General features: G+C 52.8%; 6 pseudogenes; all 6 read left to right on the forward strand.

Annotated features, from left to right (window-relative positions):
- Nucleotides 1–29,573: 29,573 nt before the first annotated feature.
- LOC100990063 (double homeobox protein 4-like protein 4) lies at nt 29,574–30,909 on the forward strand (annotated as a pseudogene).
- A 688-nt stretch (nt 30,910–31,597) lies between these two features.
- On the forward strand, nt 31,598–34,045 carry LOC100989720 (uncharacterized; annotated as a pseudogene).
- A 6,237-nt stretch (nt 34,046–40,282) lies between these two features.
- On the forward strand, nt 40,283–41,617 carry LOC117978740 (double homeobox protein 4-like protein 4; annotated as a pseudogene).
- Nucleotides 41,618–46,310: 4,693 nt separating this feature from the next.
- LOC100990742 (double homeobox protein 4-like protein 4) lies at nt 46,311–47,650 on the forward strand (annotated as a pseudogene).
- Nucleotides 47,651–52,894: 5,244 nt separating this feature from the next.
- Nucleotides 52,895–56,183, forward strand: LOC106634380 (double homeobox protein 4-like protein 4; annotated as a pseudogene).
- Nucleotides 56,184–71,123: 14,940 nt separating this feature from the next.
- LOC100990163 (double homeobox protein 4-like protein 4) overlaps nt 71,124–72,089 on the forward strand; it is a 1,268-nt pseudogene continuing 302 nt past the window's right edge.

The raw sequence follows: 72,089 nt of genomic DNA on the forward strand, positions 1-72,089 counted from the left end.
CCTGGGTGATAAGTTCCGAGAAGTGTCACAAGTCCCCTGTAGCGAAAGCCTAGAGAAGAGTTACATCAGCTGTGTGATCAGTGCAGTGACATGTCACAATGTCCCTGTAGCCATATCCTGGACCAAAGTGAAAATACCTGTGTGATCAGGGCCGAGATATGTCACAATGTCTCCAGTAGGCAGAGCCTAGGCAAGAGTTACAACACCTGGGCGATCAGGGCAGAGATATGTCACAATGCCCCCTGTAAGCAGATCCCAGACAAGAGCTGCATCACCTCCGTGATCAGTGCAGAGATATGTCTCAATGCCCCCTGTCAGCGAAGCCTATACAAGAGTTACATCATCTCGGTGATCAGTGCAGTGATATGTGAAAATGCCCCTGTAGGCAGAGCCTAGAAAAGTGTTACATCACCTGGGTGATCATTGCAGAGATATCTCACAATATGCCCTGTAAGCAGAACCTAGACAAGAGTTACATCACCTGGGTGATCAGTGCAGAGATATGTCATAAATCCCAGTGTAGGCAAAGCCTAAACAACTTTTACATCACCTCAGCGATCAGTGCAGAGATATGTCCCAATGTCCCTCTAGGCAAAGCTTAGACAAGAGTCAGTTCTACTGGGTCATCAGTGCAGCGATAAGTCACAATGCCCCCGTAGGCAGAGCCTAGACAAGAATTACATAACCCGGGTGATCCGTGCAGAGTGATGTCACAACGTGCTCTTTAGGCAGAGACAAGAAAAGCGTTACATCACCTGGGTGATCAGTGAAGAGATATGTCACAATGTCCTCTGTAGGCAGAGCATAGAGAAGAGTTGCATCACCTGGTTGATTAGTGCAGAGATACCTCTCAATACCCCATGTAGGTGGAGCCTAGACAAGAGTTACATCACCTGGGTGATCAGTGTAGAAATATGTCACAAAGCCCATGTAGGCCGAGACTAGACAAGAGTTACATCTCCTGGGTGATCAGTGCAAAGATACGTCACAAAGCCCCCTGTAGACAAATCCAAGAAAATTGTTACATCACCTGAGTGATCAGTGGAGATATCTGTCACATTTCCCCTTTACGCGCAGCTTAGACAAGCGTTACATCACCTGAGTGATCAGTGCAGAGATATGTCACTATGCCCCCATTGGCACATCCAAGAAAAGAGTCCATCAGCTGGGTGATCAGTGCAGAAATAAGCCCCAATGCCGCCAGTAGGCAGACAAAGACAAGAGTTACATCACCTGCGTGATCACTGCAGAGACATGTCACAATGCCCCTGTAGGCAGAGCCTAGACAAGAGTACCATCACCTGAGTCATCAGTGCAGACTTATGTCAAAATGCCCCCTTTTGGCACAGCCTAGAAAAGGGTTACGTCACCTGGGTGATCTATGCAGAGATGTGTCACAAGCCCTCTGTAGCCAGAGCCTAGACAAGAGATACATCAGCTGTGTGATCATTGCAGTGACATGTCACAATATCCCTGAAGCCATATCCTTGGTAATAGTGCCATCACCTGGGTGATCAGTGCGGAGATATGTCATAATGTATCCAGTAAACAGAGCCGAGACAAGAGTTACATCACCTGGGTGATCAGGGCAGAGATATGTCAGAATGCCCCTGTAAGCAGATCCCAGACAAGAGTTGCATCACCTCTGTGATCAGTGCAGAGATATGTCTCAATGCCCCCTGTAGGCGAAGCCTACACAAGAGTTACATCACCTTGTTGATCAGTGCAGTGATATGTTAAAATGACCCTGCAGGCAGAGCCTAGACAAGAGTTACATCACCTGGGTGATCAATGCAGAGATATGTCATAAATCCCACTGTAGGTAAAGCCTAGACATGTTTTACATCACCTCAGCTATCAGTGCAGAGATATGTCACAAAGCTCCTGCAGGCAGAACTTAGATGAGTTACATCACCTGGGTGATCTATGCAAAGGTATGTCACAAAGCCCACTGTATGCAAAGCTTAGAAAATAGTTACATCACTTGGGTGATCAGTGGCGAGATCTCTCACAATTCCCCTGTAGGCACAGCTTGTACAACAGTTACATCACCTGGGTAATCATTGCAGAGATATGTCACAATGCCCCCATAGGCAGATCCAAGACAAGAGTCCGTCACCTGGGTGATCATTGCGGAAATATGTCACAATGCCCCCTTAGGCAGAGCCTACACAAAAGCCCCATCACCTGTATGATCAGTGCAGAGTTATATCACAAAGTCTCTTTAGGCAGATCCTAGACAAGGGTTAATTTACTTGGATGATCAGTGCAGAGATATGTCACAATGCCACTGTAGGCACAGCCTAGACAAGTGTTACATGACTTAGGTGATCCGTGCAGAGATACATAGCAATATCCCTGTAGGCAGAGCCTTGACAAGTGGTATATCACCTGGGTGATTATTGCAGGGATATGTCACAAAGCACCCTGTAGGCAGATCCTAGAGAAGAGTTATATCACTTCGGTGATCAGTGCAGAGATATGTCACAAGCCCCCTGTAGGCACAGAATAGACATGGGTTATATCACCTGGGTGATCAGTGGAGTGATATGTCACAATGCCGCGTAGCCATAGTCTATAATAAAGTTACATCACCTGGGTGATCAGAGCAGAGATATGTCACAATGTCTCCAGTAGGCAGAGACCAGGCAAGAGTTGGATCACCTCGGGATCAGTGCAGAGTTATGTCTCAATCCTCCTGTGGGCACAGACTAGACAAGATTTACATCACCTTGGTTAACAGTGCAGAGATATGTCAAAATGTCCCTGTAGGCAGAGCCTACATAAGTGTTATATCACTTAAGTGATCAGTGCAGAGATATGTCACAATACCCACTGTAAGCAGAGCCTAGACAAGAGTTACATCACCTAGGTGATCAGTGCAGAGATATATGACAAGGCCCCTTTAAGCAGAGCCTAGACAATAGTTACATAACCTGAGTGCTCAGTGCAGAGATCTCTCACAATGCCCCTTTAGGCAGAGATTAGACCAGAGTTACATCACCTGGGTGATCAGTGCAGAGATGTGTCACAAGCCCCCTGTAGTCAGAGCCTAGATAAGAGTTACATCAGCAGTGTGATCAGTGCAGAGACATGTCACAATTTTGCTGTAGCCATATCTTTGACAATAGTGACATCAACTTGGTGATCACTGCGGAGATATGTCTCAATGTCTCCAGTAGGCAGAGCCTAGACAAGAGTTACATCACCTGGGTTATCAGTGCAGAGATATGTCGCAATGCCCCCTGTAGGCAGATCCCAGACAGGAGTTGCGTCACCTCGGTGATCAGTGCAGAGATATGTCTCAATGCCCCCTGTCGGCGAAGCCTATACTAGAGTTACATCATCGCGGTGATCAGTGCAGTGATTTGTGAAAATGTCCCCGTAGACAGAGCCTAGAAAAGAGTTACATAAACCGGTTGATCCGTGCAGAGTGATGTCACAACGCCCTCTGTAGGCAGAGCCTAGGCAAGAGTTACATCTCCTGGTTGATCAGTGCAGAGATATCTCACCATACCCGCTGAAAGCAGAGCATAGACAAGAGTTAAAACACCTCGGTGATCACTGCAGAGATACATCACAATGTCCCTGTAGGCAGAGACTGAAGATGTGGTACATCGCCTGGGTGATCATTGCAGGGATATGTCACAAAGCACCCTCTGGGCAGATCCTAGAAAAGAGTTACATCACCTGGGTGATTAGTGCAGAGATATGTCACAATGCCACTGTAGACAGAGACTAGACAAGAGTTACATGACCTTGGTGATCAGTGAAGAGATATTTCGCAATGCCCCCGTGGGCAGAGCCTTGACAAGTGGTATATCACCTGGGTGATAATTGCAGGGATATTTCACAAAGCACCCTGCAGGCAGATCCTAGACAAGAGTTATATCACCTTGGTGATCAGTGCAGATATATGTCACAAGTCCCCTGTACGCAAAGCCTAGACAATACTTATATCACCTGGGTGATCAGTATAGTGATATGTCACAATATCGTGTAGCCAGAGCCTAGACTAAAGTTACAGCACCTGGGAGATCAGTGCAGAGACATGTCACAATGCCACTGTAGGCAAAGCCTAGACAATTTTTACATCACTTCAGCGATCAATGCAGAGATATGTCCCAATGTCCCTCTAAGCAGAGCTTAGACAAGAGTCACATCTCCTGGTTGATCAGTGCAGAGATAAGTCACAATGCTCCCATAGGCAGAGCACAGACAAGAGTTACATAACCCGGGTGATGCGTGCAGAGTGATGTCACAACGCCCTCTGTAGGCAGAGACTACAAAAGAGATACATCACCTGGGTGATCAGTGCAGAGATATGTCGCAATATCCGCTGTAGGCAGAGCATAGAGAAGAGTTGCATCACCTGGGTGATCAGTGCAGAGATATGTCACAACGTCCCCTGTAGGCAAAGCCTAGACAAGAGCTACATCACCTTTGTCATCAGTTCAGGGATATGTGAAAACGACCCTGTAGGCAGAGCCTAGACAAGAGTTACATCACCTAGTTGATCAGTGGAGAGATAATTCACAATACCCCCTGTAGGCAGATCCTAGACAAGAGCTGAATCACCTGGGTGATCAGTGCAGAGATATTTCACAATGCCCCCTTTGGGCAGAGGGTAGACAAGAGTTACATCACCTAGGTGATCAGTGCAGAGATTTGTCAAAATTCCTTATAGGCAGTGCTTATAAAAGTGTTACATCACCTAAGTGATCAGTGCAGTGATATGTCACAAAGCTCCTGTAGGCAGAACTTAGATGAGTTACATCACCTGGGTGATCAGTGCAAAGGTATGTCACAAAGCCCCCTGTAGGCAATGCCTAGACAATAGTTACATCCCTTGAGTATTCAGTGGCGAGATTTCTCACATTTCCCCTGTAGGCAGAGCTTATACAACAGGAACATCACCTGGGTGATCAGTGCAGAGATATGTCACAATGCCCCCATAGGCAGATCCAAGACAAGAGTACGTAACCTGGGTGATCACTGCAGAAATATGTCACAATGCCCCCTTAGGCAGAGCCAAGGCAAAAGCCCCATCACCTGGATTATCAGTGCAGAGTTATGTCACAAAGTCCCTTTAGGCAGATCCTAGACAAGGGTTATATCAGTTGGATGATCGGTGCAGAGATATGTCACAATGCCACTGTAGGCAGAGCCTAGACAAGGGTTAGATGACCTAGGTGATCAGTGCAGAGATACATCACAATGTCCCTGTTGGCAGAGCCTTGACAAGTGGTACATCACCTGGGTGATCATTGCAGGGATGTGTCACAAAGCACCCTGTAGGCAGATCCTAGAAAAGAGTTACATCACCTGGGTAATCAGTGCAGAGATATGTCACAATGCCCCCATAGGCAGATCCAAGACAAGAGTCCGTCACCTGGGTGATCATTGCAGAAATATGTCACAATGCCCCCTTAGGAAGAGCCTAGGCAAAAGCCCCATCACCTGGATGATCAGTGCAGAGTTATGTCACAAAGTACCTTTAGGCAGATCCTAGACAAGGGTTATATCAGTTGGATGATCAGTGCAGAGATATGTCACAATGCCACTGTAGGCAGAGCCTAGACAAGGGTTACATGACCTAGGTGATCAGTGCAGAGATACATTGCAATGTCCCTGTAGGCAGAGCCTTGACAATTGGTTCATCACCTGGGTGATCATTGCAGGGATATGTCACAAAGTACCCTGTAGGCAGATACTAGAAAAGAGTTACATCACCAGGGTGATCAGTGAAGAGATATGTCACAATGCCACTGTAGGCAGAGCATAGACAAGTGTTACATGACCTAGGTGATCAGTGCAGAGATACATCGCAATGCCCCTGTAGTCAGAGCCTTGAGAAGTGGTATATCACCTGGGTGATCATTGCAGGGATATGTCACAAAGCACCGTGTAGGCACATCCTAGAGAAGAGTTATATCACCTGGGTGATCAGTGTAGAGATATGTCACAAGCCACCTGTAGGCAGAGCCTAGGCAAGTGTTATATCACCTGGGTGATCTGTGCAGTGATATGTCACAATTCTGTGTAACCAGAGCCTAGACTAAAGTTACAGCCCCTGGCAGATCAGTGCAGAGATATGTTACAATATCCCCAGTAGGCAGAGACCAGGCAAGAGTTGGATCACCTCGGGATCAGTGCTGAGATATGTCTCAATACCTCTGTGGGCACAGCCTAGACAAGTGTTACATCACCTTGGTTAACAGTGCAGGGATGTCAAGGAGCCCCTGTAGGCAGAGCCTACACAATTGTTACATCACTTAGGTGATCAGTGCAGAGATGTGTCACAATACCACCTGTAAGTAGAGCCTAGACAAGAGATACATCACCTGGGTGATCAGTGCAGAGATATGTCACAAGGCCCCCTATAGGCAGAGTCTGGACAAGAGTTACATCACCTCGGTGATCAATGCAGTGATATGTCACTATGCCCCATAGGCAGAGCCTAGTCAAGCTTTACATCACCTGGGTGATCAGTGCAGAGATATGACACAAAGCCCCCATACACAGAGACCAGACAAGTGTTCCATCACCTGGGTGATCAGTGCAGAAATATTTAACAATTCCCCCATAGCCAGATCCAACACAAGGGTTATATCACCTTTGTGATCAGTGTAGAGATATGTCACAATGCCCCCATAGGCAGAGCCTAGACAAAAGTCCCATCACCTGGGTGATCAATGTAGAGATATGTCACAAGCCCCTGTAGGCAGAGCCTAGACAAGTGTTACATCGCATCGTTGATCAGTTCAGAGATGTCTCATGCTGACTGTTTGCTCCCAGAGTTCTGCGGGCACCCAGAAACATGCAGGGAAGGGTGGAAGACCCGCATGGTGCCTTCGCTCTCCTTGCCAGTTTCCAAACCAGTCACACTGCAGACTCCCCATGTTGCCGCACACGCGAATTCATCGTCAAGTCATCACGCCGGGGAGGCATCTTCTCTCTGGGGTCTCGCTCTGGTCTCCTACGTGGAAATGAACGAGAGCCACACGCTTGTGTGTGTGAGACTGTCCCGGCAACGGCGACCCCCACTGGCACTGCCTCATTCACGGAGAGAGGGACTGGAGCCCTCAAGACTCCCTCGGAGGTTCATTTCCACACTCCCCTCCACCATCCCAGGCCGGTTTCTCCCTGCTGAAGATGCGTGGCAGCCCAGAGAGCGGCTTCCAGTTCCCGCGGGATTCCTGGAGAGGTCCGGAGAGCCAGCCCCCGAAACGCGCCCCCCTCACCCCTTCCCCCTGGCCCCCTACATCTTCGTTTCTCCGGCCCCACCTCTGCCATAACCACGCCCTCCCCCTCCCACAACACCAACCCCCGGCGGCAGGTCTCGACGCCCTGGAAACCTTCCAGGGTTGGGCGGGCTCTCCCAGGGCTCACTGCCATTCATGAATGGGTGGACCGTGCCTGCCTGCAGGCCTTTATAAGAGCCGCTGGCTGGCTGTCCTGGCAGGCTTCCTGGCTGCACCTGCCTCAGTGCACAGGCCAACTGAGGTGCACGGGAGCCCGCCGGCCTCTCTCTGCCAATGTCCATCCGTGAAATTCTGGCCAGGGCTCCCCACGATGGCCCTTCAGACACGTTAGGACGGCACCCTCCCCGCGAAGTTACGGGGACGGGGACGGCGAAGGAGACTCGTTTGGATCCCGAGCCCAAGCGAGGCCCTGCGAGTCTGCTTTGAGCAGAACCCGTACCCAGGCATCGCCATCAGAGAACGGCTGGCCCGGGCCATCGGCATTCCAGAGCCTAGCGTCCAGATTCGGTTTCAGAATGAGAGGTCACGCCAGCTGAGGCAGCACAGGTGGGAATCTCGGCCCCGGCCCGGGAGACGCGGGCCGCAAGAAGGCAGGCGAAAGCGGACCGCCGTCACCAGATCCGAGACCGCCCTGCTCCTCCGAGCCTTTGAGAAGGATCGCTTTCCAGGCATCTCCACCTGGGAAGAGCTGGCCAGAGAGAAGGTCCTCCCGGGTTCCAGGATTCAGATCTGGTTTCAGAATCGAAGGGCCAGGCACCCGGGAAAGGCTGGCAGGGCACCCATGCAGGCAGGCGGGCTGTGCAACGCGGACCATGGCGGGTGTCACCCTGGTCCCTCGTGGGTCGCCTTTTCCCACACCGGCGCGTGGGGAACGGGGCTTCCCACATGCCACGTGACCTGCGCGCTTGTGGTTCTACCACAGGGGGCTTTCGAGAGCCAGGGAGTGAGGGCCCACCCTGTCTTCCAGCCCAGCCACGCCGCGCCGGCAGAGGGGATCTCCCCATCTGCCCCGGCACACGGGGATTTTACCTACGCCACCCCTGCTCCTCCAGAAGGGGCGCTTTCCCAGCCTCAGGCTCCTCGGTGGCCTCCGCACCCAGGCAAAACCGGGAGGACCTGGACCCGCAGCGTGACGGCTGGGGGGCCGTTGCCCGGTGGGACAGCCTGGGCCCGCTCAAGTGGGGCCAGAGGGCCAAGGTGTGCTTGTGCCACCCGCGTCCCAGGGTAGTCTGTGGTGGGGCTGGGGCCGGGGTCCCAAGGTCAATGGGGTGGCGTGGGAACCCCAAGCCGGGGCAGCTCCACCTCACCAGCCCGCGCCCCTGGAGGCCTCCGGATGGGAGGGGCAGATGCAAGGCATCCCGGCGCCCTCCCAGGCACTCCAGGAGCTGGGTCGCTCATCTGCAGTCCCCTCCGGCCTGCTGCTGGATGAGCTCCTGGCGAGCCTGGAGTTTCTGCCACAGGCGTAACCTTTCCTAGAAACGGAGGCCCCGGGGGAGCTGGAGGCCTTGGAAGAGGCCGCCTCGCTGGAAGCAGTTCTCAGTAAGGAAGAATACCGGGCTCTGCTGGAGGAGTTGTAGGACGCGGGATTGGGACGGGGTCGGGTCGCCGCAATGCGGTGGCCTCTCTTTCGGGGGGAACACCTGGCTGGCTATGGCAGGGTGTGTCTTCACCCCGCCCCCTCCACCTGGCTGACCTGCCTGGGATTCCTGCCTTCTATGTCTAGGCCCGGTGACAGACTCCACAGAGCAGAGAACTGCCATTCTTTCCTGGGCATCCAGGGGATCACAGAGCCGGCCCAGGTACCAGCAGGTGGGCAGCCTACTGTGCACGCGCAGGTTCGCGGGCAGCCGCCTGGGCTGTGGGAGCGGCCCGGGCAGAGCTCTCATGCCTTTCCACCACCCCACCACAGCCTGACTACCCCCTCCCCACACCCACCACACCCCACACCCAGAAAATGCGTCCTCCCCTGTGCTGGGTGGGACCCCCGTCCCATGAAACACCAGGCCTGCGCAGTGTCCAAGCCTGACACCCCTCTGGCAGCTGGCCTCCTCTGTGCCTCCGTGCCACCATCGCCGTCCCGCCCGTACCCCTGCAGGCTCCCAGCTGCCACCATGGAGTGCCTGGCGGCGGAACGCAAATCTCTAGTTCTCTTTGCCGGCCTCCTGGCTAGACCTGCGCTCATTGCGCCCCCCGGCTGACGTGCAAGGGAGCCCGCTGGCCTCTCTCTGCCCTTGTCCGTCTATGAAATTCCGGCTGAGGCTCTCCCAACACCTTCCAACGCTCTTTAGTCAGAGACTGGAGAATAGTTATATCTCCTGGATGATCAGTTCAAAAACATGTCACAATGCCCCCTCCCTGCGGAGCCTAGAGAAGATATGCATCATTTGGGTGATCAGTGCAGAGATATATCACAATGTCCCCTGTACAAAAAGCCTGGAAATGATTTACATCACCTCGGTGATCAGTGCATAGGTATGTCAGAAATCCCCAGTAGGCTGAACCTAGACAAGGGTTACATCACTTAGGTGATCAGTGTAGAGATATGTGAAAATACCCATATAGAGAGCGTAGACAAGTGTTACCTCACCTAGTGATCAGTGCAGGGATATGTCGTAAAGCCTCCTTTAGGCAGAGTGTAGACAAGTGTTTCCTCCCTGGGTTGATCAGTGCAGAGATATGTCCCAAAGCCCCTGCAAGCAGAACCTTGACAAGGATTACATCACCTGTTTGATCAGTGGAAATGTATATCACAAAGCCTCCTGTAGGAAAAGACCAGACAATTGTTACATCACCTGGGTGAGCAGTGGAGAGATCTGTCACAATGCCTCTGTAGGCAGAGCTTAGACAAGGGTAACATCACCTGGGCGATCAGTGCAGAGATATGTCAAAACGCTCCTGTAGGCTGAACCTAGATTGGAGTTACAACACCCGGGTGATCAGCGCAGAGATATGAGAATTCCCGCGTAGGCAGAGCCTAGACAAGAGTTACATCACCTAGGTTATCAGGGCAGGTATAAGTCATAAAGTCTTCTGTAGGAAGAGTGTAGAAAAGAGTTCCCTCTCCAGGGTGATCAGTGAAGAGATGTGTAACAAAGCCCCTGTAGGCAGAGCTTCGACAAGAGTTTCATCACTTGGTTGGTCAGTTCAGAGATTTGTCACAATGTCCATGTAGGCAGATCTAAGACAAGAGTCCATCACCTGGGTGATCAGTGCAGCGATATGTACCAATGTCCCCTGTAGGCAGTGCCTAGACAAGAGTTGCATCACCTCAGAGATCAGTGCATAGATATGTCAAAAAGCCTTCTATAGGCAAAGCCCATACAAGGCTTACATCACCTAGGTGATCAGTGCAGTCATATGTGACAAAAATCCCTGTAGACACACCCTAGAAAACAGTTACATCACCTGGGCGATCAGTGCATATATTTGACACAATGCCCCCATAGACAGAGCCTAGACAAGACTTCCATCACCTGGGTGATCAGTGCAGAGATATGTCACAAATCTCCCTCCAGGCAGAGTATAGAGAAGAGTCCCATCACCTGGATGATCAGTGCAGAGATATTTCACAATGGCCCTTATAGGCAGAGAGTGGACAAGGGTTACATAATCTAGCTGATCTGTGCAAAGCTATGTCAAAACGCCCCTGTAGGCAGAGCCTAGATAAATGTTACATCACCTGGGTGATCACTGCAGAGATACGTCACAATACCCCCTGTAGGTGGACCCTAGACAAAAGTTACATCACCTGGGTGATCAGTGCACAGATGTCAAAAAGTCCCTGTAGGCAGAGCCTAAACAAGAGTTACATCACCTGGGTGATCAGTGCAGAAACATGTCACAAGCCCCTGTAAGCCGAGCCTAGACAAGAGTTACATCTCTGGGTGATCAGTGCAAAGATATGTCAGAAAGCCCCCTGTAGACAAATCCCAGAAAATTGTTACATCACCTGGGTGATCCATGGAGACATCTGTCAAAATTCCCCTTTAGGCGCAGCTTAGACAAGCGTTACATCACATGAGTGATCAGTGCAGAGATATGTCACTATGCCCCCATAGGTAGATCCAAGACAAAAGAGTCCATCACCTGGGTGATCAGTGCAGAAATATGCCACAATGCCACCAGTAGGCAGATATAGACAAGAGTTACATCACTTGCGTGATCACTGCAGAGATATGTCACAATGCCCCTGTAGGCAGAGCCTAGACAAGAGTCCCATCACCTGGGTGATCAGTGCAGACTTATGTCACATTGCCCCCTTTTGGCAGAGCCTAGACATGGGTTACATCACCTGTGTGATCAGTGCAGAGATGTGTCAAAACCCGCCTGTAGCCAGAGCCTAGACAAGAGTTACATCAGCTGTGTGATCAGTGCAGTGACATATCACAATGTCCCTGTAGCCATATGCTTGACAAAAGTGACATCACCTGGGTAATCAGTGCGGAGATATGTCACAAGGTCTCCAGTAGGCAGAGCCTAGACAAGAGTTACATCACCTGGGTGATCAGGGCAGAGATATGTCACAATGCCCCCTGTAAGCCGATCCCAGACAACAGTTGCATCACCTCGGTGATCAGTGCAGAGATATGTCTCAGAGCTCCCTGTCGGCGAAGCCTATATAAGAGTTACATCATCTCGGTGATCAGTGCAGTGATATGTTAAAATGACCCTGTAGGCAGAGCCTAGACAAGAGTTACATCACCTGGGTATTCAGTGCAGAGATATCTCACAATATCCCCTGTAAGCAGAGCCTAGACAAGAGTTATATCACCTGGGTGATCAGTGCAGAGATATTTCATTAAACCCACAGTAGGCAAAGCTTAGACAAGTTTTACATCACCTCAGCGATCAGTGCAAAGGTATGTCCCAATGTCCCTCTAGGCAGAGCTTAGACAAGAGTGACATCTCCTCGGTGATCAGAGCAGAGAAAGTGACAATGCCTCCATAGACAGAGCCTAGAGAAGAGTTACATAACCCGGGTGATCCGTGCAGAGTGATGTCACAACGTCCTCTGCAGGCAGAGGCTAGAAAAGAGTTACATCACCTGGGTGATCAGTGCAGAGATATGCCACAATGCCACTGTAGGCAGAGCCTAGACAAGAGTTACATGACCTAGGTGATCAGTGCAGAGACACATCGCAATGCCCCTGTAGGCAGAGCCTTCACAATGGTATATCAACTGGGTGATCACTGTAGGGGTATATCACAAAGCAACCTGTAGGCAGATCCTAGAGAAGAGATATATCACCTGGGTGATCAGTGCAGAGATATGTCTCAGGCCCCCTGTAGGTAGAGCCTAGGCAAGAGTTATATCACCTGGGTGATATGTGCAGTCATATATCACAATGCCGTGTAGCTAGAGCCTAGACTACAGTTACAGCACCTGGGAGATCAGTGCAGAGATATGTCACAATGTCCATGTTGGCCGATCTAAGACAAGAGTGCATCACCTGGGTGATCAGGGCAGAGATGTGTACCAATGCCCCTGTAGGCAGTGCCTAGACAAGAGTTGCATCACCTCAGAGATCAGTTCATAGATATGTCACAAAGCCTTCTGTAGGCAAAGCTCATTCAAGGCTTACATCACATATGTGACCAGTGCAGTGATATGTCACAAAAATCCCTATAGACAGAGCTTAGACAAGAGTTACATCACCTGGGTGATCAGCACAGAAATTAGACACAATGCCCCCATAGACAGAGCCTAGACAAGATTTCCATCACGTGGGTGATCAGTTCAGAGATATGTCACAAATCCCCCTCTAGGCAGAGTATAGAGAAGAGTCCCATCACCTGGGTGACCAGTGCGGAGATATGTCCAAAAGCCCCGGTAAGCACAACCTTGACAAGGGTTACATCACCTGTTTGATCAGTGGAAATGTATATCACGAAGACCCATGTAGGCAAAGCCCAGACAATTTTTACATCACCTGGGTGAGCAGTGCAGAGATCTGTCACAATGCCCCTGTAAGCAGAGCTTAGACAAGGGTTACATCACCAGGGTCATCAGTGCAGAAATATGTAAAAACGCTCCCGTAGGCTGAACCTAGACAGGAGTTACATCACCTGGATGATCAGTGCTGAGATATGTGAGAATTCCCGTCTAGGCAGAGCCTAGACAAGTGTTACATCACCTAGCTTATCAGTGCAGGTTTAAGTCATAAAGCCTCCTGTAGGCCGAGCATAGACAAGAGTTCCGTCCCCAGGGTCATCAGTGCAGAGATGTGTCACAAAGACCCTGTAGGCAGAGCCTAGACAACGGTTTCATCACTTGGTTGATCAGTTCAGAGATGTGTCACAATGTCCATGTTGGCAGATATAAGACAAGAGTCCATCACCTGGGTGATCAGTGCAGAGATATGTACCAATGTCCCCTGTAGGCAGAGACTATACAAGAGTTGCATCACCTCAGATATCAGTGCATAGACATGTCACAAAGCCTTCTGTAGGCAAAGCCCATACAAGGCTTACATCACCTAGATGATCAGTGCAGTGGTATGTTACAAAAATCCCTGTAGACAGAGCCTAGAAAAGAGTTACATCACCTGGGTGATCAGTGCAGATATTTGACACAACGCCCCCATAAACAGAGCCTTCACAAGACTTCCATCACCTGGGTGATCAGTGCAGAGATATGTCACAAACCCCTCTAGTCAGAGGATAGAGAAGAGTCCCATCACCTGGGTTATCAGTGCAGAGATATTTCACAATGCCCCTGTAGGCAGAGAGTGGACAAGAGTTACATAACCTTGGTGATCTGTGCAGAGCTATGTCAAAACGCCCCTGTAGGCAGAGCCTAGATAAATGTTACATCACCTGGGTGATCAGTGCAGAGATACGTTACAATACACCCTGTAGTTGGAGCCTAGACAACAGTTACATCACCTGGGTGATCAGTACAGAATTATGTCACAAAGCCCTTGTAGGCAGAACCTAGACAAGAGTTACATCACCTAGTTGACCAGTGTAGAGATATTACACAATGTCTCCTGTTGGCAAAGACTTGGCATGAGTTAAATTATCTTTGTCATCATTTCAGGTATATGTGAAAACGCACCTACGGGGAGAGCCTAGACAAGAGTTACATCACCTAGGTGATCAGTGCATAGATATTTCACAAATCCCACTATAGGCAGATCCTAGACAAGAGTTGAATCACCTGGGTGATCAGTGCAGAGATATTTCACAATGCCCCCTTTGGGCAGAGGGTAGACAAGAGTTACATCACCTAGGTGATCAGTGCAGATTTGTCAAAATTCAGTGTAGGCAGTGCTTATAAAAGTGTTACATCACCTAAGTGATCAGTGCAGAGATATATCACAAAGCTCCTGTAGGCAGAACTTAGATGAGTTACACCACCTGGGTGATCAGTGCAAAGGTATGTCACAAAGCCCCCTGTAGGCAAAGCCTAGACAATAGTTACATCACTTGGGTGATCAGTGGCAAGAACTCTCTCAATTCCCCTGTAGGCAGAGCTTATACAAGAGTAACATCACCTGGGTGATCAATGCAGAGTTATGTCACAAAGCCCCCAAACACAGAGCCTAGACAAGAACCCCATCACCTGCGTGATCGGTGAAGAAAGATGTCACAATGCCCCCATAGGCAGATCCAACACAAGAGTTACATCACCTGGGTGATCAGTGAAGAGATATGTCAAAATGCCCGCAAAGGCAGAGCCAAGATAAAAGTCCCATCACCTGGGTGATCCGTGGAGAGTGATGTCACAACGCCCTCTGTAGGCAGAGACTAGAAAAGAGTTGTATCACCTCAGTGATCAGTGCAGAGATATGTCTCAATGCCCCCTGTCGGCGAAGCCTATACAAGAGTTACATCATCTCGATGATCAGTGCAGTGAAATGTTAAAATGCCCCTGTAGGCAGAGCTTAGACAAGAGTTACGTCACCTGGGTGATCAGTGCGGAGATATCTCACAATACCCCGTGTAAGCAGAGCCTAGACAAGAGTTACATCACCTGGGTGATCAGTGCAGAGATATGTCATAAATCCCACTGTAGGCAAAGCCTAGACAAGTTTTACATCACCTCAGCGATCAGTGAAGAGATATGTCCCAATGTCCCTCAAGGCAGAGTTTAGACAATAGACTCATCTCCTGGGTGATCAGTGCAGTGCTAAGTCACAATGCCCCCATAGGCAGAGCCTAGAAAAGAGTTACATAACCTGGGTGATCCATGCAGAATGATGTCACAACAGCCTCTGTAGGCAGAGACTAGAAAAGAGTTACATCACCTGGGTGATCAGTGCAGAGATATGTCACAATGCCCTCTGTAGGCAGAGCATAGAGAAGAGTTGCATCACCTGGGTGATCAGTGCAGAGATATGTCACAATATCCCCTGTAGGCAAAGCCTAGGCAAGAGTTACATCACCTTTGTCATCAGTTAAGGGATATGTGGAAACGCCCCTGTAGGCAGAACCTTGAAAAGAGTTACATCACCTAGTTGATCAGTGCAGACATATTTCACAATGCCCCTTGTAGGCAGATCCTAGACAAGAGTTGATTCACCTGGGTGATCAGTACAGAGATATTTCACAATGCTCCCTTTGAACAGAGTGTACACAAGAGTTACAACACCTAGGTGATCAGTGCAGAGATTTGTCAAAATTCCCTGTAGGCAGTGCTTATTAAAGTGTTACATCACCTAAGTGATCAGTGCAGAGATACGTCACAAAGCTCCTGTAGGCAAAACTTAAATGAGCTACATCACCTGGGTGATCAGTGCAAAGGTATGTCAAAAAGCCCCCTGTAGGCAAAGCCTAGACAATAGTTCCTTCACTTGGGTGATCAGTAGCGAGATCTCTCACAGTTCCCCTGTAGGCAGAGCTTATACAACAGTAATATCACCTGGGTGATCAGTGTGGAGATGTGTCACAATGCCCCCATAGGCAGATCCAAGACAAGAGTCCGTCACCTGGGTGATCAGTGCAGAAATATTTCACAATGCCACCTTAGGCAGAGCCTAGACAAAAGCCCCATAACCTGGATGATCAGTGCAGAGTTATGTCACAAAGTCCCTTTAGGCAGATCATAGACAAGAGTTACATCACTTGGATGATCAATGCAGAGATATGTTATAATGCCACTGTAGGCAGAGCCTAGACAAGATTTACAGGACTTAGGTGATCAGTGCAGAGATACATCGCAATGTCCCTGTAGGCAGAGCTTTGACAAGTGGTACATCAGGTGGGTGATCATTGCAGGGATATTTCACAAAGCAACCTGTAGGCAGATCCTAGAAAAGAGTCACATTTCCTGGGTGATCAGTGCAGAGATAAGTCACAATGCCCCCTTCGGGCAGAGAGTATACAAGAGTTACATAACCTAAGTGATCTGTGAGGAGCTATGTCAAAACCCCCCTATAGGCAGAGCCTAGATATATGTTACATCACCAGGGTGATCAGTGCAGAGATACGTCACAATTCCACCTGTAGGTGGAGCCTAGACAAGAGTTACATCACCTGGGTGATCAGTGCAGAGATACTTCACAATACCCCTTGTAGTTGGAGCCTAGACAAGAGTTACATCACCTGGGTGATCAGTACAGATATATGTCACAAAGCCCCTGTAGGCAGAGCCTAAACAATAGTTATGTCACCTGGGTGATCAGTGCAGAAATATGTCACAAAGTCCCTGTAGGCCGAGTCTATACATGGGTAACATCTCCTGGGTGATCAGTGCAAGCATATCTCACAAAGCCCCCTGTAGACAAATCCCAGAAAACCGTTACATCACCTGGGTGATCTGTGGAGATATCTGTCACAATTCGCCTTTAGGCGCAGCTTAGACAAGAGTTACATCAGATGAGTGATCAGTGCAGAGATACGTCACTATGCCCTGATAGGCAGATCCAAGACAAGAGGCCATCCCCTGGGTGATCAGTGCAGAAATATGCCACAATGTCACCAGTAGACAGATATAGATAAGAGGTACATCACCTGCGTGATCACGGCAGAGATATGTCACAATGCCCCTGTAGGCAGAGCCTAGAAAAGAGTCCCATCACCTGGGTGATCAGTGCAGAGTTATGTCACAATGCCCCCTTTTGGCAGAGCCTAGACAAGGGTTACATCACCTTGGTGATCAGTGCAGAGATGTGTCACAAGCCCCCTGAAGCCAGAGCCTAGACAAGTGTTACATCAGCTGTGTGATCAGTGCAGTGACATGTCACAATGTCCCTATAGCCATATCCTTGACAAAACTGACATCAACTTGGTGATCAGTGCAGAGTAATGTCACAATGCCACTGTAGTCAGAGCCTTGACAAGAGATACATGACCTAGGTGATCAGTGCAGAGATACATCACAATGTCCCTGTAGGGAGAGCCTTGACAAGTGGTACATCACCAGGGTGATCATTGCAGGGATATGTCACAAAGCACCCTGTAGGCAGATCCTAGAAAAAGTTACATCACCTTTGTCATCAGTTCAGTGATATGAGAAAACGACCCGTTAGGCAGAGCCTAGACAAGAGTTACATCACCTAGTTGATCAGTGCAGAGATACATCGCAATGTCCCTGTAGGCAGAGCCTTGACAAGTGATACATCACCTTGGTGATCATTGCAGGGATATGTCACAAAGCACCCTGTAGGCAGATCCTAGAAAAGAGTTACATCACCTGGGTGATCAGAGCAGAGATATGTCACAATGCCACTGTAGGTAGAGCCTAGACAAGAGTTATATCACGTGGGTGATCAGTGCAGAGATATGACACAATGCCGTGTAGCCAGAGCCAAGACTAAAGTTCCTGCACCTGGGAGATCAGTGCAGAGATAAGTCACAATGTCCCCAGTAGGCAGAGACCAGTCAAGAGTTGGGTTACCTCGGGATCAGTGCAGAGATATGTCTCAATACCCCTGTGGGCACAGCCTAGACAAGAGTTAGATCAACTCGTTTAACAGTGCAGAGATATGTCAAAATGCCCCTGTAGGCAGAGCCTACACAAGAGTTTCATCACATTGGTGATCAGTGCAGAGACATGTCACAATACCCCCTGTAAGCAGAGCCTAGACAAGAGTTACATCACCTGGGTGATCAGTGCAGAGATATGTGACAAGGCCCCTTTAAGCAGAGCCTAAACAAGTTACATCACCTGAGTGTTCAGTGCAGAGAACTGTCACAATGCCCCTTTAGGCAGAGCTTAGACCAGAGTTACATTACCTGGGTGATCAGTGCAGAGATATGACACAATGCACCCATAGGCAAATCCAAGACAAGGGTTCGTCACCTGGGTGATCAGTGTAGAAATATGACAATGCCCGCAGTAGGCAGAGCCTAGGGTAGAGTGCCATCACATGGGTGATCAGTGTAGAGATATTTCACAATGCCCCTGCAGGCAGAGCATAAGCAAGAGTTACATTACCTAGATGATCAGTGCAGAGATATGTCACAAGGCCCCCTATAGGCAGAGCCTGGACTAGAGTTACATCACCTCGGTGATCAATTCTGTGATATGTCACTATGTCCCGTAGGCAGAGCCAAGACAAGCGTTACATCACCTGGGTGATCAGCGCAGAGATATGTCACAAAGCCCCCATACACAGAGCCTAGACAAGAGTCCCATCACCTTGGTGATCAGTGCAGAGATATGTCAAAAGGCCCCTGTAGGCAGAGCCTAGACAGGAGTTACGTCACTTTGTTAATCAGTTCAGACACATGTCACAATGTCCCCTGTAGGCAAAGTCTAGGCAAGAGTTACATCACCTTCGTCATCAGTTCAGGGATATGTGAAAACGCCCTTGTAGACAGAGCCTAGACAAGAGTTCCGTCACCTAGTTGATCAGTGCAGACATATTTCACAATACGCCCTGTAGGCAGATCTTAGACAAGAGTTGAATCGCCTGGGTGATCAGTGCAGAGATATTTCACAATGCCCCCTTTGGGCAGACGGTAGACAAGAGTTACATCACCTAGGTGATCAGTGCAGAGATTTGTCAAAATTCCCTGTAGGCAGTGCTTATAAAATTGTTACATTACCTAAGTGATCAGTGCAGAGATATATCACAAAGCTCCTGTAGGCAATACTTAGATGAGATACATCACCTGGGTGATCAGTGCAAACGTATGTCACAAAGCCCCCTGTAGGCAAAGCCTAGACAATAGTTATGTCACTTTGGTGATCAGTGTTGAGATCTCTCACAATTCCCCTGTAGGCATAGCTTATACAACAGTTACATCACCTAGGTAATCAGTGCAGAGATGTGTCACAGTGCCCCCATAGGCAGATCCAAGACAAGAGTCCGTCACCTGGGTGATCAGCGCAGAAATATGTCACAATGCCCCCTTAGGCAGAGCGTAGACAAAAGCCCCATCACCTGGATGATCAGTGCAGAATTATTTCACAAAGTCCCTTTAGGCAGATCCTAGACAAGCGTTACATCACTTGGATGATCAGTGCAGAGATATGTCACAATGCCAATGTAGGCAGAGCCTAGACAAGAGTTACATGACCTAGGTGATCAGTGCAGAGATACATTGCAATGTCCGTGTAGGCAGAACCTTGACAATTGGTTCATCACCTGGGTGATCATTGCAGGTATATATCACAAAGTACCCTGTAGGCAGATCCTAGAAAAGAGTTACATCACCAGGGTGATCAGTGAAGAGATATGTCACAAAGCCACTGTAGGCAGAGCATAGACAAGAGTTACATGACCTAGGTGATCAGTGCAGAGATACATCGCAATGCCCCTGTAGGCAGAGCCATGACAAGTGGTATATCACCTGAGTGATCATTGCAGGGATATGTCACAAAGCACCCTGTAGGCAGATCCTAGAGAAGTGTTATATCACCAGGGTGATCAGTGCAGGGATATGTCACAAACCACGTGTAGGCAGAGCCTAGACAAGAGTTATATCACCTGGGTGATTAGTGCAGTGATATGTCACAATGCCATGTAGCCAGAGCCTAGGCTATAGTTACAGCACCTGGGAGATCAGTGCAGAGATATGTCACAATGTCCCCAGTAGGCAGAAACCAGGCAGTAGTTCGATCAGCTCGGGATCAGTGCAGAGATATGTCTCAATCCCTTGTGTACACAGCCTAGACAAGAGTAACATCACCTCGGTTAACAGTGCAGAGATATGTCAAAATGCCCCTGTAGGCAGAGCCTACACAAGAGTTTCATCACTTAGGTGATCAGTGCAGAGATATGCCACAATACCCCCTGTAAGCAGAGCCTAGACAAGAGTTACATCACCTGGGTGATCAGTGCAGAGATATGTGACAAGGCCCCTTTAAGCAGAGCCTAAACAATAGTTACATCACCTGAGTGTTCAGTGCAGAGAACTGTCACAATGCCCCTTTAGGCAGAGCTTAGACCAGGGTTACATCACCTGGGTGATCAGTGCAGATATATATCACAATGCTCCCATAGGCAAATCCAAGGGAAGAGTCCGTCACCTGGGTGATCAGTGCAGAAATATGTGACAATGCCCCCAGTAGGCAGAGCCTAGAGAAGAGTCCCAACACATGGATGATCAGTGCAGAGATCTTTCACAATGCCCCTGCAGGCAGAGCGTAAGCAATAGTTATGTCACCTAGATGATCAGTGCAGAGATATGTCACAAATCCCCCTATAGGCAGAACCTGGACTAGAGTTACATCACCTCGGTGATCAATGCAATGATATGTCACTATGCCCCGTAGGCAGAGCGTAGTCAAGCGTTACATCACCTGGGTGATCAGTGCAGAAATATGTCAGAAAGCCCCCATACACAGAGCCTAGACAAGGGCCCCTCACCTGGGTGATCAGTGCAGAGATATATCACAAAGCCCCCATACACAGAGCCTAGACAAGAGTCCCATCACATAGGTGATCAGTGCAGAAATACGTCACAATTCCCCCATAGGCAGATCCAACACAAGTGTTAAATCACCTGTGTGATCAGTGTAGAGATATGTCAGAATGCCCCCATAGGCAGAGCCTAGACAAATGTCCCGTCACCTGGGTGATCAGTGCAGAGATACGCCACAAAGCCCCTGTAGGCAGAGCCTAGACAAGAGTTACATCACTTTGTTGATCAGTTCAGAGATGTGTCATGCTGACTGTTTGCTCCCGGAGCTCTGCAGTCACCCGAAATCATGCAGGGAAGGGTGGAAGACCGGCATGGTGCCTTCGCTCTCCTTGCCAGTTTCCAAAGAGGCCACACTGCAGACTCACCATGTTGCCGCACATGGGAATCCATCGTCAGGTCATCACGCCGGGGAGTCATCTTCTCTCTGGGGTCTCGCTCTGATCTCCTACGTGGAAATGAACGAGAGCCACACGCCTGCATGTGTGAGACTGTCCCGGCCACGGCGACACCCACAGGGACTGTCTCCTTCACGGAGAGAGGGCCTGGAACGGTGAAGACTCCCACGGAGTGAGACTGTCCCAGCCACGGCGACACCCACAGGGACTGTCTCCTTCACGGAGAGAGGGCCTGGAACGGTGAAGACTCCCACGGAGGTTCAGTTCCACACTCCCCTCCACCATCCCAGGCCGATTTCTCCCTGCTGAAGATGCGTGGGAACCCAGAGAGAGGCTTCCAGTTCTCGTGGGATTCCTGGAGAGGTCCGGAGGGCCAGCCCATGAAATGCGCCACCCTCACCGCTTCCCCATCGCCCCCTTCCTCTTCGTCTCTCCGGCCGCACCACCACCATCACCACGCCCTCCCCCAACACCCCACTACCCCCTGGCCAAAGGCCTCGACGCCCTGGGACTCTTCCGGACTGGGGCGGGCTGTCCCTGGGCTCACGGCCATTCATGAAGGGGTGGAGCCTGCCTGCCTGCAGTCCTTTATAAGAGCCACTGGGTGGCTGTCCAGGCAGGCCTCCTGGCTGTACCTGCCACAGTGCACAGGCCGGCTGAGGGGCACGGGAGCCCGCCGGCCTCTCTCTGCCCGTGTCCGTCCGTGAAATTCCGGCCGGGGCTCCCCGCGATGGCCTTCCTGACAGCTTCGGACAGCACCCTCCCAGAGGAAGCCCGGGGATGGGGCGGTGAAGGAGACTCGTTTGGACCCCGAGCCAAAGCGAGGCCCTGTGAGCGTGCTTTGAGCAAAACCCATACTCGGGCATCGCCAGCAGAGAACTGCTGGCCCAGGCCATCGGCATTCCGGAGCCCTGGGTGCAGATTTGGTTTCAGAATGAGAGGTCACGCCAGCTGAGGCAGCATCGGCGGGAATCTCGGCCCTGGCCCGGGAGACGTGGCCCGCAAGAAGTCCGGCAAAAGCGGACCGCCGTCACCAGATCCCAGACCGCCCTGCTCCTCCGAGCCTTTGAAAAGGATTGCTTCCCAGGCATCGCCGCCAGGGAAGAGCTCGCCAGAGAGACGGGCCTCCCGGAGTCCAGGATTCAGATCTGGTTTCAGAATCGAAGGACCAGGCACCCTCACAGGCAGACGGCCTGTCCAACACGGCCCCCGGCAGGTGTCACCCTGCTCCCTCGTGTGTCACCTTCACCCACACCGGCAGGTGGGGAAAAGGGCTTCCGCACCCCACGTGCCCTGCGCTCCTGGTGCTCTCCCACATGGGGCTTTCATGAGCCAGGGAGCGAGGGGCATCCCCGCGCTCCAGCCCAGCCAGGCCGCGCTGGCTGAGGGGATCTCCCAACCTGCCCTGGCACGTGGGGATTTTGCCTAGGCCGCCCCGGCTCCTCCGGAAGGGGCGCTTTCCCACCCTCGTGCTCCTCGGTGGCCTCCGCACTCGGCCAAAAGCCGGGAGAACCATGACCTGCAGCGCGATGACCTGCTGGGCCGTTGCGTGTTGGGACAGCCTGGGCCCGCTCAAGTGCTTGCGCCACCCGCGTCCCAGGGGAATCCGTGGTGGGGCTGGAGACGGGGTCCCCAGCTCGGGGCATCTCCACCTCGCCAGCCCATGCCCCCGGAGGCCTCCACACGGCAGGGGCAGATGCAAGGCATCCCGGCCCCCTCCCAGGAGCTCCAGGAGCTGGGGTGCTCGTCTGCACTACCCTCCGTCCTGCTGCTGGATGAGCTCCTGGCGAGCCCGGAGTTTCTGCAGCAGGCGCAAACTTTCCTAGAAATGGAGGCCCCGGGAGAGCTGGAGGCCTTGGAAGAGGCCCCCTCGCGGGAAGCACATCTCAGTGAGGAAGAATACTGGGCTCTGCTGGAGGAGCTTTAGGACGCGGGGATGGGACGGGGTCTCTTCGGGGCAGGGCAGTGGCCTCTCTTTCGTGTGGAACACCTGGCTGGCTAGGAGGGTTGTGTCTTCACCCTGCCACCTCCACCGGGCTGACTGGCCTGGGATTCCTGCCTTCTAGGTCTAGGCCCGGTGAGAGGCTACACACAGCAGAGAACTGCTATTCTTTCCTGGGCATCCCGGGGATCCCAGAGCCGGACCAGGTACCAGAAAGTCGGCCGTCTACTGCGCAAGCGCTTTTGTCTGGGAGCAGCCCGGGCAGAGCTTTCATACCTTACCACCACCCCACCACCGCCTGACCAACCCCTCCCCAACCCCACCCCCCACAACCAGAAAATGCGTTCTCCTCTGGGCTGGGTGGAGACCCCCGTCACGCAAAACACCGGGCATGTGCAGCATCCAGGCCTGGCACCTCTCTGGCGGCTCGCCTCCTCTGTGCCTCCAGGCCACCGTTGTTGGCCCACCCGTGCCCCTGCAGCCTCCCAGCTGCCACCATGGAGCGCCTGGCGGCAGAACGCAGACCTCTAGCTCTCTTTGCCGGTCTCCTGGCAAGACCTGTGCTTATTTCCCAACCCGGCTGATGTGCAAGGGAGAACGCTGGCCTCTCTGTGCCCTTGTCCATCCGTGAAATTCAGGCTGAGGCTCTCCCAACACCTTCCGACGCTCTTTAGTCAAAGCCTGGAGAATAGTTACATCTCCTGGATGATCGGTTCAGAAATATGTCACAATGTCTCCACCCTGCGGAGCCTAGGGAAGATTTGCATCATTTGAGTGATCAGCGCAGAGATATATCACAATGTCCCCTGTACAAAAAGCCTGGAAATGATTTACATCACCTCAGTGATCAGTGCATAGGTATGTCAGAAATCCCCAGTAGGCTGAACCTAGACAAGGGTTACATCACTTAGGTGATCAGTGTAGAGATATGTGAAAATTCCCGTGTAGACAGAACGTAGACAAGTGTTACATCACCTAGTGATCAGTGCAGGGATAAGTCGCAAACCCTCCTGTAGGCAGAGTGCAGACAAGTGTTTCCTCCCTGGGGTGATCAGTGCAGAGATATGTCACAAAGCCCCTGTAAGCAGAACCTTGACAAATGTTACATCACCTGTTTGATCAGTGGAAATGTATATCACAAAGCCCCCTGTAGGCAAAGCAGAGACAATTGTTACATCACCTGGGTAAGCAGTAGACAGATCTGTCACAATGCCCCTGTAGGCAGAGCTGAGACAATGGTTACATCACCTGGGTGATCAGTGCAGAGATATGTCAAAACGCTCCTGTAGGCTGAACCTAGACAGGAGTTACATCACCTGGGTGATCAGTGCAGAGATATGTGAGAATTCCCGTATAGGCAGAGCCTAGACAAGTGTTACATCACTTAGGTTATCAATGCAGGTATAAGTCATAAAGCCTCCTGTAGGCAGAGCGTACACAAGAGTTTCCTCCATAGGGTGATCAGTGCAGACATGTGTCACAAAGCCCCTGTAGGCAGAGCCTAGACAAGAGTTTCATCACTTGGTTAATCAGTTCATAGATGTTTCACAATGTCCATGTAGGCAGATATAAGACAAGAGTCCATCACCTGGGTGATCAGTGCAGAGATATGTACCAATGTCCCCTGTAGGCAGTGCCTAGACAAGAGTTGCATCTCCTCAGAGATCAGTGCATAGATATGTCACAAAGCCTTCTGTAGGCAAAGCCCATACAAGGCTTACATCACCTAGGTGATCAGTGAAATGATATGTCCCAAAAATCCCTGTAGACAGAGCCTAGACAAGAGTTACATCACCTGGGTGATCAGTGCAGATATTTGACACAATGCCCCCATAGACAGAGCCTACACAAGACTTCCATCACCTGGGTGATCAGTGCAGAGATATGTGTCAAAGCCCCTGTAGGCAGAGCCTAAACAACTGTTACATCACCCGGGGGATCAGTGCAGAAATATGACACAAATCCCCTGTAAGCCGAGCCAAGAAAAGAGTTACATCTCCTGGGTGATCAGTGCAAAGATATGTCACAAAGCCCCCTGTAGACAAATCCCAGAAAATTGTTACATCACCTGGGTGATCAGTGGAGATATCTGTCACAATTCCCCTTCAGGTGCAGCTTAGACAAGCGTTATATCACATGAGTGACCAGTGCAGAGATATGTCACTATGCCCCCATACGGAGATGCAAGACAAGAGTCCAACACCTGGGTGATCAGTGCAGAAATATGCCACAATGCCGCCAGTAGGCAGACATAGACAAGAGTTACATCAACTGCGTTATCAATACAGAGATATGTCACAATGCCACTGTAGGCAGAGCCTAGACAAGTGTCCCATCACCTGGGTTATCAGTGCAGAGTTATGTCACAATGCCCCCTTTTGGCAAAGCCTAGACAATGGTTTCATCACCTGGGTGATCAGTGCAGGGATGTGTCACAAGCCCCCTGTAGCGAGAGCCTAGACAAGAGTGACATCATCTGTGTGATCAGTGCAGTGACATGTCTCAATGTCCCTGCAGCCATATCCTTGACAAAAGTGATATCACCTGGGTGATCAGGGGGGATATATGTCACAATGTCTCCAGTAGGCAGAGCCTTGAGAAGAGTCACATCACCTGGGTGATCAGGGCAGAGATATGTCACAATGCGCCCTGTAAGCAGATCCCAGACAAGAGTTGCATCATCTCGGTGATCAGGGCAGAGATATGTCTCAATGCTTCCTGTAGGCAAAGCCTAGGCAAGAGTTACATCACCTTTGTCATCAGTTCAGGGATATGTGAAAATGACCCTGTAGGCAGAGCCTAGACAAGAGTTTCATCACCTAGTTGATCAGTGCAGAGATATTTCACAATATCCCCTGTAGGCAGATCCTAGACAAGAGTTGAATCACGTGGGTGATCAGTGCAGAGATATTTCACAATGCCCCATTTGGGCAGAGGGTTGACAAGAGTTACATCACCTAGGTGATCAGTGCAGAGATTTGTCACAATTCCCTGGAGGCAGTGCTTATAAAAGTGTTACATCACTTATGTGATCAGTGCAGAGGTATGTCACAAAGTTCCTGTAGGCAGAACTTCGATGAGTTACATCACCTGGGTGATCAGTGCAAATGTATGTCACAAAGCCCCCTGTAGGCAAAGCCTAGAAAATAGTTACATCACTTGGGTGATTAGTGGCGAGATCTCTCACAATTCCTCTGTAAGCAGAGCTTACACAACAGATACATCACCTGGATGATCAGTACAGACATATGTCACAATGTCCCCATAGGCAGATCCAAGACAAGAGTCCGTCATCTGGGTGATCAGTGCAGAAATATGTCACAATACCCCCTTAGGCAGAGCGTAGACAAAAGCCCCATAACCTGGATGATCAGTGCAGCGTTATGTCACAAAATCCCTTTAAGCAGATCCTAGACAAGAGTTACATCACTTGGATGATCAGTGCAGTGATATGTCAAAATGCCACTGTAGGTAGAGCCTAGACAAGTGTTACATGACCTAGGTGATCAGTGCAGAGATACATCGCCATGTCCCTGTAGGCAGAGCCATGACAAGTGGTACATCACCTGGGTGATAATTGCAGTGACATGTCACAAAGCACCCTGTAGGCAGATCCTAGAGAAGAGTTATATCACCTGGGCGATCAGTGCAGATATATGTCACAAGCCTCCTGTAGGCAGAGCCTAGACAAGAGTTTTATCACCTGGGTGATCCGTGCAGTGATATGTCACGAGGCCGTGTAGTCAGAGCCTAGAGTAAAGTTAGAGCACCTGGGAGATCACGGAAGAGATATGTCACAATGTCCCCAGTAGGCAGAGACCAAGCAAGATTTGGATTACCTCGGGATCAGTGCAGAGATATGTCTCAATCCCCCTGTGGGCACAGCCTAGACGACAGTTACATCACCTCGGTTAACAGTGCAGAGACATGTCAAAATGCCCCTGTAGGCAGAGCCTACACAAGTGTTACATCACTTAGGTGATCAGTGCAGAGATATGTCACAATACCCCTGTAAACAGAGCCTAGACAAGAGTTGCATCACCTGGGTGATCAGTGCAGAGATATGGGACAAGGCCCTTTAAGCAGAGCCTAGACAATACTTACATCACCTGAGTGATCAGTGCAGAGATCTGTCACAATGCCCCTGTAGGCAGAGCCTAGAAAAGAGTCCCATCACCTGGGTGATCAGTGCAGAGATGTGTCACCAGCCCCCTGAAGCCAGAGCCTAGAGAAGAGTTACATCAGCTGTGTGTTCACTGCAGTGACATGTCACAATGTCCCTGTAGCCATATCCTTTAAAAAGGTGACATCACCTGGGTGATCAGGGCAGTGATATGTCACAATGACCCCTGTAAGCAGATCCCAGACATGAGTTGCATCACCTCCGTTATCAGTGTAGAGATATGTCTCAATGCCCCCTGTCGGCGAAGCCTATACAAGAGTTACATCATCTCGGTGATCAGTGCAGTGACATGTGAAAATGCCCCTGTATGCAGAGCCTAGAAAAAAGTTACATCACCTGCGTGATCAGTGCAGAGATATCTCACAATACCCCCTGTAAGCAGAGCCTAGACAAGAGTTGCATCACCTGGGTGATCAGTGCAGAGATATGTCACAATATCCCCTGTAGGCAGAGCATAGAAAAGAGTTACATCACCAGGCTGATCAGTGCAGAGATATGTCACACTGTCCCCTGTAGGCAAAGCGTAGGCAAGAGTTACATCACCTTTGTCATCAGTTCAGGGATATGTGAAAACGCCCCTGTAGGCACAGCCTAGACACTAGTTACATCACCTAGTTGATCAGTCCAGAGATATTTCACAATAAATCCTGAAGGCAGATCCTAGACAAGAGTTGCATCACCCGGGTGATCAGTGCAGAGGTATTTCACAATGTCCTCTTTGGGCAGAGGGTAGACAAGAGTTACATCACCTAGGTGATCAGTGCAGAGATTTGTCAAAATTCCCTGTACGCAGGGCTTATAAAAGTGTAACATCATCTCAGTGATCAGTGCAGATATATGTCACAAAGCTCCTGTAGGCAGAACTTAGATGAGTTACATCACCTGGGTGATCAGTGCAAAGGTATGTCACAAACCCCCCTGTAGGCAAAGTCTAGACAATAGATACATCACTTGGGTGATCAATGGCGAGATCTCTCACAATTCCCCTGTCAACAGAGCTTATACAACAGTTACATCATCTCGGTGATCAGTGCAGAGATATGTCACAATGCCCCTTTAGGCAGAGCTTAGACCAGAGTTACTTCACCTGGGTGATTAGTGCAGAGATATGTCACAGAGCCCCCGTAGGCAAATCCAAGACCAGAGTCCATCACCTGGTTGATCAGTGCAAAAATATGTGACAATGCCCCCAGTAGGCAGAGCCTAGAGAAGAGTCCCATCACCTGGGTGATCAGTGCAGAGATATTTCACAATGCCCCTGTAGGCAGAACGCAAGCAAGAGTTACATCACCTAGATGATCAGTGCAGATATATGTCACAAGGCCCCCTATAGGCAAAGCCTGGACAAGAGTTACATCACCTCAGTGATTAATGCTGTCACATGTCACTGTGCCCCGTAGGCAGAGCGTAGTCAACGTTACATTACCTGGGTGATCAGTGCAGTGATATGTCACAAAGCCCTCAAACACAGAGCCTAGACAAGCGTCCAATCACCTGGGTGATCAGTGCAGTAATATGTCACAATACCCCCATAGACAGTTCCAACACAAGAGTTACAACACCTGGGTGATCAGTGTAGAGATATGTCACAATGCCCCCTAACGCAGAGCCTAGACAAAAGTCCCATCACCTGGGTGATCAGTGCAGAGATATGTCACAAAGCTGCTGTAGGCAGAGCCTAGACAAGTGTTGCATCAGTTTGTTGATCAGTTCAGAGATGTGTCATGCTGACTGTTTGCTCCCGGAGCTCTGCGGGCACCCGGAAACAAACAGGGAAGGGTGGAAGACAGGCATGGTGCCTTCGCTCTCCTGGCCAGTTTCTAAACTGGCCACACTGCAGACTCCCCACGTTGCTGCACATGGGAATCCAACGTCAGGCCATCACGCCGGGGAGGCATCTTCGCTCTGGGGTCTGGCTGGCTGTCCGTGCAGGCCTCCTGGCTGCACCTGCCGCAGTGCACAGGCTGGCTGAGGTGCACAGGACCCCGCTGGCCTCTCTCTGCCTGTGTCCGTCCGTGAAATTCCGGCCGGGGCTCCCCGCGATGGCCCACCTGACACCTTCGGACAGCACACTTCCCGCGGAAGATCGGGGTCGAGGACGGGGAAGGAGACTCGTTTGGACCTCGAGCCAAAGCAACACCCTGTGAGCCTGCTTTGAGCGGAACCCATACCCGGACGTTGCCACCAGAGAACCGCTGGCTCAGGCCATCGGCATTCCAGAGCCCGGGATCCAGATTTGGTTTCGGAATGAGAGGTCACGCCAGCTGAGGCAGCACCGGTGGGAATCTCGGCCCTGGCCTGGGAGACGTGGCTCGCAAGAAGGCAGGTGAAATCGGACCTCTGTCACCGGATCCCAGACCACCCTGCTCCTCCGAGTCTTTGAGAAGGATCGCCTTCCAGGCATCGCTACCAGGGAAGAGCTGGGCAGAGAGACGGGCCTCACGGAGTCCAGGATTCAGATCTGGTTTCAGAATCGAGGGCCAGGCACCAGGGACAGTCTGGCAGGGCACCTGCACAGGCATGCGGCCGGTGCAACGCGGCCCCCGGCGGGTGTCACCCTGCTCCCTCTTGGGTCGCCTTTGCCCACACCGGCACTTGGGGAACAGGGCTTCCCGCACCCCACGTGCCTTGCGTGCCTGGGGCTCTCTCACAGGGGGCTTTCATGAGCCAGGGAGCCAGGTCCATCCCCGTGCTCCAGTCCAGCCAGGCTGTGCCGGCACAGTGGATCTCCCAACCTGCCCCGGCATGCGGGGATTTTGCCTACGCCACCCCGGCTCCTCCGGAACGGGCGTTGTCCCACCCTCAGGCTCCTCGGTGGCCTCGGTACCCAGGCAGAAGACGGGAGGACAGGGACCTGCAGCGGGTCAGCCTGCCGGGCCATTGCATGGTGGGACAGCCTGGGCCCGATCAAGCGGGGCCACAGTGCCAAGGGGTGCTTGGGCCACCCGCGTCCCAGGGGAGTCCGTGGTGGGGCTGGGACCGGGGTACGCAGGTCGCCGGGATGGCGTGGGAACCTCAAGATGGGGCGGCTCCACCTCCCCAACCCACGCCCCTGGAGGCCTCCGTGAGGCAGGGGCAGATGCAAGGAATTCTGGCGCCGTCCCAGGCCCTCCAGGAGCTGGGTCGCTCGTCTGCACTCCCCTCCGGCCTGCTGCTTCATGAGCTCCTGGCGAGCCCGGAGTTTCTGCAGCAGGCGCAATCTTTCTAGAAACGGAGGCCCCGGGGGAGCTTGAGGCCTTGGAAGAGGCCACCTCGCTGGAAGCACCCCTCAGCGAGGAAGAATACCGGACTCTGCTGGAGGAGATTTAGGATGTGGGGTTGGGACGGGGTCGGGTCGGGACAGAGCTGTGGCCTCTCTTTCCAGGGGAACACCTGGCTGGCTATGGAGGGGTGTGTCTTCCCACCGACCCTCCACCTGGCTGACCAGCCTGGGATTCCTGCCTTCTAGGTCTAGGCATGGTGAGAGGCTCCACACAGTGGAGAACTGCCATTCTTTCCTGGGCATCCCGTGGATCCCAGAGCCGGCCCAGGTACCAGCAGGTGGGCCACCTACTGTGCACACGCGTGTTTGCGGGCATCCGCCTGGGCTGTGGGAGCAGCCCAGGCAGAGTTCTCATGCCTTTCCACCACCCCACCCCCACCTGACCACCCCCGCCACACCCACATCCCCCACCCCCGGAAAATGTGTCCTCCCCTGGGCTTCATGGAGATCCCCGTCCTGTGAAACACCGGGCCCGCCAGCGTCCAGGTCTGACACCCCTCCAGCGTCTCGCCTCCTCTGCGCCTCCGCGCCACCATTGCTGGCCCGCCCGTGCCACTGCAGCCTCCCAGCTGCCACAATGGAGCGCCTGTTGTCGGAACGCAGACCCAAGGCCCGGCGCACACTGGGGACGCTGAGTGTTCCAGGCGGGAGAGAAGGCAGGCAGAGATGGAGAGAGGAACGGGAGACCTAGAGGGGTGGAAGGATGGGTGGAGGGATGTTACCAGGGAGGGAGGGAGGGCGGGAGGGAGGGAAGCAGGGAGGAACGGAGGGAAAGACAGAGCGATGCAGTGAAAGGGGTCGGGCGGGAGGAGCCAGGAACAGAGGGAGGAAGGCATAGAGGAAAAGCGGTCTTCGGCCTCTGGGAGGAACGGGACCCCCGCTCTCCGTGAAAATGGTAAGCATCTGGCACAAGCTGAGGGCTCAGCCCACAGCCTCCGCGTCGGCCGGCGGAGCACTCATTCGCTCGTATTCCGTGGCCCAGGGAATGGGCAGTTTCCTCTGAGACAAAAGACAGGGACTCGGGTTGGCGTTGGCTTTTCACCCGCATGGATCACAGACCGCACATCCCCAGGCTGAGCCCCACAACGGAGCACGAGGCCGACAGCCCCGACCACAGAGGAGCCACACTTGGGACGACGGAGGCATAATTTTGGTTTCCGCGTGGCTTTACCCTCTGCAAGGCGGCCTGTTGCTCACCTCTCCCGGGCCACTGAAAGGTTGGCCATGCTGACTGCTCCCGGAGCTCTGCGGACACTCGGAAACATTCAGGGAAGGGTGGAAGACCGGCATGGTGCCTTCGCTCTCCTTGCCAGTTTCCAAACCGACCACACTGCTGACACCCCATGTTGCCGCACACAGGAATCAATCGTCAGGCCATCACACCGGGGAGGCATCTTCTCTCTGGGGTCTCGCTCTGGTCTCCTATGTGGAAATGAACGAGAGCCACACGCCTGCGTGGGTGAGACTGTCCCGGCAATGGCGACACCCACAGGCACTGCCTCCTTCACGGAGAAAGGGCCTGGAACACTCAAGACTCCCAGGGAGGATCAGTTCCACACTCTCCTCCAACCTCCCAGGCCAGTTTCTCCCTGCTGAAGATTCGTGGGAGCCCACAGAGTGGCTTCCAGTTTCCGCGGGATTCCTGGAGAAGTCTGGAGAGCCAGCCCCCAAAACGCGCCCCCCTCACCCCTTCCCCCTCGCCCCCTTCCTCTTCGTCTCTCCTGCCCAACCACCACCATCACCACGCCCTCCCCCCCCACCAAACCAACCCAAGGCCGCAGGCCTCGACGCCCTGGTACCCTTCTGGGGTGGGGTGGGCTGTCCCAGGGCTCACGGTCATTCATGAAGGGGTGGAGCCTGCCTGCCGGCAGGCCTTTATAAAAGCTGCTGGCTGGCTGTCCGGGCAGGCCTCCTGGCTGCACCTGCCACAGTGCACAGGCCAGCTGAGGTGCATGGGAACCCGCCTGCCTCTCTCTGCCAGTGTCTGTCCGTGAAATTCCAGCTGGGGCTCCCCGCGATGGCCCTCCCGACACCTTCGGATGGCACCCTCCCCGCGGAAGCCCAGGGACGGGGAAAACGAAGGATACTCGTTTGGACCTCGAGTCAAAGTGAGGCCCCGTGAGCCTGCTTTGAGCGGAACCTGTAACCGGGCATCGCCACCAGAGAATGGCTGGCCGAGGCCATCGGCATTCTGGAGCCCAGGGTCCAGATTTGGTTTCAGAATGAGAGGTCACGCCAGCTGAGGCAGCACCAGCGGAAATCTCGGCCCTGGCCTGGGAGACAAGGCCCTCAAGAAGGCAGGTGAAAGTGGACCACCGTCACCGGATCCCAGACCGCCCTGCTCCTCCAAGCCTTTGAAAAGGATCGCTTTCCAGGCATTGCCATCAGGGAAGAGCTGGCCGGAAAGACGGGCCTCCTGGAGTCCAGGATTCAGATCTGGTTTCAGAATCGAAGGGCCAGGCACCAGAGACAGGCTGGCAGGGCGCCCGTACAGGCAGGCGGACGGTGCAACGCAGCCCCCTTTGGGTGTCACCCTGCTCACTCGTGGGTCGCCTGTGCCCACACCTGTGAGTGGGGAATGGGGCTTCCTGCACCCCACGTGCCCTGCATGCCTGGGGATCTCCCACAGGGGGCTTTTGTGAGCCAGGGATTGAGGGCTGTCCCCGTGCTCCAGTCAAGACAGGCCGTGCCGGCAGAGGATCTCCCAACCTGCCCCAGCACGCGGGGATCTTGCTTACACTGCCCTGGCTCCCCGGGAAGGGGCGCTCTCCCACACTCAGGTTCCTCAGTGGCCTCTGCACCCGCGCAAAATCCAGGAGGACCGGGAGCCACAGCGCGATGGCCTGCTGGGCCCTTGCGCAGTGAGACAGCATGGGCCTGCTCAAGCGGGGCCACAGGGCCAAGGTGTGCTTGCGCCACCCGCGTCCATGGGGACTCCATGGTGGGGCTGGGGCCAGGGTCACCAGGTCGCCGGGGTGGCATGGGAACCCCAAGATGGGGCAGCTCCACCTTGCCAGCCTGCACCTCCGAAGGCCTCCGCACAGCAGCGGCAGATGAAAGGCATGCCGGCGCCCTCCCAGGCGCTCCAGGAGCCAGGGCAATCGTCTGCACTCCCCTCTGGCCTGCTGCTGGATGAGCTCCTGGCGAGCCTGGAGTTTCTGCAGCAGGCGCAAACTTTCCTAGAAACGGAGGCCCCAGGGGAGCTGGAGGCCTTGGAAGAGGCCGCCTCGCTGAAGCACCCTTCAGCATTCTTCAGCTAGGAAGAATACTGGGCTCTGCTGGAGGAGCTCTAGGACGCGGGGTTGGGACGGGGTTGGGTCGGGGCAGGGCATTGACCTCTCTTTCGCACAGAACAACTGGCTGGCTGTGGAGGGGCATGTCTTCCCCCTGCCCCCTCCACCAGGCTGACTGGCCTGGGAATCCTACCTTCTAGGTTTTGGCCCGGTGAGAGACTCCACACAGCGGAGAACTGCCATTCTTTCCTGGGCATCCCGGGGATCCCAGAGCCGGCCAAGGTAACAGCAGTTGGACCGCCTACTGTGCAAGCGCTTGTTTGCGGGCAGCCTCCTGGGCTGTGGGAGCAGCCCACGCAGAGCTCTCATGCCTTTCCACCACCCCAACCCCCCGTGACCACCTCATCCCAACACCCACCCCCCAACCCGGAAAATGCGTCCTCCCCTGGGCTGGGTGGAGACCCCTGTCCCGTGAAACACCGGTCCCGCACAGCGTCCAGGCCTGACATCCCTCTGGCGGGTCGCATCCTCTCCGCTTCCTCACCACGGTCGCCGGCCCGCCCGTACTCCCGCCGACCCCAGCTGTCAGCATGGAGTGCATGGCGGCGGAACACAGACTTCTAGCTGTCTTTGCTGGCCTCCTGGCTAGACCTGCACTCATTGCGCACCCCAGCTGACGTGCAAGGGAGTCCGCTGGCCTCTCTGTGCCCTTGTACATCCGTGAAATTCCGGCTGAGGTTCTCCAAACACTTTCCGATGCTCTTTCGTCAAAGCCCGGAGAATGGTTATATCTCCTGCATGATCAGTTCAGAAACATGTCACAATGAACGCTCCCTGCAGAGCCTAGAGAAGATTTGAATCATTTGGGTGATCAGTGCAGAGATATATCACAATGTCCCCCGTACAAAAAGCTTGGAAATGATTTACATCACCTCGGTGATGAGTGCGTAGGTATGTCAGAAATCCCCAGTGGGCTGAACGTAGAAAAGGGTTACTTCATTTAGGTGATCAGTGTAGAGATATGTATAAATTCCCGTGTAGAGAGAGCCTACACAAGTGTTACATCACCTAGTGATCAGTGCAGGGTTAATTCGTAAAGCTTCCTGTAGGCAGAGTGTAGACAAGTGTTTCCTCCATGGGGTGATCAGTGGAGAGATATGTCACAATGCCCCTGTAGGCAGAGCTTAGACAAAGGTTACATCAACTGGGTGATCAGTGCAGAGATATGTCAAAACACTCCTGTAGGCTGAACCTAGACAGGAGTTACATCACCTGGGTGATCAGTGCAGAGATATGTGAGAATTCCCGTGTAGGCAGAGTATAGACTAGCGTTACATCACCTAGGTTATCAGTGCAGGTATTAGTCATAAAACCTCCTGTAGGCAGACGGTAGACAAGAGTTCTCTCCCCAGGGTGAACAGTGCAGAGATTTGTAACAAAACCGCTGTAGGCAGAGCCTAGACAAGAGTTTCAACACTTCGTTGATCAATACAGAGATGTGTCACAATGGCCATGTAGGCAGATCTAAGACAAGAGCCCATAACCTCGGTGATCAGTGCAGAGAGATGTACCAATGTCCCCTGTAGGCAGTGCCTAGACAAGAGTTGCATCACCTCAGAGATCAGTGCATAGATATGTCACAAAGCCTTCTGTAGGCAAAGCCCATACAAGTCTTATGTCACCTAGGTGATCAGTGCAGTGATATGTTGCAAAAATCCCTGTAGACAGAGCCTAGACAAGAGTTACATCACCTGGGTGATCAGTGCAGAAATTTGACACAATGCCCCCGAAGACAGAGCTTAGACAACACTTCAATCACCTGGGTGATAAGTGCAGAGATATGTCACAATTACCCCTCTAGGCAGAGTATAGAGAAGAGTCCCATCACCTGGGTGATCAGTGCAGAGATATTTCACAATGCGCCCTGTAGGCAGAGAGTGGACAAGAGTTACATAAACTAGGTGATCTGTGCAGAACTATGTCAAAACGCCCCTGTAGGCAGAGCCTAGATAAATGTTACATCACCTGGGTGATCAGTGCAGAGATACTTCACAATACCCGCAGTAGGCGGAGCCTAGAAAACAGTTACATAACCTAGGTGATCAGTACAGAAATATGTCACAAAGCCCCTGTAGGCAGAGCCTAAACAAGAGTTACATCTCCTTGGTGATCGGTGCACAAATATGAAACAAAGCCCCTGTAGGCTGAGTCTAGACAAAAGTTACATCTCCTGGGTGATCAGTGCAAATATATATCACAAATCCCCCTGTAGACAAATCTCAGAAAATTGTTACATCACCTGCGGGATCAGTGGAGATATCTGGCACAATTCCCCTTTAGGCGCAGATTAGTCAAGTGTTACATCACATGAGTGATCAGTGCAGAGATATGTCACTATGCCCCCATAGGCAGATCCAAGACAAGAGTCCATCACATGGGTGATCAGTGCAGAAATACGCCTCAATGCCACCAGCAGGCAGATATAGAAAAGAATTTCATCACCTGCGTGATCACTGCAGAGATATCTCACAATGCCACTGTAGGCAAAGCCTAGACAAGAGACCCATCACCTGGGTGATCAGTGCAGAGTAATCTCACAATGCCCCCTTTTGGCAGAGCCTAGACAAGGGTTACATCACCTGGGTGATCAGTGCAGAGATGTGTCACAAGCCCCCTGTAGCCAGAGACTAGACAAGTGTTACATCAGCTGTTTGATCAGTGCAGTGACATGTCACAATGTCCCTGTAGCCATATCGTTGACAATAGTGACATCACCTGGGTGATCAGTGCAGAGATATATCACAATGTCTCCAGAAGGCAGAGCCAAGACAAGAGTTACATCAGGTGGGTGATCAGGGCAGAGATATGTCACAATGCCCCCTGTAAGCAGATCCCAGACAAGAGTTGCATCACCTCGGTGATCAGTGCAGAGATATGTCTCAATCCCCCTGTCGGCGAAGCCTATAAAAGAGTTACATCATCTCTTTGATCAGTGCAGTGATATATTAAATTGCCCCTGTAGGCAGAGCCTAGACAACAGTTACAACACCTGGGTGATCAGCGCAGAGATATCTCACAATACCCCCTGTAACCAGAGCGTAGACAAGAGTTACATCACCTGCGTGATCCGTGCATAGACATGTCATAAATCCCACTGTAGGCAAAGCCTAGACAGGTTTTGCATCACCACAGCGATCAGTGCAGAGATACGTCCCAATGTCCCTCTAGACAGTGCTTAGACAAGAGTCTCATCTCCTTGGTGATCAGTGCAGAGATAAGTCACAATGCCCCCATAGTCAGAGCCTAGACAAGAGTTATACAACCCGGGTGATCCGTGCAGAGTAATGTCACAATGCCCTCTGTAGGCAGAGCATAGAGAAGAGTTGCATCACCTGGGTGATCAGTGCAGAGATATGTCACAATGTCCCCTGTAAGCAAAGCCTAGGCAAGAGTTACATCACCTTTGTCATCAGTTCAGGAATATGTGAAAACGCCCCTGTAGGCAGAGCCTAGACAACAGTTACATCTCCTAGTTGAACAGTGCAGAGATATTTCACAATACCCCCTGTAGGCAGATCCTAGACAAGAGTTGAGTCACCTGGGTGATCAGTGCAGAGATATTTCACAATGCCCTCTTTCAGCAGAGGGTAGACAAGAGTTACATCACCTAGGTGATCAGTGCAGAGATTTGTCAAAGTTCCCTGTAGGCAGTGCTTATAAAAGTGTTACATCACCTAAGTGATCAGTGCAGAGATATGTCACAAAGCTCCTGTAGGCAGAACTTAGATGAGTTACATCACCTGGGTGATCAGTGCAAATGTATGTCACAAAGCCCTCTGTAGGCAAAGCCTAGAGAATAGTTACATCACTTGGGTGATCAGTGAGGCGATCTCTCACAATTCCCCTGTAGGCAGAGCTTATACAACAGCTAAATCACCTGGGTGATCACTGCAGAGATATGTCCCAATGCCACCATAGGCAGATCAAAGACAAGTGTCCTTCACCCGGGTGATCTGTGCAGAAATATGTCACAATGCCCCCTTAGGCAGAGCCTAGACAAAAGCCCCATCACCTGGATGATCAGTGCAGTTATGTCACAAAGTCCCTTTAGGGAGATCCTAGGCAAGAGTTGCATCACTTGGATGATCAGTGCAGAGATACGTCACAATGCCACTGTAGGCAGAGCCTAGACAAGAGTTACATGACCTAGGTGATCAGTGCAGAGATACATCGCAATGTCCCTGCAGGCAGAACCTTGACAAGTGGTACATCACCTGGGTGATCATTGCAGGGATATATCACAAAGCACCCTGTAGGCAGATCCTAGAAAAGAGTTACATCACCTGGGTGATCAGTGCAGAGGTATGTCACAATGCCACTGTAGGCAGAGCCTAGACAAGAGTTAAATGACCTAGGTGATCAGCGCAGAGATACATCGCAATGCCCCTGTAGGCAGAGCGTTGACAAATGGTGCATCACCTGGATGATCATAGCCGGGATATGTCACAAAGCTCCCTGTAGGCAGATCCTAGAGAAGAGTTATATCACCTGGGTGATCAGTGCAGAGATATGTCACAAGCCCCCTGTAGGCAGAGCCTAGACAAGAGTTATGTCACCTGGGTGATCAGTGCAGTGATATGTCACAATGCCGTGTACCCAGAGCCTAGACAAAAGTTACAGCACCTGGGAGATCAGTGCAGCGATATGTCACAATGTCCCCAATAGGCAGAGACCAGGCAAGAGTTGGATCACCTCGGGATCAGTGCAGAGATATGTCTCAATCCCCCTGTGGGCACAGCCTAGACAAGAGTTACATCACCTCGGTTGACAGTGCAGAGATAAGTCAAAATGCCCCTGTAGGCAGAGCCTACAGAAGTGTTATATAACTTAGGTGATCAGTGCAGAGATATGTCACAATACCCCCTGTAAATATAGCCTAGACAAGAGTTACATCACCTGGGTGATCAGTGCAGAGATCTGTCACAATGCCCCTTAGGCAGAGCTTAGACCAGAGGTACATCACCTGTATGATCAGTGCAGAGATATGTCACAATGCCCCTATAGGCAAATGCAAGACAAGAGTCCGCCACCTGGGTGATCAGTGCAGAAATATGTGACTATGCCCCCAGGAGGCAGAACCTAGAGAAGAGTCCCATCACCTGCGTGATCGGTGCAGTGATATGTCACAAAGCCCCCATACACACAGCCTGGACAAGGGTCCTATCACCTGTATGATCAGTGCAGATATATGTCACAATGCCCCCATAGGCAGATCCAACAAAAAAGTTACATCACCTGGCTGATCAGTGTAGAGATATGTCACAACGTCCCATAGGCAGAGCCTAGACAAAATTCCCATCACCTGGGTGAACAGTACAGAGATATGTCACAAGGCCCCTGTAGGCAGAGCCTAGACAATAGTTACATCACTTTGTTGATCAGTTCAGAGACGTGACATGCTGACTGTTTGCCCCCAGAGCTCTGTGGGCACCCGGAAACATGCAGGGAAGGGTGGAAGACCGGCATGGTGCCTCCGCTCTCCTTGCCAGTTTCCAAACAGGCCACACTGCAGACTCCCCATGTTGCCTCACATGGGAATCCATCCTCAGGCCATCACGCCGGGGACTCATCTTCTTTCTGGGTTCTCGCTCTGGTCTTATACGTGGAAATGAACGAAAGCCACAGGCCTGCTTGTGTGAGATGGTCCCGGCAACGGTGACACCCACAGGCATTGCCTCCTTCACGGAGAGCGGGCCTGGAACACTCAAGATTCCCACGGAGGTTCACTTACACACTCACCTCCACCCTACCAGGGCTGTTTCTCCCTGCTGAAGACACGTGGGAGCCCAGAGAGGGGCTTCCAGTTCAAGCGGGATTCCTGGAGAGGTCTGGAGAGCCAGCCCCATAAAAGCGCCCTCCTCACCCCTTCCCTCTCGCCTCCTTCCTCTTCGTCTCTCTGGTCCCACCACCGCCATCACCACGCCCTCCTCCCGCAGCCCACCACCACTTGGCCACAGGCCTCGATGACCTGGGAAATTTCCGGGGTGGGGCGGGCTGTCCCACGGCTCACTGCCATTCATGAAGGGGTGGAGCCTGCCTGCCTGCTGGCCTTTATAAGAGCCGCTGGTTGGCTGTCCAGGCAGGCCTCCTGGCTGCACCTGCCGCAGTGCACAGGCCGACTGAGGTGCACAGGAGCCCGCCGGCCTCTCTCTGCCCATGTCCGTCCGTGAAATTCCGGCCAGGGCTCCCGGCAATGGCCCTCCCGACACCTTCGGATGGCACCCGCCCACCGGAAGCCCGGGGACGGTGACGGGGAAGGAGACTCGTTTGGACCCCAAGCCAAAGCGAGGCCCTGCGAGCCTGCTTTGAGTGGAACACGTACCTGGGCATCGCCACCAGAAAACAGCTGGCCCAGGCCATTGGCATTCCGGAGCCTAGTGTCCAGATTTGTTTTCAGAATGAGATGTCACTCCAGCTGAGGCAGCACTGGCAGGAATCTCGGCCCTGGCCCAGGAGACGCGGCCCGCAAGAAGCCAGGTGAAAGCGGACCGCTCTCACTGGATCACAGACTGCCTTGCTCCTCCGAGCCTTTGAGAAGGATCGCTTTCCAGGCATCGCTGCCAGGGAAAAGCTGGCCAGAGAGACGGGCCTCACGGAGTCCAGGGTTTAGATGTGGTTTCAGAATCGAAGGGCCAGACACCCGGGACAGGCTGACAGGGCGCCCACGCAGGCAGGCAGCCTCAGCAACGCGGCCCCCGGCTGGTGTCACCCTGCTCACTCATGGGTCGCCTTTGCCCACACCGGCGCGTGGGGAACGGGGCTTCCCGCACCCCACTGGCCCTGCCGGCCTGGGGCTCTCCCACAGGGGGCTTTCGTGAGCCAAGGAGCGAGGGCCGTCCGCATGCTCCAGCCCGGCCAGGCCGTGCCAGCAGAGGGGATCTCCCAACCTGCCCCGGCACGCCAGGATTTTGCCTACGCTGCCCCGGCTCCTCCGGAAGGGGCGCTCTCCCAACCTCAGGCCCCTTGGTGGCCTCCGCACCTGGGCAAAAGCCGGGAGGACCGGAACCCGCAGCACGACTGCCTGCCGCGCCCTTGCAAAGTGGGACAGTATGGGCCCTCTCAAGCGGGGCCACAGGGCCAAGGTGTGCTTGCGCCACCCACGTCCCAGGGGAGTCCGTGGTGGGGCTGGGGCCAGGGTCCCCAGGTGGCCGGGGCGGCGTGGGAACCCCAAGCCGGGGAAGCTCCACCTCACCAGCCCGCGCCCCCGGAGGCCTCCGTGCAGCAGGTGCAGATGCAAGGCATCCCGGCACCCTACCAGGCGCTCCAGGAGCCGGGGCGCTCATCTGCACTCACCTCCAGCCTGCTGCTGGATGAGCTCCTGGCAAGCCTGGAGTTTCTGCAGCAGTCGCAATCTTTCCTAGAAACGGAGGCCCCTGGGTAGCTGGAGGCCTTGGAAGAGGCCACCTCGCTGGAAGCACCCCTCAGCAAGGAAGAATACCGGGCTCTGCTGGAGGAGTTTTAGTACGCGGGGTTGGGACAGGGTCGGGTCAGGGTAATGCGGTGGCGTCTCTTTCGGGGGGAACACCTGGCTGGCTATGGAGCGGCTTGTCTTCCCCCCGCCCCCTCCACTGGGCTGACATGCTGGGGATTCCTGCCTTCTAGTTCTAGGCCTAGAGAGAGACTCCACACAGCGGAGAACTGCCATTCTTTCCTGGGCATCCCGGGGATCCCAGAGCCGGCCCAGGTACCAGCAGGTAGGCTGCCTACTGCGCACCCGCGGTTTTCTGGCCAGCAGCCCAGGCTGTGGGAGCAGCCCGGGCAGAGCTCTCATGCCTTTCCACCACCCCACCTGCGCCTGACAAACCCCTCCCCATGCCCACCCCCCATCCCCAGAAAATGAGTCCTCCCCTGGGCTGGGTAGAGACCCCTGTCCCGCGAACATCGGGCCCGTGCTCCGTCCAGGCCTGACACCCCTCTGGCAGCTTCCCTCCTCTGTGCCTCCGCGCCAACGTCGCCGACCCTCTCGTGCCACTGCAGACTCCCAACTGCCACCATGGAGCTCCTGGCGGCATAACACAGAAATCTAGCTCTCTTTGCCGGCCTCCTGGCTAGATCTGTGCTCATTGTGCAACCCCGTTGAGGTGCAAGGGAGCCCGCTGGACTCTCTGTGCCCTTGTCCATCCGTCAAATACTGGCTGAGGTTCTCCCAACACCTTCTGAAGCTCTTTAGTCAAAGCCTGGAGAATAGTTGCATCTCCTGGATGATCAGTTCAGAAATGTGCCAGAATGCCCCCTCTCTGCGGAGCCTGGAGTAGATTTGCCTTATTTGGGTGATCAGGGAAGGGATGTATCACAATGTCCCCTGTACAAAAAGCCTGGAAATGATTTACATCACCTCGGTGATCAGTGCATAGGTATGTCAGAAATCCCCAGTAGGCTGAACCTAGACAAGAGTTACATCACTTAAGTGATCAGTGTAGAGATATGTGACAATTCCCGTGTACACAGAGCCTAGACAAGTGTTACATCACCTAATGATCATTGCAGGGATAAGTCATAAAGCCTCCTGTAGGCAGAGTGTAGACAAGTGTTACATCCATGGGGCGATCAGTGCAGAGATATGTCACAGACCCTGTAAGTAGAACCTTGACAAGGGTTACAAAACCTGTTTGATCAGTGGAAATGTATATCACAAAGTCCCCTGTAGGCAAAGCCCAGATAATTTTTACATCACCTGGGAGAGCAGTGGAGAGATCTGTCACAATTTGCCTGTAGGCAGAGCTTAGACAAGGGTTACATCACCTGGGTGATCAGTGCAGAGATATGTCAAAACTTTTCTGGAGGCTGAACCTAGACAGGAGTTACATCGCCCACGTGATCATTGCAGAGATATGTGAGAATTCCCTTGTAGGCAGAGCCTTGACAAGTGTTACATCACCTAGGTTATCAGTGCAGGTATAAGTCATAAAGCCTCCTGTAGGAAGAGCGTAGACAAGAGTTTCCTCCCCAGGGTGATCATTGCAGGGATGTGTCACAAAGCCCTTGTAGGCAGAGCCTAGACACGAGTTTCATCACTTGGTTGATCAGTACAGAGATGTGTCACAATGTCCATGTAGGCAGATCTAAGAAAAGAGTCCATCACCTGGGTAATCAGTGCAGAGATATGTACCAATGTCCCCTGTAGGCAGTGCCTAGACAACAGTTGCATCACCTCAGAGATCAGTGCATAGATATGTCACGAAGCCTTCTGTAGGCAAAGCCCATACAAGGGTTACATCACGTAGGTGATCAGTGCAGTGATATGTCACAAAAATCCCTGTAGACAGAGCCTAGACAAGAGTTACATCACCTGTGTGATCAGTGCAGATATTTGACACAATGCCTCCATAGACAGAGCCTAGACAAGACTTCCATCACCTGGGTGATCAGTGCAGAGACATGTCACAAATCCCCCTCTAGGCAGCGCATAGAGAATAGTCCCATCACCTGGATGATCAGTGCAGAGATATTTCACAATGGCCCTTATAGGCAGAGAGTGGACAAGAGTTACGTAACCTAGATGATCTGTGCAGAGCTATGTCAAAACGCCCCTGTAGGCAGAGCCTAGATAAATGTTACATCACCTGGGTGATCAGTGCTGAGATATGTCACAATACCCCCTGTAGGTGGAGCCTAGACAAGAGTTACATCACCTGGGTGATCAGTGCAGAGATATGTCACAAAGCCCCTGTAGGCAGAGCCTAAACAAGAGTTACATCACCTGGGTGATCAGTGCAGAAATATGTCACAAAGCCCCTGTAGGCTGAGCCTAGACAAGAGTTACACCTCCTGGGTGATCAGTGCAAAAATATGTCACAAAGCCCCATGTAGACAAATCACAGAAAACTGTTACATCACCTAGGTGATCAGTGGAGGTATCTGTCACATTCCACCTTTAGGCGCAGCTTACGCAAACGTTACATGACTTGAGTGATCAGTGGAGAGATATGTCACTATGCCCCCAGAGGCAGACCCAAGACAAGAGTCCATCACCTCGGTGATCAGTGTAGAAATATGCCACAATGCTGCCATTAGGCAGATATAGACAAGAGTTACATCACCTGCGTGATCACTGCAGAGATATGTCACAATGCCCCTGTAGGCAGAGCCTAGACAAGAGTCCCATCACCTGGGTGATCAGTGAAGATTTGTGTCACAATGCCCCATTTTGGCAGAGCCTAGACAAGGGTGACATCACCTGGGTGATCAGTGCAGAGATGTGTCACAAGCCCCCTGTAGCCAGAGCCAAGACAAGAGTTACATCAGCTGTGTGATCAGTGCATTGAAATGTCACAATGTCCCTGTAGACTTATCCTTGACAAAAGTGACATCACCTGGGTGATCAGTGTGGAGTTATGTCACAATGTCTCCGGAAGGCAGAGCCTAGACATGAGTTACTTCACCTGGGTGATCGGGGCAGAGATATGTCACAATGCCCCCTGTAAGCAGATCCCAGACAAGAGTTGCATCACCTCGGTGATAAGTGCAGAGATATGTCTCAATGCCCCCTGTCGGCGAAGCCTATACAAGAGTTACATCATCTCTTTGATCAGTGCAGTGATGTGTTAAAATGCCCCTGTAGGCAGAGCCTAGACAAGTGTTCCATCACCTGGGTGTTCAGTGCAGATATATCTCACAATACCTCCTGTAAGCAGAGCCTAGACAAGAGTTACATCACCTGGATGATCAGTGCAGAGATATGTCATAAATCCCACTGTAGGCAATGCCTAGACAAGTTTAACATCACCTCATGGATCAGTGCAGATATGTCCCAATGTCCCTCTAGGCAGAGGTTAGAGAAGAGTCACATCTCCTGAGTGATCAGTGCAGAGATATGTCACAATGCCCCCATAGACAAATCCAAGACAATAGTCCGTCACCTGGGTGATCAGTGCAGAAATATGTGACAATGGCCACAGTAGGCAGAGCCTAGAGTAGAGTCCCATCACCTGGGTGATCAGTGCAGAGATATATCACAATGCCCCTGCAGGCAGAGCGTAAGCAAGAGTTACATCACCTAGATGAGCAGTGCAGAGATATGTCACAAGGCCCCCTATAGGCAGAGCCTGGACTAGAGTTACGTCTCCTCGGTGATCAATGCAGTGATATGTCACTACGCCCCGTAGGCAGAGCCTAGTCAAGCGTTACATCACCTGGGTGATCAGTGCAGAGATATGTCACAAATCCCCCATACACGTAGCCTTGACAAGAGTACCATCACTTGGGTGATCAGTGCAGAAATCTGTCACAATGCCCCCACAGGCAGATCCAACACAAGTGTTACATCACCTGGGTGATCAGTGTAGAGATATGTCACAATGCCCCCATAGGCAGAGCCTATACAAATTTCCCATCACCTGGGTGATCAGTGGAGAGATATGTCACAAAACCCCTGTAGGCCGAGCCTGGACACGAGTTACATCATTTTGTTTATCAGTTCAGAGATGTGTCATGCTGACTGTTTGCTCCTGGAGCTCTGCAGTCACCCAGAAACATGCAGGGAAGGGTGGAAGACCGGCATGGTGCCTTCGCTCTCCTTGCCAGTTTCTGAACCGGCCACTCTGCAGACTCCCCATGTTGCCGCACGCGGGAATCCGTCGTCAGGCCATCACGCCAGGAAGGCATCTTCTCTCTGGGGTCTCGCTCCGGTCTCCTACGTGGAAATGAATGAGAACCACACGCCTGCATGTGTCAGACTGTCCCAGCAATGGCGACAAACACAGGCACTGCCTCCTTCATGGAGAAAGGGCATGGAACCCTCCAGACTCCCACGGAGGTTCAGTTCCAAACTCCCCTCCAACCTCCCAGGCCAGTTTCTCCCTGCTAAAGATGCGTGGGAACCCAGAGAGCGGCTTCCAGTTCCCGCGGGTTTCCTGGAGAGGTCTGGAGAGCCAGCCCCCGAAACGTGCCCCCTTCACCCCTTCCACCTCGCCCCCTTCCTCTTCGTTTCTCAGGCGCCACCACCACCATCACTACAACCTACCCCCCCACACCCACACTCCACGGCCGCAGGCTTCGACGCCCTGGGACCCTTCCGTGGTTGGGCGGGTTGTCCCAGGGCTCACCGCCATTCATGAATGGGTGGAGACTGCCTGCCTGCGGGCCTTTATAAGAGCCGCTGGCTGGCTGTCCGGACAGGCCTCCTGGCTGCACCTGCCACAGTGTACAGGCCGGCTGAGGTGCAAGGGAGCCCACCGGCCTCTCTCTGCCCGTGTCCGTCCGTGAAATTCCGGCTGGGGCTCCCCGCGATGGCCCTCCTGACAGCTTCGGACAGCACCCTCCCCACGGAAGTCCAGGGACGGGAATGGCGAAGCAGACTCGTTTGGACCCTGAGCCAAAGAGAGGCCCTGTGAGCCTGCTTTGAGTGCAACCCATACCCGGGCATCGCCACCAGAGAACGGCTGGCCCAGGCCATTGCGATTCCAGAGCCCAGGGTCCAGATTTGGATTCAGAATGAGATGTCACGCCAGCTGAGGCAGCACTGGTGGGAATCTTGGCCCTGGTAGGGGTGACGTGGCCCGCAGGAAAGCAGGCGAAAGCGGACCACCGTCACCGGATCCCAGACTGCCCTGCTCCTCTGAGCCTTTGAGAAGGATCGCTTTCCAGGCATTGCAGCCAGGGAAGAGCTGGCCAGAGAGACGGGCCTCCTGGAGTCCAGGATTCAGATCTGGTTTCAGAATCGAACGGCCAGGCACCCGGGAGAGGCTGGCAGGGCGCCCGGGCAGGTAGGCAGCCTGTGCAACGTGGCCCACGGTGGATGTCACCCTGCTCCCTCGTGGGTCGCCTTCGACCACACCGGCGCATGGGGAACGGAGCTTCCCGCACCCCACTTGCCCTGCGCGCCTGGGGCTCTCCCACCGGGGGCTTTCATGAGCCAGGGAGCGAGGGCCGTCCCGAGCTCCAGCCCAGCCAGGCCACGCCAGCTGAGGGGATCTCCCAACCTGCCACGACACGCGGGGATTTTGCCTACGCTGCCCCGGCTCCTCCGGAAGGGGCGCTCACCCACCCTCAGACTCCCCGGTGGCCTCCGCACCCAGGAAAACCCCGGGAGGACTGGGACCCGAAGCGCAACAGCCTGCCGGTCCCGTGCACGGTTGGACAGCCTGGGCCCGCTCAAGCGGGGCCACAGGGCCAAGGTGAGGTTGCACCACCCTCATCCCAGGGGAGTCCGTGGTGGGGCTGGGGCTTGTGTCTGCAGGTCACCGGGGCGGCGTGGGAACCCAAAGCCAGGGCAGCTCCACCTCGCCTGCCCGGGCCCCCGGAGTCCTCCGCGCGGCAGTGGCAGATGCAAGGCATCCCGGCGTCCGACCAGGAGCTCCAGGTGCCAGGGCGCTTGTCTGCACTCCGCTCCGGCCTGCTGCTGGATGAGGTCCCGGAGAGCCCAGAGTTTCTGCAGCAGGCGCAACATTTCCTAGAAACGGAGGCCCCGGGGGAGCTGGAGGCCTTGGAAGAGGCTGCCTCGCTGGAAGCACCCCTCAGCGAAGAAGAATGCCGGGCTCTGCTGGAGGAGATTTAGGACACGTGGTTGGGACGGGGTCGGGTCGGGGCAGGGCGGTGGCTTCCCTTGTGAGGAACTTCTGGCTGGCTATGGAGGGGCGTGTCTTCCCCGGCACCCTCCCCCCAGCTCACCGGCCTGGGATTCCTGCCTTCTAGGTATAGGCCCGGTGAGAGATTCCACACAGCGGAGAACTGCCATTATATCCAGAGCATCCCGGGGATCCCAGAGCTGGCCCAGGTAACAGCAGGTGGGCTGCCTATTGCGCACGCGCGGGTTTTCGGGCAGACTCCTGGGCTGTGGGAGCAGCCCAGGCAGAGCTATCATGCATTTCCACCACCCCACCCCCTCCTGACCACCCCCACCTTACCCCCACCACTCACCCACGGAAAATGGGTCCTCCCCTGGGCTGGGTGGAGACCCCCGTCCCGCAAAACACCGGGCCCGTGCAGCGTCCTGGCCTGACACCCTTCCAGTGGCTCGTTTCCTCTGCGTCTCCGTGCCACTGTCGCCGTCCCTCCTGTCCCCCTGCATCTCCTTGATCAGTGCAGTGATATGTTATAACGACCCTGTAGGCAGAGCCTAGACAAGAGTTACATAAACTGGGTGATCAGGGCAGAGATATCTCACAATACGCCCTGTAAGCAGAGCTTAGACAAGAGTTACATCACCTGGGTGATCAGTACAGAGATATGTCGTAAACACCACTGTAGGCAAAGCCAAGACAAGTTTTACATCACCTCAATGATCAGTGCAGAGATATGTCCCAATGTCCCTCAAGGCAGAGATTGGAAAAGAGTCACATCTCCTGGGTGATCAGTGCAGAGAAAAGGCACAATGCCACCATAGGCAGAGCCTAGACAAGAGTTACATAAAACTGGTGATCCGTGCAGAGTGATGTCACAACGCCCTCTGTAGGCAGAGACTAGAAAATAGTTACATCACCTGGGTGATCAGTGCAGAGATATGTCACAATGCACCCTGTAGGCACAGCATAGAGAAGAGTTGCATCACCTGGGTGATCAGTGCAGAGATATGTCACAACGCCCTCTGTAGGCAGAGACTAGAAAATAGTTACATCACCTGGGTGATCAGTGTAGAGATATGTCACAATGTCCCCTGTAGGCAGAGCATAGAGAAGAGTTGCATCACCTGGGTGATCAGTGCAGGGATATGTCACAATGTCCCCTGTAGGCAAAACCTAGGCCAGAGTTACATCACCTTTATCATCACTTCAGGTTTATGTGAAAACGCCCCTGTAGGCAGAGCCTAGACAGGAGTTATATCACGTAGTTGATCAGTGCAGAGATATTTCACAATACCCCCTGTAGGCAGAACCTAGACAAGAGTTGACTCACCTGGATGATCAGTGCAGAGATATTTCACAATGCCCCCTTTGGTCAGAGGGTAGACAAGAGTTACATCACCTAGTTGATCAGTGCAGAGATTTGTCAAAATTCCCTGTAGGCAGTGCTTATAAAAGTGTTACATCACCTAAGTGATCAGTGCAGATATATGTCACAAAGCTCCTGTAGGCAGAACTTAGATGAGTTACATCACCTGGGTGATCAGTGCAAAAGCATGTCAAAAAGCCCCCTGTAGGCAAAGCCTAGAAAATAGTTACATCACTTGGGTGATCAGTGGCGAGATCTCTCACTGTTCCCCTGTAGGCAGAGCTTATACAACAGTTACATCTCCTGGGTGATCAGTGCAGAGATATGTCGCAATGCCCCCATAGGCAGATCCAAGACAAGAGTCCGTCACCAGGGTGATCAGTGCAGAAATATGTCACAATGCCCCCTTAGGCAGAGCCTAGACAAAAGCCCCATCACCTGGAAGATCAGTGCAGAGTTATGTCACAAAGATCTTTTAGGCAGATCCTAGACAAAAGTTACATGACTTGGATGATCAGTGCAGAGATATGTCACAATGCCACTGAAGGAAGAGCCTAGACAACAGTTACATGACCTAGGTGATCAGTGCATAGATACATCGCAATGTCCCTGTAGGCAGAGCCTTGACAAGTGGTACATCACCTGGGTGATCATTGCAGGGATGTGTCACAAAGCACTCTGTAGGCAGATCCTAGAAAAGTTACATCAACTGGGTAATCAGTGCAGAGATATGTCACAATGCCACTGTAGGCAGAGCCTAGACAAGAGTTACATGACCTAGGTGATCAGTGCAGAGATATATCGCAATGCCCCTGGAGGCAGAGCCTTGACAAGTAGTATATCACCTGGGTGATCATTGCAGAGATATGTCACAAACAGCATGTAGGCAGATCCTAGGGAAGCGTTATATAACCTGGTTGATCAGTGCAGAGATATGTCACAAGCCCCCTGTAGGCAGAGCCTAGACAAGTGTTATATCACCTGGGTGATCAGTGCAGAGATATGTCACAATGCCCCCGTAGGCAAATCCAAGATGAGGGTCCGCCACCTGAGTGATCAGTGCAGACATATGTGACCATGCCCCCAGTAGGCAGAGCCTTGAGAAGAGTCCCATCACCTGGGTGATCAGTGCAGAGATATTTCACAGTGCCCCTGCAGGCAGAGCGTAAGCAAGAGTTACATCACCTAGATGATCAGCGCAGAGATATGTCACAAGGCCCCCTATAGGCAGAGCCTGGACAAGAGTTACATCACCTCAGTGATCAATGCAGTGATATGTCACTCTGCCCTGTAGGCAGAGCCTAGTCAAGAGTTACATCACCTGGGTGATCACTGCAGAGGTATGCCACAATGCCCCCATACACAGAGCCTAGACAAGTGTCCCATCACCTGGGTGATCGGTGCAGAAATATGTCACATTGCCCCCATAGGCAGATCCTACACAAGAGTTACATCATCTGGGTGATCAGTGTAGAGATATGTCAAAACGCTCCTGTAGGCGGAACCTAGACAGGAGTAACATCACCCGGGTGATCAGTGGAGAGATATGTGAGAATTCCCATGTAGGCAGAGTCTAGACAAGTGTTACATCACCTAGGTTATCAGTGCAGGTATAAGTCATAAAGCCTCCTGTAGGCAGAGTGTAGACAAGAGTTCCCTCCCCAGGTGACCTGTGCAGAGATGAGTCACAAAGCCCCTGTAGGCAGAGCCTAGACAAGAGTGTCACCACTTGGTTGATCAGTTCATAGATGTTTCACAAAGTCCATGTAGGCAGATCTAAGACAAGGGTCCATCACCAGGATGATCAGTGCAGAGAGATGTACCAATGTCCCATTTAGGCTGTGCCTACATAAGAGTTGCATCACCTCAGAGATCCGTGCATAGATATGTCACAAAGCCTTCTGTAGGCAAAGCCCAAACACGGCTTACATCACGTAGGGGATCAATGCAGTGATATGTCACAAAAATCCCTGTAGACAGAGCCTAGACAAGACTTACATCACGTGGGTGATCAGTTGGTATATTTGAAACAATGCCCCCATAGACAGAGCCTAGACAAGGCTTCCATCACCTGGGTCATAAGTGCAGAGATATGTCACAAATCCCCCTCTAGGCAGAGTATAGAGAAGAGTCCCATCACCTGGGTGATCAGAGCAGAGATATTTCACAATGCCCCCAGTAGGCAGATAGTGGACAAGAGTTACATAACCTAGGTGATCTGTGCAGAGCTATGTCAAAACGACCCTGTAGGCAGAGGCTAGATAAATGTTACATCACCTGGGTGATCAGGGCAGAGATACATCACAATACCCCCTGTAGGTGGAGCCTAGACAAGAGTTACAACACCTGGGTGATCAGCACAGAGATGTCAGAATACCCCCTGTAGGTGGAGCCTAGAAAAGAGTTACATCACCTGGGTGATCAGTACAGAGATATGTCACAAAGCCCCTGTAAGCAGAGCCTAAACAAGTGTTACATCACCTGGGTGATCAGTGCAGAAATATGTCACAAAGCCCCTGTAGGCCGAGCCTGGACAAGAGTTACATCTCCTGGGTGATCAGTGCAAAGATATGTCACAAAGCCCCCTGTAGACTAATCCCAGAAAATTGTTACATCACCTGGATGATCTGTGTAGATATCTGTCACAATTCCCCTTTAGGCGCAGCTTACACAAGTGTTACATCACATGAGTGATCAGTGCAGAGATATGTCACTATGCCGCGACAGGCAGATCCAAACAAGAGTCTATCACCTGGGTGATCACTGGAGGTATCTGTCACAATTCCCCTTTAGGCGCAGCTTAGACAAGCGTTACATCACGTGAGTGATCAGTGCAGAGATATGTCACTCTGCCCCCATAGGAAGATCCAAGACAAGGGTCCAACACCTGGATGATCAGTGGAGAAATAAGCCACAATGCCGCCAGTAGGCAGATACAGACAAGAGTTACATCACCTGCGTGATCACTGTAGAGATATATCACAATGCCCCTGTTGGCAGAGCCTAGACAAAAGTCCCATCACCTGGGTGATCAGTGCAGACTTATGTCACAATGTCCCCTTTTGGCAGAGCCTAGACAAATTTTACATCACCTGGGGGATCAGTGCAAAGATATTTCACAAGCCCCCTGTACCCGGAGCCTAGACAAGAGTTACATCAGCTGTGAGATCAGTGCAGGGACATGTCACAATAACCCTGTAGCCATATCCTTGTCTAAACTGACACCACCTGGGTGATCAGTGCGGAGATATGTCACAATGTCTCCAGTAGGCAGAGCCTAGACAAGAGTTTCATCACCTGGGTGATCAGGGCAGAGATATGTCACAGTGCCCCCTGTAAGCAGAGCCTAGACAAGAGTTACTTCACCTGGGGGAGCAGTGCAGAGATATGTCACAATGCAACTGTAGGCAGAGCCTAGACAAGAGTAACATGACCTAGGAGATCAATGCAGAGATACATCGCAAAGCCCCTGTAGGCAGAGCCTTGGCAAGTGATATATCACCTGGGTGATCATTGCAGGGATATGTCACAAAGCACACTGTAGGCAGATCCTAGAGAAGTGTTATATCACCTGGGTGATCAGTGCAGAGATATGTCACAAGAACCCTGTAGGCAGAGCGTAGACAAGAGTTATATTACCTGGGTGATCAGTGCAGTGACATGTCACAATGCTGTGTAGCCAGAGCCTAGACTAAATTTACAGCACCAGGGAGATCACTGCAGAGATATTTCACAATGTCCCCAGTAGGCAGAACCCAGGCAATAGTTCGATAACCTCGGGATCAATGCAGAGATATGTCTCAATCCCCCTGCGGGCACAGCCTAGACAAGAGTTACATCACCTCGGTTAACAGTGTAGAGATATGTCAAAATGCCGCGGTAGGCAGAGCCTACAAAATTGTTACATCACTTAGGTGATCAGTGCAGAGATAAGTCAAAATACCCCCTGTAAGCAGAGCCTAGACAAGAGTTACATCACCTGGGTGATCAGTGCATAGATATTTCAAAATGCCCCCTGCAGGCAGAGAGTGGACGAGAGTTACATAGCCTAGGTGATCTGTGCAGAGCTATGTCAAAATGCCACAGTAGGTAGAACCTAGATAAATGTTACATCACCTGGGTGATCAGTGTAGAGATACGTAACAATACACCCTGTAGGTGGAGCCTAGACCAGAGTTACGTCACCTGGGTGATCACTGCAGAGATACGTCACAATACCCCCTGTAGGTGGAAAATAGACAAGAGTTACATCACCTGGGTGATCAGTAGAGAAATATGTCACAAAGACCCTGTAGGCACAGCTTAAAAAAGAGTTACATCTCCTGGGTGATCAGTGCAAAGATATGTCACAAAGCCCCCTGTAGACAAATCCCAGAAAATTGTTCCATCACCTGGGTTATCAGTGGAGATATCTGTCACAATTCCCCTTTAGGTGCAGCTTAGACAAGCGTTACATCACATGAGTGATCAGTGCAGAGATATGTCACAATGCCCCCATAGGCAAATCCAAAACAAAAGTCCGTCACCTGGGTGATCAGTGCAGAAATATGTGACAATGCCCCCAGTAGGCAGAGCCTAGAGAAGAGTCCCATCACCTCGGTAATCAGTGCAGAGATATGTCACAATGCCACTGCAGGCAGAGCGTAAGCAAGAGTTACATCACCTAGATGATCAGTGCAGAGATATGTCACAAGGCCCCCTATAGGCAGAGCCTGGATAAGAGTTACATCACCTGGTTGATCAATGCAGTGATATGTCACTATGCACCATAGGCAGAGCCCAGTCAAGCATTACATCACCTGGGTGAGCAGTGCAAAGATACGTCACAAAACCCCCATACACAGAGCCTACACAAGAGTCCCACCACCTGTGTGATCAGTGCACAAATATGTCACAATTCCCCCATAGGCAGATGTAACACAAGAGTTACATCACCTGGGTAATCAGTGTAGAGATATGTCACAATGCCTGCATAGGCAGAGCCTAGACAAAACTCCCATCACCTGGGTGATCATTGCCGAGATATGTCACAAAGCCCCTGTTGGCAGATCCTTGACAAGTGTTATATCACTTTGTTGATCAGTTCAGATATGTGTCATGCTGATTGTTTTCTCTCAGAGCTCTGCGGGCACCCGGAAACATGCAGGGAATGGTGGAAGACCAGCATGGTGCCATCGCTCTACTTGCCAGTTTCCAAACCAGCCACACCGCAGACTCCCCATGTTGCCGCAAACGGGAATCCATCGTCAGGCCATCACGCCGGGGAGGCATCTTCTCTCTGGTGTCTCGCTCTGGTCTCCCACGTGGAAAAGAACGAGAGCCACACGCCTGCGTGTGTGAGACTGTCCCGGCAACGGCGACACCCACAGGCACTGCCTCTTTCACCGAGAGAGGACCTGGAACACTCAAGACTCCCAGGAGTTTCAGTTCCACACTCCCCTCCACTGTCCCAGGCCAGTTTCTCCCTGCTGAAGACGCGTGGGAGCCCAGAGAGCGGCTGCCAGTCACCGCGGGATTCCTATAGAGGTCGAGAGAGCCAGCCGCCGAAACGCGCCCCCCTCATCCCTTCCCCCTCGCCCCCTTCCTCTTCGTCTCTCTGGACCCACCACCGCCATCACCACGCCCTCCCCCCCACCCCAACACACCCCAGCCGCAGGCCTCGACGCCCTGGGACTCTTCTGGTGTGGGGCGGGCTGTCCCAGGGCTCACCGCCATTCATAAAGGGCTGGAGCCTGCCTGCCTGCGGGCCTTTATAAGAGCCGCTGGCTGGCTGTCCTGGCAGGCCTCCTTGCTGCACCTGCCGCAGTGCACAGCCCGGCTGAGGCGTACGGGATCCCGCCGGCCTCTCTCTGCCTGTGTCCGTCTGTGAAATTCCGGCCTGGGCTCCCCGCGTTGGCCCTCCCGACACCTTCGGATGGTACCCTCACCGCGGAAGCCCGGGGACGGGGACGGTGAAGGAGACTCGTTTGGACCCCGAGCCATAGCTAGGCCCTGCGATAATGCTTTGAGCGGAACCCGTACCCGGGCATCGCCACCAGAGGGCGGCTGGCCCCGGCCATTGGCAATCCGGAGTCCATGGTCCAGATTTGGTTTCAGAATGAGAGGTCACGCCAGCTGTGGCAGCACCAGCGGGAATCTCGGCCCTGGCCGGGGAGACGCAGCCCCCAAGAAGGCAGGTGAAAGCGGACCGCCGTCACTGGATCCCAGACTGCCCTGCTCCTCCGAGACTTTGACAAGTACCGCTTCCCAGGCATCGCCTCCAGGGAAGAGATGGCCAGAGAGACGGGCCTCCTGGAGTCCAGGATACAGAACTGGTTTGACAATCGAAGGGCCAGGCACCCGGGTCAGGCTGGCAGGGCGCCCACGCAGGCAGGCGGCCGGTGCAATGCGGCCCCCGGCGGGTGTCACCCTGCTCCCTCGTTTGTCGCCTTCGCCACACCGGCGCATGAGGAACGGGGATACCCGCACCCCACATGCCCTGCACACCTGGGGCTCTCCCACAGGGGGCTTTTGTGAGCCAGGGAGCGAGGGCCGTCCCCGTGCTCCAGCCCAGCCAGGCCGCGCCAGCAGAGTAGGTCTCCCAACATGCCCCGGCACGCGGGGATTCTGCCTATGCCGCCCCGGCTCCTCCAGAAGGTGCGCTCTCCCACCCTCAGTCTCCTCGGTGGCCTCCCCACCCGGGCAAAAGCCGGGAGGAAAGGGAACAGCAGCGCGATGGCCTGCCGGGCCCTTTTGCGGTGGGACATCCTGGGCCCGCTCAAGCGGGGCCACAGGGCCAAGGTGTGCTTGTGCCACCCGCGTCCCAGGGGAGTCCGTGGGGGGGCTGGGGCCGCGGTCCCCAGGTCACTGGGGCGGCGTGGAAACCACTAGCCGAGGAAGCTCCACCTCACCAGCCGGTGCCCCCGGAGGCCTCCGCGCGGCAGGGGGACATGCAAGGCATCCCGGCGCCCACTCAAGCGCTCTAGGAGCCGGGGCGCTCGTCTGCACTCCCCTCCGGTCTGCTGCTGGATGAGCTCCTGGAAAGCCCGGAGTTTCTGCAGCAGGCACAACCTTTCCTAGAAACAGAGGCCCCGGGGGAGCTGGAGGCCTTGGAAGAGGCCACCTCAGTGGAAGAACCCCTCAGCGAGGAAGAATATGGGTCTCTGCTTTAGGAGATTTAGGACGCGGGGTTGGGATGGGGTAAGGTCGGGGCAGGGTGGTAACCTCTCTTTTGCGGAGAACACCAGGCTGGCTATGGAGGGGTGTGTCTTCCCCCCGCCCCCTCCACCGGGCTGACCGGCATGGGATTCCTGCCTTCTAGTTCTAGGCCCGGTGAGAGACTCCACACAGCGGAGAACTGCCATTGTTTCCTGGGCATCCCGGGGATCCCAGAGCCAGGCCAGGTACCAGCAGGTGGGCCGCCTACTGTGCACACGCGGGTTTGCAGGTAGCCGCCTGGGCTGTGGGAGCATCCCGGGCAGAGCTCTCATGCCTTTCCTCCACCCCATCCCAGCCTGAGCACACAATCACCCCCCACTCCCGGAAAATGCATTCTCCCCTGGGCTAGCTGGAGACCCCCGTCCCGCGAAACACCAGGCTCATGCAGCATCCAGGCCTGACACCCCTCCGGCGACTCACCTCCTCTGCACCTCCATGCCACCGTCGTTGGCCCGCCCGTGCCTCTGCAGGCTCCCAGCTGCCACCATGGAGCGCCTGGCGGTGGAATGCAGATTTCTAGCTCACTTGGCCGGCCTCCTGGCTAGACCTGCGCTCATACCGCACCTCTGCTGCCATGCAAGGGAGCCCGTTGGCCTCTCTGTGCCCTTGTCCGTCCGTAAAATTCCGGCTGAGACTCTCCCAACAACTTCTGACGCTCTTTAGTCAAAGCCTGCAGAATAGTTACATCTCCTGGATGATCAGTTCAGAAATATGTCACAATGCCCCCTCCCTGCAGAGTCTAGAGAACATTTGCATCATTTGGGTGATCAGTGCAGAGATATATGACAATGTCCCCTGTACAAAAAGCCTAGAAATGATTTACATCACCTCAGTGATCAGTGCATAGGTATATCAGAAATCTCCAGTAGGCTGAAACTAAACAAGGGTTACATCACTTAGGTGACCAGTGTAGAGATATGTGAAAATTCTCTTGTAGACACAGCCAAGACAAGTGTTACATCACCTAGTGATCAGTGCAGGGATAAGTCGTAAAGCATCCTGTAGGAAGAGGGTAGACAAGTGTTTCCTCCCTGGGGTGATCAGTGCAGAGATATGTCACAAAGCCCCTGTAAGCAGAACCATGACAAGGGTTACATCACCAGTTTCACCAGTGGAAATGTATATCACAACCCCTCTGTAGGCAAAGCCCAGACAATTGTTACATCACCTGGGTGAGCAGTGGAGAGATCTGTCACAATGCCCCTGAAGGCAGAGCTTAGACACGGGTTACATCACCTGGGTGACCAGTGCAGAGATATGTCAAAATGCTCCTGTAGGCTGAACCTAGAAAGGCGTTACATCACCTGGGTGATCAGTGCAGAGATATGTGAGAATTCCCGTCTAGGGAGAGCCTAGACAAGTGTTACATCACCTAGGTTATCAGTGCAGGTATAAGTCATAAAGCCTCCTGTAGGCAGAGCATAGACAAGAGTTCCCTCCCCAGGGTGAACACTGCAGAGATGTTTCACAAAGACCCTGTAGGCAGAGCCTAGAAAAGAGTTTCATCACTTGGTTGAGCAGTTCAGAGATGTATCACAATGTCCATGATGGCAGATCGAAGACAAGAGTCCATCACCTGGGTGATCAGTGCAGAGATATGTACCAATGTCCCCTGTAGGCAGTACCTAGACAAGAGTGGCATGACCTCAGAGATCAGTGCATAGATATGTCACAAAGCCTTCTGTAGGCAAAGCCCATACAAGGCTTACATCACCTAGGTGATCAGTGCAGTGATATGTCACACAAATCCCTGTAGACAGAGCCTAGAAAAGAGTTACATCACCTGGGTGACCTGTGCAGATATTTGACACAATGCCCCCATAGACAGAGCCTAGACAAGACTTCCATCACCTAGGTGATCAGTGCAGAGATATGTCACGAATCCACCTCTAGGCAGAGTATAGAGAAGAGTACCATCACCTGGGTGATCAGTGCAGAGATAATTCACAATGCCCTCTGTAGGCAGAGAGTCAACAAGAGTTACATAACAAAGTTGATCTGTGCAGAGCTATGTCAAAACGCCCCTGTAGGCAGAGCCTAGATAAATGTTAGATCACCTGGGTGATCAGTGCAGAGATACGTCACAATACCCCCTGTAGGTGGAGCCAAGACAAGAGTTACATCACCTGGGTGATCAGTGCAGAGATATGTCACAAAGCCCCTGTAGGCAGAGTCTAAACAAGAGTTACATCATCTGGATGATCAGTGCAGAAATATGACAGAAAGCCCCTGTAGGCCGAGTCTAGACAAAAGTTACATCTCCTCGGTGATCAGTGCAAAGATATGTAACAATGCTCTCTGTAGACAAATCCCAGGAAATTGTTACATCAGCTGGGTGATCAGTGGAGATATCTGACACACTTACCCCTTAGGCGCAGCTCAGACAAGCGTTACATCACATGAGTGATCAGTGCAGAGATATGTCACTATGCCCCCATAGGCAGATCCAATACATGATTCCATCACTTGGGTGATCAGTGCAGAAATATGCCAAAATGCTGCCAGTAGGCAGATATAGACAAAAGTTACATCACCTGCGTGATCACTGCAGAGATATGTCACAATGCCCCTGTAGGCAGAGCCTAGACAAGAGTCCCATCACCTGGGTGATCAGTGCAGAGTTATGTCACAATGCCCCCTTTTGGCAGAGCCTAGACAAGGGTTACATCACCTGGGTGATCAGTGAAGAGATGTGTCACAATCCCCCTGTAGCCAGAGCCTAGACAAGTGTTATATCAGTTGTGTTGATCAGTGCAGTGACATGTCACAATGCCCCTGTAGCCATATCCTTGACAAAAGTGACATCACCTGGGTTATCAGTGCGGAGATACGTCACAATGCCACAGTAGGCAGAGACTAGAAAAGAGTTACATGACCTAGGTTATCAGTGCAGAGATACATCCCAATCTCCCTGTAGGCAGAGCCTTGATAAACAGTATATCACCTAGGTGATCATTGCAGAGATATGTCACAAAGCACCCTGTAGGCAGACACTAGAGGAGAGTTATATCACCTGGGTGATCACTGCAGAGATATGTCACAAGCCTCCTGTAGGCAGAGCGTAGACAAGAGTTACATCACCTGGGTGATCAGTGCAGAGATATCTCACAATAACCTGTGTAAGCAGAGACTAGAGAAGAGTTACATCACCTGGGTGATCAGTGCAGCGATATGTCATAAATCCCACCGAAGGAAAAGCCTAGACATGTTTTACATCACCTCAGCCATCAGTGCAGAGATATGTCCCAATGTCCCTCTAGGCAGAGCTTAGACAAGAGTCACATGTCCTGGGTGATCAGTGCAGAGATAAGTCAAAATGCCCCCATAGGCGGAGCCTAGAAAAGAGTTACATAACCCGGGTGATCCCTGTAGAGTGATGTCACAACGCCCTCTGTAGGCAGAGACCAGAAAAGAGTTACATCACCTTGGAGATCAGTGCAGAGATATGACACAAAGCCACTGTAGGCCGACCCCAGACAAGAGTTACATCACCTGGGTGATCAGTGCAGAGATATCTCACAATACCCCCTCTAAGCAGAGTCTACACAAGAGTTACATCACCTGGGTGATCAGTGAAGAGATATGTCACAAAGCCCCTTTAGGCCGAGCCTAGACAAGAGTTACATCTCCTGGGTGATCAGTGCAAAGATATGTCACAAAGCCCCCTGTAGACAAATCCCAGCCAACTGTTACATCACCTGGGTGATCAGTTTAGATATCTCTCACAATTCCCCTATAGACCCAGCTTAGATAAGCGTTACATCACATGAGTGATCAGTGCAGAGATATGTCACTATGCCCCCATAGGCAGATCCAATCAAGAGTCCATCACCTGGGTGATTAGTGCAGAAATATGTCACAATGCGGCCAGTAGGCAGATATAGACAAGAATTACATCACCTGGGTGATCACTGCAGAGATATGTCACAATACCCCTGTAGGCAGAGCCTAGACAAGAGTTACATCACCTGGGTGATCACTGCAGAGATGTGTCACAAGCACCCCGTAGCCAGAGCCTAGACAAGAGTTACATCAGCTGTGTGATCAGTGAAGTGACATGTCACAATGTCCCTTTAGCCATAACCTTAACAAAAGTGACAACACCTGGGTGATCAGGGCAGAGATATGTCACAAAGCCCCTGTAAGCAGATCCCAGCCAAGAGTTGCATCACCTCAGTGATCAGTGCAGAGAAATGACTCAATGCCCCCTGTCAGCGAAACCTGTACAAGAGTTACATCATCTCGGTGATCAGTGCAGTGATATGTGAAAATGCCCCTGTAGGCAGAGCCTACACAAGAGTTACATCACCTGGGTGATCAGTGCAGAGATATCTTACTATACGACCTGTAAGCAGAGCCTAGACAAGGGTTACATCACCTGGGTGATCAGTGCAGAGATATGTCATAAATCTCACTGTAGCAAAGCTTAGACAATTTTACAACACCTCAGCAATCAGTGCAGAGATATGTGCCAATGTCCCTCTAGGCAGAGCTTAGACAAGAGTCACATCTCCTCCGTGATCAGTGCAGAGATAAGTCACAATGCCCACATAGGCAGAGCCTAGAAAAGAGTTACATAACCCGGGTGATTGGTGCAGAGTGATGTCACAACGCCCTCTGTAGTAAGAGACTAGAAAAGTGTTACATCACCTGGGTGATCAGTGCAGAGATATTTCACAATGCACCCTGTAGGCACAGCATAGAGAAGAGTTGCATCACCTGGGTGATCAGTGCAGAGATATCTCACAATGTTCTCTGTAGGCAAAGCCTAGGCAAGAGCCACATCACCTTTCTCATCAGTTGAGTGATATGTGAAAACGCCCCTGTAGGCAGAGCCTAGAAAAGAGTTACATCACCTAGTTGATCAGTGCAGACATATTTCACAATACCCCCTGTAGGCAAATCCTAGAAAAGAGTTGAATCACCTGGGTGATCAGTGCAGAGATATTTCACAATACCCCCTTTGGGCAGAGGGTAGACAAGATTTACATCAACTAAGGGATCAATGCAGGGATTTGTCAAAATTCCCTGTAGGCAGTGCTTATAAAAGTGTTGCATCACCTAAGTGATCAGTGCAGAGATATGTCACAATGCTCCTGTAGGCAGAACTTAGATGAGTTACATCACATGGGTTATCTTTGCAATGGTATGTCACAAAGCCCCCTGTAGGCAAAGCCAAGACAATAGTTACATCACTTGGGTGATCAGTGGCGAGATCTCTCACAATTCCCCTGTTGGCAGAGCTTATACAACTGTTACATCACCTGGGTGATCAGTGCAGAGATATGTCACAATGCCCCCATAGGCAGATCCAAGACAAGGGTCCGTCACCTGGGTGATCAGTTCAGAAATATGTCACAATGCCCCCTTAGGCAGAGCCTAGACAAAAGCCACAACACCTGGATGATCTGTGCAGAGTTATGTCACAAAGGCCCTTTAAGCAGATCCTAGACAAGAGTTACATCACTTGGATTATCAGTGCAGAGAGATGCCAGAATGCCACTGTAGGCAGAGCCTAAACAAGAGTTACATGACCTAGGTGATCAGTGCAGAGATACATCGCAATGTCCCTGTAGGCGGAGCCTTGACAAGTGGTATATAACCTGGGTGATCATTGCAGGGGTATCTCTCAAAGCACCCTGTAGGCAGATCCTAGAAAAGATTTACATCACATGGGAGGTCAGTGCAGACATATGTCACAATGCCATTGTTTGCAGCGCCTAGACAAGAGTCCCATCACCTGGGTGACCAGTGCAGAGTTCTGTCACAATGCCCCTGTAGGCAGAGCCTTGACAAGTGGTATATCACCTGGGTTATCATTGCAGGGATATGTCACAAAGCACCCTGTAGGTGGATCCTAGAGAAATGTTGTATCACCTGGGTCATCAGTGCAGTGATATGTCACAATGCCTTGTAGCCAGAGCCTAGACTAAACTTACAGCACCCGGGAGATCAGTGCAGAGATATGTCACAGTGTTCCCAGTAGGCAGAGACCAGGCAAGAGTTGGATCACCTCAGGATCAGTGCAGAGATATGTCTCAATACCCCTGTGGGCACAGCCTAGAAAAGAGTTACATAACCTCGTTTAACAGTGCAGAGATATGTCAAAATGCCCCTATAGCCAGAACCTACACAAGTGTTTCATCACTTACGTGATCAGTGCAGAGATATGTCACAATACCACCTGTAAGCAGAGCCTAGAAAAGAGTTACATCACCTGGGTGATCAGTGCAGAGATATATGACAAGGCCCCTTTAAGCAGAGCCTAGACAATAGTTACATCACCTGAGTGATCAGTGCAGAGTTCTGTCACAAAGCCCCTTTAGGCAGAGCTTAGACCAGAGTTACATCACCTGGGTGATCAGTGCAGAAATATGTCACAATGCCCTCATAGGCAAATCCAAGACTAGAGTCCATCAACTGGGTGATCAGTGCAGAAATATGTGACAATGTCACCAGTAGGCAGAGCCTAGAGAAGAGTCCCATCACCTGGGTGATCAGTGCAGAGATATTTCACAATGCCCCTGCAGGCAGAGCGTAAGCAAGAGTTACATCACCTAGATGATCGGTGCAGAGATGTGTCAGAAGGCCCCCTATAGGCAGAGCCTGGACAAGAGTTACATGACCTCCGTGATCAACACAGTTATGTGTCACTATTCCCCGCAGGCAGAGCGTAGTCAAGCTTTACATCACCTGGGTGATCAGTGCAGAGATATGTCACAATGCCTCCATACACTGAGCCTAGACAAATGTCCCATCACCTGGGTGATCAGTGCAGAAATATGTCACAATGCCTCCATAGGCAGATCCAACACAAGAGTTACATCACCTGGGTGATCAGTGTAGAGATATGTCACAATGCCCCCATAGGCAGAGCCTAGACAAAAGTCCCATCACCTGCGTGATCAGTGCAGAGATATGTCACAAAGCCCCTGTAGGCAGAGCCTAGACAAGTGTTACATCACTTTGTTGATCAGTTCAGAGATCTGTCATGCTGACTGTTTGCTCCCGGAGCTCTGCGGGCACCCGGAAACATGCAGGGAAGGGTGGAAGACCGGCATGGTGCCTTCTCTCTCCTTGCCAGTTTCCAAACCGGCCACACTGCAGACTCCCCATGTTGCCGCCCTCGGGATTCCATCGTCAGGCATCACGCCGTGGAGGCATCTTCTCTCTGGGGTCTCGCTCTGGTCTCCTATGTGGAAATGAACAAGAGCTACACGCCTGCATGTGTGAGACTCTCCCGGCAACGGCGACACCCACAGGCACTGCCTCCTTCACGGAGAGAGGGCCTGGAACACTCAAGGCTCCCAAGGAGGTTCAGTTCCACACTCCCCTCCACTCTCCCAGGCCGGTTTCTCCCTGCTGAAGACGCGTGGGAGCCCAGAGAGCGGCTTCCAGTTCCCGCGGGATTCCTGGAGAGGTCCAGAGAGCCAGCCCCCGAAACGCGCCCCCCTCACCCCTTCCCCCTAGCACCCTTCCTCTTCATGTCTCCGGCCCCACCACCACCATCACCACGCCCTCCCACACCACACCACCACCCACTCGGTCGCAGGCCTCGACGCCCTGGGACCCTTCCGAAGTGGGGCGGGCTGTACCAGGGATCTCCGCCATTCATGAAGGGGTGGAGCCTGCCTGCCTGCAGGCCTTTATAAGAGCTGCTGGCTGGCTGTCCGGGCAGGCCTCCTGGCTGCACCTGCCGCAGTGCACAGGCAGGCTGAGGTGCACGGGAGCCCGCCGGCCTCTCTCTGCGCGTGTCCGTCCGTGAAATTCCGGCCGGGGCTACCCTTGATGGCCCCCCCGACACCTTCGGACCGCACCTTCACCGAGTAAGCCCGGTGACGGGGATGGCGAAGGAGACTCGTTTGGATCCAGAGCCAAAGTGAGGCCCTGCAAGCCTTCTTTTGGCAGAACACGTACCCGGTCACTGCCACCAGAGAACGGCTGGCTCAGGCCATCGGCATTCCGGAGCCCTGGGTCCAGATTTGGTTTCAAAATGAGAGGTCACGCCAGCTGAGGCAGCACCGGCGGTAATCTCGGCACTGGTCGGGAGTCGCGGCTCGCAAGAAGGCAGGCGAAAGCAGACTGCCGTCACTGGATCCCAGACCGCCCTGCTACTCAGAGCCTTGGAGAAGGATCGCTTTCCAGGCATCGCCGCCTTGGAAGAGCTGGCCAGAGGGACGGGCCTCCCGGAGTCCTGGATTCAGATCTGGTTTCTGAATCGAAGGGCCAGGCACCTGGGACAGGCTGGCTGGGCGACTGCGCAGGCTGGCGGCCTGTGCAACATGACCACAGGCGGGTGTCACCCTGCTCCCTCGTGGGTCGCCTTCTCCCACACCAGTGGGTTGGGAAGGGGACTTCCCCCACCCCACGTGCCCTGTGCGCCTGGGGCTCTCCCATAGGGGGCTTTCATTAGCAAGGGAGCGAGGGCCGTCCCCGTGCTCCAGCCCAGCCAGGCTGTGCCAGCAGAGGGGATCTCCCAACCTGCCCCAGCATGCGGGGATTTTGCTTACACTGCCAGGGCTCCTCTGGAAGTGACACTCTCCCACACTCAGGCTCCTCCGTGGCCTCCGCACCCGGGCAAAGCCTGGAGGACCGCGATCCGCAGCGCGACGGCCTGCCGGGCCGTTGCACGTTGGGACAGCCTGGGACCGCTCAAGCGGGGCCACAGGGCCAAGGTGTACTTGCGCCACCTGCGTCCCAGGGGATTCCGTGGTGGGGCTGTCGCTGGGGTCCCCATGTCGCCGGGGCGGCGTGGGAAACTCAAGCCGGGGCAGCTCCACCTCGCCAGCCCACACCCGCAGAGGCCTCCATGCGGCAGGTGCAGATGCAAGGCATCCTGGAGCCCGCCCAGGTGCTCCAGGAGCCGGGGCTCTCGTCTGCACTCCCCTCCGTCCTGCTGCTGGATGAGCTCCTGTCGAGCCTGGAGTATCTGCAGCAGATGCAACCTTTCCTAGAAATGGAGGCTCCGGGGGAGCTGGAGGCCTTGGAAGAGGCCGCCTCGCTGGAAGCACCCTTCAGCGAGGAAGAATACCGGGTTCTGCTGGAGGAGATTTAGGACGCGGGGTTGGGGCGGTGCCGTTTTGGGGCAGGGCGGTGGCCTCTATTTCGCGGGGAACACCTGGCTGGCTATGGAGGTGTGTGTCTTCCCCCCGCACCTTCCAGTGGGGTGACGGGCCTGGGATTCCTGCCTTCTAGGTCAAGGCCCAGTGAGAGATTCCACACAGCGGAGAACTGCCATTCTTTCCTGGGCATCCTGGGGATCCCAGAGCCGGCCCAGGTACCAGCAGGTGGGCCGCCTACTACGTACGTGCGGGTTTGCGGGCAGCCGCCTGGGCTGAGGGAGCAGCCTGGGCAGAGCTCTCATGAATTTCCACCATCCCACCCTCGCCTGAGCACCCCCTCCCCACACCCACACCCCACACCCGCGAAATGCGTCCTCCCCTGGGCTGGTTGGAGACCCCAGTCTCGTGAAACACGGGGCCTGCGCAGCGTGCAGGCCTGACACCCCTGCGGCAGCTTGCCTCCTCTGCACCTCCGCGCCATGGTCGCCGGTCCACACGTGCCCCTGCACCCTCCCAGCTGCCACCATGAAGCGCCTGGTGGCAGAACGCAGACCTCTAGTTCTCTTTGCTGGGCTCCTGGCTAGACCTGCGCTCCTTGCGCAACGCGGCTGATGTGCAAGGGAGCCCGCTGACCTCTCTGTGCTCTTGTCCGTCCTTGAACGTCTGGCTGAGGCTCTCCCAACACCTTCCGATGCTCTTTAGGCAAAGCCTGGATAGTAATTACATCTCTTGGATGATCAGTTAAGAAATATGTCACAATGCCCCCTCCCTGTGGAGCCTAGAGAAGATTAGCATCATATGAGTGATCACTGCAGAGATATATCACAATGTCCCCTTTACAAAAAGCCTGGAAATGATTTACATCACCTCGGTGATCAGTGCATAGATATGTCAGAAATCCTCAGTAGGCTGAACCTAGACAAGGGTTACATCACTTACGTGATCAGTGTAGAGATATGTGAAAATTCCCCTGTAGACAGAGTCTAGACAAGTGTTACATCACCTAGTGATCAGTGCAGGGATAAGTCGTAAAGCCTACTGTAGGCAGAGCGTAGACAAGTGTTTCCTCCCTGGGGTGATAAGTGCAGAGATATGTCACAAAGCCCCTGTAAGCAAAACCTTGACAAGGGTTACATCATCTGTTTGATCAGTGGAAATGTATATCACAAAGCCCCCTGTAGGCAAAGCCCAGACAATTGTTACATCACTTGGTTGGTCAGTGCAGAGATATGTCACGAGCCCCCAGTAGGCTGAGGCTAGACAAGAGTTATATCACCTGGGTGATTAGTGTAGTGATATGTCACAATGCCGTGTGGCCAGAGCCTAGACTGAAGTTACAGCACCCGGGAGATCAGTGCAGAGATATGTCCCAATGTCCCCAGTAGACAGAGACCAGGCAAGAGTTGGATCAACTCGGGATCAGTTCAGAGATATGTCCCTATCCCCCTGTGGGCACAGCCTAGACAAGAGTTACATCACCTCGGTTAGCAGTGCACAGATATGTCAAAATGCCCCTGTAGGCAGAGCCTACACAAGTGTTACATCCCTTAGGTGATCAGTGCAGAGATATGTCACAATACCCACTGTAAGCAGAGCCTAGACAAGAGTTACATCACCTGAGTGATCAGTGCAGAGATATGTGACAAGGCCCCTTTAAGCAGAGCCTACACAATACTTACATCACCTGAGTGATCAGTGCAGAGATCTGTCACAATGCCCCTTTAGGCAGAGCTTAGACCAGAGTTACATCACCTGGGTGATCAGTGCAGAGATATTTCACAATGACCCCATAGGCAAATCCAAGACAAGTGTCCGTCACCTGGGTGATCAGTGCATGATATGTGAGAATTCCCGTGTAGGTGTAGCCTAGACAACTGTTACATCACCTAGGTTATCACTGCAGGTATAACTCATAAAGCCTCCTGTAGGCAGAGTGTAGACCAGAGTTCCCTCCCCAGGGTGATCAGTGCAGAGATATGTCACGAAGCTCCTGAAGGCAGAGCCTAGACAAGAGTTTCATCACTTGGTTGATCATTTCAGAGATGTGTCACAATGTCCATGATGGGAGATCTAAGACAAGGGTCCATCACCTGGGTGATCAGTGCAGAGATATGTACCAATTTCCCTTGTAGGCAGTGCCTAGACAAGAGTTGCATGACCTCAGAGATCTGTGCATAGATATGTCACAAAGCCTTCTGTACGCCAAGCCCATACAAGGCTTACATCGCCTAGGTGATCAGTGCAGTGATATGTCACAAAAATCCCTGTCGACAGAGCCTAGACAAGAGTTACAGCACCTGGGTGATCAGTGCAGATATTTGACACAATGCCCCCAAAGACAGAGCCTAGAGAAGTCTTCCATCACCTGGGTGATCAGTGCAGAGATATGTCACAAATCCCCTTCTAGGCAGAGTATAGAGAAGAGTACCATCACCTGGGTGATCAGTGCAGAGATATTTCACAATGCCCACTGTAGGCAGAGAGTGGACAAGAGTTACATAACCTAGGTGATCTGTGCAGAGCTATGTCAAAACGCCCACGTAGGCAGAGCCTAGATAAATGTTACATCACCTGGGTGGTCAGTGCAGAGATAGGTCACAATACCCCCTGTAGGTGGAGCCTAGACAAGAGTTACATCATCCGGGTGATCAGTGAAGAGATATGTCACAAAGAACCTGTAGGCAGAGCCTAAACAAGAGTTACATCTCCTGGGTGATCAGTGCAGAAATATATCACAAAGCCCCTGTAGGCTGAGCCTAGAGAAGAGTTACATCTCCTGTGTGATCAGTGCAAAGATATGTCACAAAGCCCCTGGAGACAAATCCCAGAAAATTGTTACATCACCTGGGTGATCAGTGGAGATATCTGTCACAATTCCCCTTTAGGCGCAGCTAAGACAAGCGCTACATCACATGAGTGATCAGTGCAGATATATGTCACTAGGCCCCCATAGGCAGATACAAGACAAGAGTCCATCACCTGGGTGATCAGTGCAGAAATATGCCACAATGCCGCCAGTAGGCAGATATAGACAAGAGTTACATCACCTGCGTGATCACTGCAGAAATATGTCACAATGCCCCTGTAGGCAGAGCCTAGACAATAGTCCCATCACCTGGGTGATCAGTGCAGAGTTATGTCACAATTCCCCCTTTTGGCAGAGCCTAGACAAAGTTTACATCACCTGGGTGATCAGTGCAGAGATGTGTCACAAGCCCCCTGTAGCCAGAGCCTAGACAAGAGTTACATCAGCTGTGTGATCAGTGCAGAGACATGTCACAATGTCCCTATAGCCATATCCTTCATTAAGTGACATCACCTGGGTGATCAGTGCGGAGATATGTCACAATGTCTCCAGTAGGCAGAGCGTAGTCAAGAGTTACATCACCTGGGTGATCAGGGCAGATATATGTCACAATGCGCCCTGTAAGCAGATCCCAGACAAGAGTTGCATCACCTCGGTGATCAGTGCAGAGACATGTCTCAATGACCCTTGTCGGCGAAGCCTATACATGAGTTACATCATCTCAGCAATCAGTGCAGTGATATGTTAAAATGCCACTGTTGGCACAGCCTAGACAAGAGTTACATCACCCGGGAGATCAGTGCAGAGATATGTCATAAATCCCACTGTAGGTAAAACCTAGACAAGTTTTACATCACCTCAGTGATCACTGCAGAGATATGTCCCAATGCCTTTCTAGGCAGAGCTTAGACAAGAGACACATCTCCTGGGTGATCAGTGCCAATGCCCCCATAGGCAGAGTCTAGACAAGAGTTACATAACCCGGGTGATCCGTGCAGAGGGATGTCACAACGCCCTCTGCAGGCAGAAATATAAAAGAGTTACATCACCTGGGTGATCAGTGCAGAGATATGTCACAATGTCCCCTGTAGGCAGAGCATAGAGAAGAGTTGCATCACCAGATTGATCAGTGCAGAGATATGTCACAATATCCCCTGTTGGCAAAGCCTAGGCAAGAGTTACATCACCTGGGTGATCAGTGCAGTGATATGTCACAATGCCGTGTAGCCAGAGCCTAGAGTAAAGTTACAGCACCTGGGAGATCAGTGCAGAGATATGTCACAATGTCCCCAGTAGGCAGAGACCAGGCAAGAGTTGGATCACCTCGGGATCAGTGCAGAGATATGTCTCAATCCCCCAGTGGGCACAGCCTAGACAAGAGTTACATCACCTCGGTTAACAGTGCAGAGATATGTCAAAATGCCCCTTTAGGCAGAGCCTACACAAGTGTTACATCACTTAGGTGATCAGTGCAGAGATATGTCACAATACCCCGTGTAAATGTAGCCTAGACAAGAGTTACATCACCTGGGTGATCAGTGCAGAGATCTGTCACAATGCCCCTTTAGGCAGAGCTTAGACCAGAGTTACATCACCTGGGTGATCAGTGCAGAGATATGTCACAATGCCCCCATAGGCAATTCCAAGACAAGAGTCCCTCACCTGGGTGATCAGTGCAGACATGTGTGACTATGCCCCCAGTAAACAGAGCCTAGAGAAGGGTCCCATCACCTGGGTGATCAATGCAGAGATGTTTCACAATGCCCCTGCAGGCAGAGCGTACGCAAGGTTTACATCACCTAGATGATCAGTGCAGAGATATGTCACAAAGCCCCCTATGGGGAGAGCGTGGACAAGAGTTACATCAACTCGGTGATCAATGCAGTCATATGTCACTATACCCCGTAGGCAGAGCCTAGTCAAGCGTTACATTACCTGGGTGATCAGTGCAGAGTTATATCACAAAGCCCTCATACAGAGAGCCTAGAAAATTGTCCCATCACCTGGGTGATCAGAGCAGAAATATGTCACAATGCCCCCATAGGCAAATCCAACAGAAGAGTTACATCACCTGGGTGATCAGTGTAGAGATATGTCACAATGCCCCTATAGGCAGAGCCTAGACAAAATTCCCATCACCTGGGTGATCAGTGCAGAGATATGTCACAAAGCCCCTATAGGCAGAGCCTAGACAAGTGTTACTTGTTGATCACTTTGTTGATCAGTTCAGAGATGTGTCATGCTGACTGTTTGCTCCCGGAGCTCTGCGGGCACCCGGAAACATGCAGGGAAGGGTGGAAGACCGGCATGGTGCCTTCGCTCTCCTTGCCAGTTTCCAAACCGGCCACACTGCAGACTCCCCATGTTGCTGCACACGGGAATCCATCGTCAGGCCCTCACGCCGGGGAAGCATCTTCTCTCTGGGATCTTGCTCTGGTCTCCTACATGGAAATTAACGAGAGGCACATGCCTGCGTGTGTGAGACTGTCTCGGCAACAGCGACACCAACAGGCACTGCCTCCTTCTCGGAGAGAGGGCCTGGAGCTCTCAATACTCCCACGGAGGTTCAATTTCACACTCACCTCCACCGTCCCAGGCAGGTTTCTCCCTGCTGAAGACACGTGGGAGCCCACAGAGCGGCTTCCAGTTCCCGTGTGATTCCTGGAGAGGGCCGGAGAGCCAGCCCCCGAAACCCGCACCCCTCACCACTTCCCCCTCGCCACCTTCCTCTTCGTCTGTCCGGCACCACCACCGCCATCATCACGCCTTACCCCCCCAACCCACCTCCACTCGGCCGCAGGCCTCGACGCCCTGGGAACCTTCCCAGGTGGTGAGGGCAGTCCCAGGGCTCACCGCCATTCATGAAGGGGTGGAGCCTGCCTGCCTGTGGGCCTTTATAAGAGCCGCTGGCTGGCTGTCCTGGCAGGCCTCCTGGCTGCAAATTCTGCAGTGCACAGCCCTGCTGAGGGCATGGGATCCCGCCGGGCAGTCTCTCCCAGTGTCCGTCCGTGAATTTCCGGCCAGGGCTCCCCATGATGGCCCTCCCGACATCTTCGGACAGCACCCTCACCGCAGAAGCCCAGGGATGGGGACGGTGAAGGAGACTCGTTTCGACCCCGAGTCAAAGCGAGGCCCTGCGAGCCTGCTTTGAGCGGAACCCGTACCTGGGCATTGCCACCAGAGAACGGCTGGCCCAGGCCATTGGCATTCCATATCCGAGGGTCCATATTTGGTTTCAGAATGAGAGGTCACGCAAGCTGAAGAAAGACTGGAGGTAATCTCGGCCCTGACCCGGGAGACGTGGCCCGCAAGAACGTAGGCGAAAGCGGGCCGCCGTCACCGGATCCCAGACCGCCCTGCTCCTCTGAGCCTTTGAGAAGGATCGTTTTCCATGCATCGCCACCAGGGAAGATCCGGCCAGAGAGACGGGCCTCCCAGAGTCCAGGATTCAGATCTGGTTTCAGAATCGAACGGCCAGGCACCCGGGACAGGCTGGCAGGGCGCCCGCGCAGGCAGGCGGCCTGTGCAATGCGGCCCCCAGCGGGTGTCACCATGCTCCCTCGTGGGTCACCTTCTTCCACACCGGTGCGTGGGGAACGGGGCTTCCCGCACCCCACGTGCCCTGCGCGCCTGGGGCTCTCCCACAAGGGCTTTCGTGAGCCAGGGATCGAGGGCCGTCCCCATGCTCCAGCCCAGCCAGGCCGCGCCGGCAGAGGGGATCTCCCAACCTGCCCTGGCAGTCAGGGATTTTGCCTACGCCGCCTCGGCTCCTCCGGAAGTGGCTCTCTCCCACCCTCAGACTCCTCGGTGGCCTCCGCAACCGGGCAAAAGCCGGGAGGACGGGGACCCGCAGCGCGACGGCCTGCCGTGCCCTTGCACGGTGGAAGAGCCTGGGCCCGCTCAAGCGGGGCCACAGGGCCAAAGTGTTCTTGCGCCACACACGTCGCAGGGGAGTCCGTGGTGGGGCTTGGGCCGGGGTCCCCAGGTCGCCGGGGCGGCGT

The sequence above is a fragment of the Pan paniscus genome, chromosome 16 (assembly GCF_029289425.2).
Source record: "Pan paniscus chromosome 16, NHGRI_mPanPan1-v2.0_pri, whole genome shotgun sequence".
Taxonomy (NCBI): Eukaryota; Metazoa; Chordata; class Mammalia; order Primates; family Hominidae; genus Pan; species Pan paniscus.